The sequence below is a fragment of the Durio zibethinus genome, chromosome 6 (genome assembly GCF_047325235.1).
Source record: "Durio zibethinus cultivar Kanyao isolate XHJ-2024 chromosome 6, ASM4732523v1, whole genome shotgun sequence".
Taxonomy (NCBI): domain Eukaryota; kingdom Viridiplantae; phylum Streptophyta; class Magnoliopsida; order Malvales; family Malvaceae; genus Durio; species Durio zibethinus.
Window position 1 is genome coordinate 6,826,015 of NC_143167.1, and position 71,717 is coordinate 6,897,731.

At 31.3% G+C, this 71,717-nt stretch overlaps 5 protein-coding genes and 1 pseudogene across 14 annotated transcripts; 2 read left to right on the forward strand and 4 right to left on the reverse strand.

Moving 5' to 3' along the window:
• Window positions 1-983: 983 nt before the first annotated feature.
• On the reverse strand, window positions 984-1,727 carry LOC149518391 (uncharacterized). The gene is made up of 2 exons (XM_089763334.1): window positions 1,517-1,727; window positions 984-1,376 (listed from the first exon to the last, which is right to left on the reverse strand). Exons 1-2 carry the CDS (start codon window positions 1,600-1,602, stop codon window positions 1,166-1,168), a joined length of 297 nt encoding a protein of 98 aa, XP_089619460.1. The 5' UTR covers window positions 1,603-1,727; the 3' UTR covers window positions 984-1,165.
• Window positions 1,728-16,758: 15,031 nt separating this feature from the next.
• On the forward strand, window positions 16,759-28,054 carry LOC111285817 (E3 SUMO-protein ligase SIZ1-like). 8 transcript variants are annotated; one of them, XR_016342769.1, is made up of 18 exons: window positions 16,759-16,933; window positions 17,090-17,127; window positions 17,835-17,915; window positions 18,496-18,538; window positions 19,192-19,264; window positions 19,525-19,687; window positions 20,653-20,783; window positions 21,793-21,861; window positions 22,012-22,099; window positions 22,190-22,265; window positions 22,529-22,602; window positions 22,833-22,940; window positions 24,187-24,348; window positions 25,173-25,277; window positions 25,356-25,436; window positions 25,511-26,720; window positions 27,377-27,746; window positions 27,832-28,054. XR_016342769.1 is itself a non-coding variant. In XM_022875426.2 (17 exons), exons 2-17 carry the CDS (start codon window positions 17,104-17,106, stop codon window positions 27,514-27,516), a joined length of 2,628 nt encoding a protein of 875 aa, XP_022731161.1. In that variant the 5' UTR covers window positions 16,759-16,933; window positions 17,090-17,103; the 3' UTR covers window positions 27,517-28,054. The 8 variants fall into 8 exon arrangements, 5 of the variants coding, with proteins under 5 accessions (XP_022731161.1, XP_022731160.1, XP_022731164.1 ...); XR_002689765.2 differs by having other exon boundaries at window positions 16,759-16,861; XR_016342770.1 differs by having other exon boundaries at window positions 16,759-16,861; window positions 19,529-19,687.
• Window positions 28,055-28,352: 298 nt separating this feature from the next.
• On the reverse strand, window positions 28,353-32,177 carry LOC111285818 (general transcription factor IIH subunit 2-like; annotated as a pseudogene). Its single transcript, XR_016342771.1, has 5 exons — window positions 32,040-32,177; window positions 31,253-31,603; window positions 29,904-30,365; window positions 29,139-29,500; window positions 28,353-28,618 (listed from the first exon to the last, which is right to left on the reverse strand). The product of XR_016342771.1 is annotated as a general transcription factor IIH subunit 2-like (transcript).
• A 2,150-nt stretch (window positions 32,178-34,327) lies between these two features.
• LOC111285186 (cytochrome B561, amino-terminal protein) lies at window positions 34,328-39,941 on the reverse strand. Its single transcript, XM_022874482.2, has 7 exons — window positions 39,574-39,941; window positions 38,595-38,650; window positions 37,587-38,503; window positions 36,758-36,956; window positions 36,467-36,649; window positions 35,969-36,345; window positions 34,328-34,768 (listed from the first exon to the last, which is right to left on the reverse strand). The coding sequence occupies exons 1-7, from the start codon at window positions 39,759-39,761 to the stop codon at window positions 34,625-34,627; spliced, it is 2,064 nt and encodes a 687-aa protein (XP_022730217.2). The 5' UTR covers window positions 39,762-39,941; the 3' UTR covers window positions 34,328-34,624.
• Window positions 39,942-43,118: 3,177 nt separating this feature from the next.
• IVD (isovaleryl-CoA-dehydrogenase) lies at window positions 43,119-48,968 on the forward strand. 2 transcript variants are annotated; one of them, XM_022873184.2, is made up of 15 exons: window positions 43,119-43,259; window positions 43,397-43,480; window positions 43,573-43,630; window positions 43,785-43,909; window positions 44,002-44,046; window positions 44,537-44,585; window positions 44,683-44,792; window positions 46,045-46,121; window positions 46,679-46,729; window positions 46,819-46,919; window positions 47,216-47,370; window positions 47,465-47,505; window positions 47,589-47,643; window positions 48,490-48,546; window positions 48,638-48,968. In XM_022873184.2, the coding sequence occupies exons 1-15, from the start codon at window positions 43,146-43,148 to the stop codon at window positions 48,782-48,784; spliced, it is 1,269 nt and encodes a 422-aa protein (XP_022728919.1). In that variant the 5' UTR covers window positions 43,119-43,145; the 3' UTR covers window positions 48,785-48,968. The 2 variants fall into 2 exon arrangements, with proteins under 2 accessions (XP_022728919.1, XP_022728920.1); XM_022873185.2 differs by having other exon boundaries at window positions 46,819-46,883.
• Window positions 48,969-49,052: 84 nt separating this feature from the next.
• Window positions 49,053-55,797, reverse strand: ARF4 (auxin response factor 4). Its single transcript, XM_022873182.2, has 12 exons — window positions 54,998-55,797; window positions 54,798-54,854; window positions 54,359-54,544; window positions 54,175-54,259; window positions 53,990-54,080; window positions 53,480-53,644; window positions 51,806-51,925; window positions 51,612-51,687; window positions 51,219-51,381; window positions 50,390-51,132; window positions 50,119-50,309; window positions 49,053-49,413 (listed from the first exon to the last, which is right to left on the reverse strand). The coding sequence occupies exons 1-12, from the start codon at window positions 55,331-55,333 to the stop codon at window positions 49,230-49,232; spliced, it is 2,397 nt and encodes a 798-aa protein (XP_022728917.1). The 5' UTR covers window positions 55,334-55,797; the 3' UTR covers window positions 49,053-49,229.
• Between the last annotated feature and the right edge of the window lie 15,920 nt (window positions 55,798-71,717).

Consider the following 71,717-nt stretch of genomic DNA (forward strand, 5'->3'; position numbering starts at 1 on the left):
AAAAAAATTACTTATGTATATAAAATTAAAATTAAAAAAACTAAAAAAATAATTTTTATTTTTATTTTTTAAAAAAATTACAAATATAAAGATTATTCATATTCATTAAACATCGATAAAAATAAAAATAAATTTAAATTTAAAATACTCATTAAATAAAAAAAATTATAAAAAATTATAATATAAAAATAAGGACGATGAATGTTTTACTTTCCCTATACTCTATCCATTAAGATCGATGTCTACATGTGCCTTGGTTTCTAAAAGTGGTTCAAAACTTTTGCTTATGTCTACTTTTGCGCTGCGGAATCATTATCAATCTCGGCGTATTTAGCTTTTAGTTTTAGACTTCCTTTTTAAGTAGATATAAATATATTTGTATTTATTTATTTTATGTTAAATAAATATAAAATATAAAAATTATCTTATTATAATTTATGTTAATATATTAATAAATATTTTCTTTTATTTTTATCAAATTCATATAAAATTTTTGTTAAAATTTTAAATTATATGATTATCTTCGGAATTACTATTATCTCTAAATAAATAATTTTTATTTTACTTCATTCTTTGCCGTTACTAATTTATTTTTTTCTGAAATAAGTGGTCCAAAACCACCAGGCCCATTGAAAGGTGCCCTTAACTCTTCTGCATTATTCCTCCATCGTCTTATCCAACAATATTGTTCGTCTTCATCCCTTGAGTTGGTAACAAGCTTTTAAAGCAATCAATTCGCTAGTGCGCTCTGCTTGGAAAATATGAACCTCAAATTTATGCGATCAAAAGCATATAGCATACGCATCTCTATATTTCTAACTTAATGGTAAGCTTAGAGTGAGCTGAGAAGAAAGTGGCAGATATATTGTTAAGCGTGCCTTAGTTTCAGGAATTATTTTTGTTTGGCAAGAAGGAAAATTTGGTAACACAATTTGTACATTTCTAATTATATAATCAGTCCGAAACCACAAAACAACAAGAAGAAAAGATCAACTTTCTTTTTTTTTAGTGAATTGAATAAAAATTCATTTAAGATCACATAAGGGAAACAAACAGAAGAACCAAAGGGAAGTCCAAATCTAACTGAAGACCATATAAATATTTAGTTAGAAACTAAAATTCTAATGGCAAATCATGCCTAGAAATAGTAGTTTTATTGGCTAAATTATGCAGCTTTTGTTGTATAAGCCAAGCAACTGCAGGAGAGATCCTGCAAAACGATAGCTCCATCTCCATCAACTTCAGCTTTCATGATCTCTTCTACCACTCTTTCAAAGTTTTCTTGCACACCCATTTCTTGATTTGCATGCAGACTCTCAATGGCTCTTGATCTTTGCTTTTTCATGGCCTCCCTTCTGCGGTCATGATCTGCCATCCTACTCAACAAAATAAGCAAGGTAAGAAAGCAAAAAGAACAATTATTTTGAAACACCAGGCAACTAGAAAATACATTTAACAATTACAAAAAGGAAAAAGAGAAAGAAAAAAAAGAGAGAGAAATTTGAAATTAGTGTACTCTTCAGAGAGGATGAAACGTTGGGTGACGCCAGAAACACAGAGAGGAAGACCATAAATTGGATGAAGGTTTAACATGGACTGCATTTTTGGATGAATGATTTGTTGCAGTACTTAAAGTGAGGGTTTGGACTTAGGGGTTCGTTTCTAGCTTCCTAATATTCATGTGAATTTGGTAAAGTAGATGACTATTAGTATAGGTATCCTTTTTGTTTCCCTTTTCTTATGGCATTATTATTAATTGTGTTTGGAAGATGTGTTGGTATGGGTTCTCTCATTCCCGTCATGTCTATCTTTTTCAAACCAATTAAACTTGTAACAGATGGCATTTGATGACAGATATTTACTAATGAAATATAGCTCTTGTGCCGAGCTGAGATGTGGAAAGATAGAGAACGGACGATTAGAGGTAAAGAGTATAGGTGTATTTTGTGTTTATAGTTTGACGCACAAGTTAAAAGCGATAAAATTGAAAAAAGAGTAATAAAAAAAAATAAGAGTAGTTTAGACTTATCTTGATGATATTTGAATCTTTATATTTATAAATAAATAATAAAGGATCATTAGGAGATAATAAGAATAATACCAAGATGATATAGCACTGATTGTGTCAAACTAACTTGACATATCAAATATGCATAAATGACATAATTATCTCTAGTTGCTTGCTAATGGCTTGTAATATGAAAAAAAACTATTATACCCTTTTGATTATTAAATACCCCTAACACTCTGTCTTCATATTAAGTAATCTGAGTATTAAACTGTTGAATGTATGATCGATGCACTCAATATAAGGCAAGTAAGCAAAAGAAAATGATGTGAAATTTGATTCTTCAAAGCCGACGTCATAGAAGGAGATCGATATTAGGAGACAACTAGGTTTGAGCCCTAGTCCGACCTTGTGGTTGTCTGATCTTGCGTGTGTGTCTTAGGTTGAGTGCATAATCATTTTGAAGGTTGTCAAAGTGATAATTGTTTAGGATGGTCCAAGGTTAACATGGGAGTTCATTTAGTCGACATGATACTGGTATTGTATTTTAAGAGTTTAGATTCAAGTCTCTACTTTGAACTTCGATGGCAAACTAAGCGTCCAATCTACCCTATGGAGTTGTTCGGTCTGACTTAGGATTCATCCAATTTGGCCAATCCATGGTATTAAATGAGAAGAGAGATAGTCTAAGCGAAAAAAATTTAAAGAGGGGGAACGAAAAGACATCTTCCATTTTTCAAGCTAACATGTGGCGCAGTCTGTCCTGCTCATCTGATATGTGGTGCGATTATATAAAGGGCTATTAAGGCTTTCATTTTTCACCTTTTTGTTTTCTTTGCTCTTAGTTCAATCTGAATTTTTCAATCTCAAAAGCTTTCCTTCTAGCCTTAAAGTTTTCTTTGTTTTTTTTTTTGTATGTATTCTTAACCATGTTTTCTAATATAAGTTCTAAAAAAGCCATGAGTTTCAGGGTAAAACCTAGGGGAGGTCAACTTAGGTAGGATGATGACGATCTGATTCCACCATTCATCGAGAGCCATAATTATGAAAGAATGGCCTTGTGGTTCAACTCAATTTTTGAAGAAGGACAACAACAAAACAAAAAAAAAATGCTCGAGCAAGAGGAGAACAAGTCTTGAGCACAAAAGAGTTATATGCTCAAAGAGACTTCGACCTACAAAACCCACCACATTTTCCCATCTCTCAAGTTGGCCATCTTATATTATTAACCTTCATTCATCTGCGGTTGTTTCCCTTTCTAGGCTTCAATCTCATCAATTTTTTTTAATTTCTACTCTTCCACTTATTGTTGCTTCCATTGTCACTTCTATTTCCCCTCAGTTAATTTTTGTTTATATTAATTCTTCTCTTGAAAGGTCTCCACCTTGCCTTTTTTCCTTCGAAGTTGAGTTGCTCTCAGTCACAGTTTAACTTTGGAATACTACTTTTGTTCAGGAGTCAAAGTCTTTTAGGGGTAAAGATTCTAGCGATGAGGAGGGTTCCAAAGAGGAATAGGAGCAAACACCTTGGCTGAAGAAAGTAATAGGGAGGAAGTGAATCTTGTAAAGCAGAACGAACTGGTCGAGGTCCCTGTATATACTCCCTGTAACCTCAGTATGATCTTCAATGACATGAGAAGTGAACTGAAGGGCAGCACAAATCTTGAAGATTATTCTAACATGTGTTTAGCTCATCATGTCCACACTTTGACAATAACATTTCTTTTTCTCATAAAAGGGTACAATATAATAATGTTAAACTTTTCAGATCGACTTACTGATAAGCTAGAGCCACATCGGCTTTATGTATATTATGATTCTTTCGTGGTCGGTATGAGATTTTCACTTCACTTTTTATTTGTTTCAATTTTTAATTCTTACAATTTGACTATTACCCAGTTCACTCCTACTCCATTTGGTACATAGTTATTTTTATCATTTTTTGTCAATACCTAAACATCTTTCTTTCTTTCTCTCTATTTAGAAAATTTTTTTCTATTAAAACTCTCCCCAGTGATAGAAGGTGATATTATGTGACAACTTAGCCTAATAAAAAACTGTTCGTCGATTGTCTGAGCTCAATAAAGAATTGAAAATTGCTCTTTCTTTGTCTTCAAAAATAAAAAATAAATAAAGATAGTCAATCTAAGGTCAAAGTCACTGCCGAGATTGAGGCTTGAGAAATAAAAAGTGCGCCCGACATTTTTGTGGAAGCACTAATGGCTCTCTTCATTTTGAATTTATCAGATTAGGATAAAATAATGAAGTACACTTATAAAAAAGAGCTTGTTATTGATGCCCACAAGCTGACCTCTCCTAAAGTAATAAATGAGATAAAATACTGGGGTAAGTCTATAATAACTTGGTAAGATTCTATTTTGATATGATTTTTATCTAACTATTAGCTCGACTTTATAGAGATGTCTACCAACGATGAGTTTGACTTTGCCTTGTACTAGGATGCCTCTAAGCCTAAAAAAGGCTAAAAGAAAATTCAGCTTAAGGCCCCATCTTGTGAGGGGATAAGGTTGTTAACCCTTCTGTGTAGTGCTCTTCCGTAACTAAAAAAAAAAAAACTAGGGTTGGTCGGGACCTCTCCTCAACACAAGCTTATTTTCTTACTAAAAGACCAAAAGTGAAAGTCTTTTATTCCACTTTATAGAACCTCGAAGCCAAGGTACTGAGACCCAACTCAGAGAAAATCTTGACGAGGTTGGAGTATGCCCCTAATGATAACCCTACCAAAAACCTTGACGTGGCGAGAAGGTTTTTTAAAGTCGCAGTCACTCATTTCAGTAAGTATTGTCTGACTTCAGCTAGATTTTATCATTATTCTTTATTTTACTAAGTTTGAGTTTGTTTTATGCAGTCTAACAAAAATTCCCTTTTGAGCCCCTGGACAACACCAGTTATGCCCTTCATTACGTCTATCTTGCTATGGCCCACATTTTCAAGGTTGAAAAATACGTGGTATCTTGACTAAAAAGCATAAGAAAAGCTCAAATGCACTGGGCAATGTCAGGCCAAACCTCTGTGTATCCCATAAGAAGAAGGTCAAGCAGAGAAAGAGGAATGATGAGCTGATAGCAAAGATGGTGGTCGTTTTAGTTGACAAGGCCTTAGCTAATTTGATGAGGGAGTAAGTCAAGCTTAAACTCAATGATACTTAGACCGAGATAGTAAGGCTGAGGTTTGAGCTAGAGGCCATGAAAAGTGAAAGAGAATATCTAAAAAAAAAATCTATCGAGAAAATTTTCAACAAACTTCTCTAACTAAAGGTGAAGTTCTCTAAGAAAAAAGTGCTCATGCCTTTAGCTTGACCAAAGATGAGGTGTAATTTAAATTTTCCTATCTCAACCTCAATGACATTAACAATATCAGATCGAGGCTTTTTTCAAATCGACTCGAGAATGAAAAAAATGATGATGATGAGGTTATGAACATCAAACTTGAGGTAGTTTTGGGGTTTGAGCATAAAATGAAAGAGGCTGAAAAGGTTGAAGTTGTCACTGTTACTTTTATTAATGAAGATGCTGCTACTGCTATTGCTCTTGATACTGATGTTGCTAACACGTGATTTTTTTATTTTTAACTTTTATAAATTTTTGTCAATGTATGAGATTAGTTTTTGTAATGACCTTAGACATGAATGTTTCGAATGACATCTTTTGTACTTAACAAATTATACTTAATAAAAATCATATAGAAACTTTTATTTAGTTCAATATAAGTTTCAGTTTAGTTTTGTTATTATAATGTTGTCTTTATTCATATGAGTTTAAGTACGGTTAATCAAAAAAGTTCAAGCGCGGTTAGATGAACTAAAAATTTACTTAATTACTCAAATTAAAGTAACTTAAGCATGGTTAAAAAAATTTGAGCAAGGTTAACTAAAGAAATTTTAAGTCGAATTTTGTTACATCGATTATACGTAAACTTGTTGAACGAAATTTGATTTCTATATTCAAGTATAAATTACAAGTGTAAGCTAAGTTTAGATAAAGCTAGTGATAATAAACCTTTAAATTATTTACATTCCATGTTCTTAGAATTATGTTGCCATTCATATCATGTAGTTTGTAAGTCGCATCATGGATGATCTCTTTAACTACACATGATCTTTCTTAGGTAGGGGCTAATTTGCTACCTTGATCATTTAATCTTGAGGCTTTAATTTTTTTAAGTATTAGATGGCCCTTTCTGATGTGCTTATATTAAACCTTTTTATTATAATAACCAGACATTTTTACCGATAAGCTACTATCCGTGTTAGGGCTATATCTCTCTATTTTTTTATAAAGTCTAAGTCGACCCTAAATGTTTTCTCATTTCTTTCTTTTAATCATAGTTGGACCCTCAAGCTTAGAAGGTCAATCTTAACAGGTACCACAACCTCTGTTTTAAAAGTCAAGTAGAATGGAGTTTCACTTATTGGTACCTCTATGGTTATCTTTAGGGCTCATAATACCCCTGGTAGCTCATCGACCTACCTTCTCTTTGCAACATCTAATCTATTCTTCAAGGCTTATAATATTGTCTTGTTCACCGCTTCGATCTATCCATTAGACTGAGGATAGGTAACCAATATAAATCTCATATCGATGTAAAGGTTTGAACATTATTCCTTAAACCTTGGGTTTTCAAATTGTTTGCCATTATCCGTTATTATGGACTGAGGTAAGCCAAACCTATAAACTATATTCTTCTACACAAACTTCTTCACTTAGGCTTTTGTAGTAGTGGCCAAGCCCTCGACTTTAACCCATTTATGCAGTAATCTACTACTACTAAGATAAATTTCTTCTTACCTATGTCGAAGTGAAATGTTCAAAGACATTTATTTTTCACTGCATGAAGGGTCACAGGTTGATAATGGGGGTGAGCTCGATTAAGGGGAAATGTTTCACATAGATAAACCTCTGACACTATCATATCTCTTTACTAGTTCAGTTGCATCCTTTTTTATAATGGGCTAATAATAGCCTTATCTAAGTACTTTGTAGGCTAATGGCTGAGGTTCGAGATGGCTTCCACATATTCTTTCATGAATTTCTCACAGAACATATTTTATTTCTTCCTCGTCAATATATCTTAAATAAGGTAGACTAAAATATCTTCTGTATAATTTTTCCTTAATCATTGTGTACCAAAAAGCCTTTCTCGTTAATGCCTTGCTTAGCTTCTATTCTCTAGTTATGCTCTTGTGGTCAGGTACATCTTAATTGATATTATCCAGGTTTTTTCTTATTATCTAGCCTACGAGCTTATCTTCGGTGCTTTTGTGTGTCAATTCTTCTACTAAGACTTAATTTAAACTTTTAATTGTTATTTCTAAAGTCAACTTCGATAAGAAGTTTGCTAGTGAATTTTGTTACCTTGATATTTTTTTTATTTTGACATTGGTAAAATCGACCACCAGGGTAACTGCTTTATCTAGGTATTTTTGGATTCTCTCTTCTCAAGCTCTGAACTTTCCATTGATTTGGTTGACCACTAACTGAGAATCATTATATATAGTTATGTATTAAACATTCAACTCGATTGCTAATCTTAGACCAGCTATCAATGCATCATACTTTGCCTCATTATTAGATGCCTTGAACTTAAATCTCAAGGTGTATAGATACTGTAGCCCTTCTAAGCTGATTAGAATAAGGTCAACTTCTCTGTTATGGTTCGTGACTAATCCATTGACATAAAGCTTTCAATTTTTCTTATTCAAGGTTTTTTTCTTTTACTCAGGTTATTTTTCAAGTTAGACTGGGTGAGCTTTACAATAAAGTTCGCTAGCACCTAAGATTTCATCAACCTAGGTAGTATATGCAAATCGAACTCGCTGAGTTCTACTACCCATTTAATTAACCTACCTAACATTTCTAGCTTCCATAAGATGTGTTTCAGTGGTTGATCGGTTAGCACGTAGATCGTGTGGGCTTGTAAATATGCCCTAAGTTTCATGATTGAAGTGAAAACTACATAAGCTAATTTTTTTATGTCATTGTAGTTGATTTTTAGCCTTGCCAATACCTTGCTCACAAAATAAACCGATCTTTACTTTCTTTCTTTTTCTTAGGTCAGAACTAAACTGAAGGCTTGATCCGTAGTGGTTATATATAAGTGCAATATCTCATTAAGTTTTAGCTTAGATAGAATAGTTGAAAAATATGATAACTCTTTGAGTTTTTAAAAAACTTTTTGACATTAAAGAGTCTCTAAAGTCAAAGATATTTTTTAGAATTTTGAAAAATGGCAGACATTGTTCTACCAACCTGGACATAAATCGACTTAAAGTGACTATTTTGCCAATTAACGTCTATACGTTTTTTACCAAGGTAACGCCTTCATGTTTAAAATTGCCTGAACCCTTCCTGGATTCATCTCATCCCTCTTTAGTTGATCAAGTAATGGAAGAACTTACTCGACATAACTTCGAAGGTATATTTGCTTGAGTTAAGCCTTATATTATATTTTATCAAGGTATTAAAAGTCTCGCTAAGGTTTTTCAAATGTTCGATCAAGCTTTTACTTTTGATTATCATATCATTCATATATACTTTCATGTTGCAATCGATCTGATTTTTAAACACTTTGTTCATCAGCCTTTGATAGGTCGCCATTGCATTCTTTAATCCAAAAGGCACTACTTTGTAATAATAAAAGTTTTTTTCAATGATAAAAGCTATATTTTTTCATTGTTCCTTAGTATTTCAATTTGATTGTAACTTAAATAGGCATCCATAAAGTTGAAGAGGTTATGCTCGGTACTGTCGTCCATCAATTGATCTATGCTAGAGAGAGAAAAGCTATCTTTGAGACATGCTTTGTTGAGATTGATAAAGTTAACATATATCTTCTATTTTTTATGGTACTTTTTAACCATGATCACTTTGGCTATCCACTTAAAGTAGTACATTTCCCTGATAAAGCCTACTTGCAGTAATTTGTCAGACTTTTTTTCGATAGCCCTTTGTCTTTCTAAGGTAAAGATTTTCTTCTTCTATCAAATTAATTTTACCTCAAGATTAACATGCAGCCTATAGACCATCACTTCAGTATCAATCTTGAGTATATCAGATGATGTCTAAGCAAATAAGTCTACATCATCTCTCAGAAGTTTGATTAACTGATCCTTATGTTAAAGTTTGATTTTGATCTACATATGTTTTTTGAAAACGCTATCCCAAAACAATATGGCTACTAGATCTTCGATTGGCTTAAGTTAGCTTTCATCCGAGTTTGGTCTTTAGTTAATTATTTTTTTATTCGATTAGGTCGAGACTATTTCTTGTAAAATTAGATCCCGACATAATGATTAGTATGTTGTTAATGACTTGTTGAATATATATGTCATGAAATTGGTATGTATTTTTCATTTTATATTGTACTTTGATAGACCTATTAGCTCAGTCTAACTGATATATAGTTGTTCATATCGATTTAAGAGCTCGGTCATCTTTGGAGTTACTTCAACAAAAATTTAAAAAATAAAACAAAAGTTTTCTTTTTTCTAAGGCTTAAAAGCTCAAAACAGTTTAAAAGTGCAATGCTATCAAGTTAGTCTTACGTTTTATGTTCTTACCTGTGGCTTCTTACTTTTTATTGGCCTCTATTATTTGCTCTTTCTTAGTACTTTTACTCTTGGTCAAACTTTCAGCCTACTTCTCAATCCTCCTATTCATTGTGGTTACACAACACTGTTGTGCCATAGACTGATTTCTCTTAACCTTTTCAATTCAATTAAGTGTTGAAAATTTCACTTTCAGATAGGGAGTTAAGCCTATAAGCGGCATAATAAATTGGCTAAGTCGACCTAATATCATGTTTTAGATGGATGAGATATCGATTACCATAAATTTTATAATCGAGGTAATAGTCTTTGGTTCTATCCCCAAAGAGATCAGTAACTTAATTGTTTCTTTTATCGATACCTATTCATTCTCAAATTCTATTAGCACTATAGTAATTAGTTGTAGCTGGTCTTCACTTATTCTTATTTTTTTCATGGTGTCGTAATACATGACGTCAATCAAACTTTTATTATCAAACAAGATTCTCTTAACTATATAGTTGTATATGTTGATCATGATCACTATAGCATCGTTATATAGATGCTGGATTCCTTCAAGATCTTTTAAACTAAATAAGATCGGTTCGTCTCTTCAATCTTTTTTTAGGTGCTTATTACTATGACCATTCCTATATTAAACTTTTTTTTGGTCAAAATGAAACTACCTCCAATGATCACATTAATCACCCTGGTGATTGGCTTATTGTTATCAGTTTAGACAATTTTTGAATCGATTCATCTCCTCGAACTTCTTTTCTTTCATTTTTTAGCCTTATCTCTCTATCTTGGGTAGGCTCTCTTCGATCTCATCTATAATTTGTTTTAGGTTCGCCCTATCTCCTTTGCTCTACAAATATTTTAACTGATTTCTCTTTATTAGGCTTCGATCTCATTTTTTAAGTTGACATAATCTTCAATATTATGGCTTATATCCTTATGAAAGGCATATCTTTTGGTCGAGTTTTTTTTTTTGTGTTCTATCTCAATGGTTTTGACTATCTGAGATCAGGGTTTCTTTTAATTTGTACCAAAATCTTCTCTCAAAAGGTATTCAATGTAGTGTGATTCATTTATCCACTGGGGTTTTTAGCCTTATGTCATATCCCTATCGAGAAAAAATTATAAAAATCCTTGCCTTTCTTATGATCGAAGAGGAGAGATAAACCTCTCTCACTTTAACCCCTAAGGAGGGGAGATGAACCTCCCTTATCTTGGTTGTTTTTTATTATAGCTTCGACATTTATATATTTCTTAGCTATCAACAAGATATTAGCCAAAGTTTTAGGTGGTTATAATAATAAGGTTAGCTTTATGTGGTACTATTTATCGGTGAGTCCACTTGTTAGGGCAACCACAACGATCGTTTGCTTTAGGTCTTTAACTTGTAGAGCCTCCACGTTAAAATGCATGATATAGCTCTTAAACGATTCACTACGACTTTGGTGAATTAACATCAGACTTAGAGTTATCTTTTTTGCTCTTCAACTACTTACAAATCGAGATAAAAAAAGAATAGTTGAGCTCTTTAAATATCATAATTGACCTTGATTCCAAGCTACTGTACCAAGATTGAGCTGCGCCCTTCAGAGTGGTGGTCATGCCCTTGTACTTCAGGGCTTTGTCAGTGCCCTGTATCATCATGTTAGTCTTATAAAATTTTAAATGATCGAAAAGGTTAAAAGTACTGTCGTAAATTTCCAAGGGTGACATTTTGAACCTCTTAAGAGGCATGGCTCTATCAATTTCTTCAACGAAAGGTAAGGTCTTCAGAAACTTAAACTCATCTTCAAATGCCATTGCTTTTGTTTTTAGCTCTTTTTCCATGGCCTGCATCCGAGCATCCAAGTCTTTGTTTGGTTGGGGTTCACGGTGTATCTGTTTGGATTTTTTAGTTTTGGCATGTGTTGAATTATGATTAGGGTAATGGCAAACTGAAGTGTTATGTTTTTCTTTTCTAGAGGCTGAGGAGGATTTGAGCTTCTTATAGCTTGGTTAACTTACAGCAGTTCCTTGGCTATGGGTAATTAGGTCGGGCACCTTTGAAGTTTATGGTGGGGTTATGGTTTGCAACATCTGTTTAAGGGTCTGTATCTACTCGATCAAGGCTTGAAATTGTTTTATAGTTAGGCTTGTCTGTGGTGAGAAAGGTCATTCTAAATGTTGGCCATTGTGTATTTTTGTTCTAATCGGGACGACTTTCTCTTCTTCCTTTAGGGTTCTCTTCCTTGGTAGCATTACTTCGTGCTCGACTAGTGAATGAAAAGGGCCTCTACCTAGCGCCAAATGTTTGTGTCAAGCTCCGTTCTCTGGGTCAGATCCTAAAAAGATATAAATGAATGAGGTTAGAGGCAAAGGCAATGGGTGTTCAATGCGTTTGCACTCCGACACACAAATCAGAAGAGATGAGATTGGAATGAGAGTAATAAAGAGAAATATGAGTAGTCAGGACTTATCTTGATGGTGTTTAGACTTTCATATTTATAAGTAAGCAATGGGGGATTATTGGGGGACAACAAGGACAGTATCAAGCTGATGTGGCATTGATTGTATCAGATCAATCTAACATATTAAGTCGACATAAATAACAAAATTATCATTGGTTGTCTGCTGAAAGCTTTTGACATAAAAAAAGATCACTATATCCTTTTGACCACCAAATACCCCTAACAGCTCATTTATATTTTTCTATGATAAAGGAGTTAAAAAAGTGTAATGTAGAGTTAGAGCAAATCAAAATCGTAGAGAGGATATACATTGATGAACAATCATGAATTGAACAATGTCCATATGGCATGAGAATAAAACTAATGGTTTGTGACATTCTCTCCTTTATGAAATTTGAGGCAACAGGCAATCTACAACAAATTTACTGATAAGAATAAGTTGAGCTTTAATGCCATAGCTGGTGTTTGGTGAAATAGGATTTGAGCAAGCACGGTGGACCAAAATGTTCGATCACACCTCTCATTTTCATTTTTCAGCTTACAACTTTAAGCCAAACACTACCAATGATTCCAACAAGCCATTGAAAGATTACTTCCCATTCCCAACTTAGCACCTAACAATCCATGGTGGAAAGTAGCAGTCTTCGTTTTCAACACTCCAAAGCTCAACAGATAGCAACAGGGCTTTCATTTTTCATTTAAGTTTCCAGCATCACTTTGCTTCTAATCAATTGAGACCCTGTTTAAAAAAGTCTTCAAACACTACAAGCCTCTTTTTCAGAAACCATAAGATAATTTTTTTTGCCAAAAAATTCTATAGAATAATATTTAAAGCTCAAATCTAAAACTAATTTAAATTTTGTTAATTTAAAGTTTCATTACAAAATTATCTATCTATGGTCTAATTGATCAAATGAGATCAAATGATATTTGATAGCTAAAAATAAAATGGTCAAGGAACAGTGAATATAGCTTTTTCTTTCTTTACTTTATTCCATAAAAATATCTATACAAAGAAAAAGTGATATAAATAATTGAGTTTAAATTTTTACGTATTATTTGGTGTATATTTTTGTTTTGCGTTATTTGCGTTTTAATTTCTTTTTTTCTTTGTATTATCTTTTGAAAAAAAAAATAAAACCTAAAGCATTACATAGGTTAACAATTACTATATAACCTTTAATAATATGATAAAATTATGATTTAGTTAAAAACTTGGTTTAAATAATTTGTTAAACAAAATATCAAAGTGACCAAAAAAATTAATTAGAAAATTCATTTGAAGATAGTTGCTAATGTTTATAAATACATAAAATAACATTCAAATTGCATTATTCTTCTTAAGGTAGTTAAGATAAATATATATATATAGCTTGTATTATAAAAACTAAAAAGATCTTTGACTAAATCACTAAAATATGGTTGAGGTGAATGCACTAACCTTCCTAGTGCTCTTAATTTCACATTGAAAAATTAAATGAATTTATTATAAGGTATATATTGAGACTTAAATCTATATTTGTAAAGTAAAATAATTTTTATAAAATAACTTTATAAAACTTTTAAATCAAAACGATAATTTCTTATAAATTTAGTATGAATTTTTACAGTAAACTTACTATTTCATCTCAATTTTTCATATTTTCATGATGTTTTGAAATATATTCTAAAATCAAAGTTAGCTATGGAGTTTGAGATTATTACTTTCAAGAAAAGAAATATGCTATGCTTTTTTATTACTCTTTCTGTCCCTTTTTTTTTTTAATATTTCAAAATTATGTCATTTTTTATTTTTTAAACATCTAAAATTTTTACTTTTTATATTTTAAAATTACTTTTATGATTTTTTTTATATTAAAAGTTAGGAAACTTTAATTTTAAAAAAATTAAATATATTAAAATTAAATTTTGTTCTTAAATTTTGTAAAAGATAATATCTTTCAAATAATTTGAGACGGAAAGAATATCCTTTATTCCTGTCAAAATAAGAAAAAAGGGCGAGAATGGAATCTTGGATGATGTTCCCTACAATTTCTCACAAGAGAATGAACAATTTCTAGGCGAAGCTTCTTCGATTTTGTATTGCAATTTTCAACTAAACTGTAAAGGCAAACCAAAAATAATAATAATAATAATTTCACTTGTGATGTGCGCCTACGCGTAAAATCCCAATGGATGTATCTAGGGGTGTAAATGATACATTAGTACTCGCAAGCTACTCGGGTTCGATTCGAAAAAAACTCGAATTCGGTTCGATTATTGTCGAGTCGAGCTCGAGCTCGAGTAGCTCGATTTATCAATCGAGCCAAATTCGAGTATTATTATATCTGACTCGAGTAGCTCGCGAGCCTAATCGAGCTTTTATATTTAAATATATTTTTATTATTTTAATTAATAAAATATTTCGAGTCCGAGTTCGAGTTCGAGTTCGAGCATGAATAATCGAATTTTTGTCGAATATACGAATCGAGCTTATTTTTACATATTAATCGAGCTTAATCGAGCGAGCTCGAGTAGCTCGAATTCGATCACGAATCGAGCTCGAGCTTGAAAAATAAAACTCGATCGAGCTCGAGCCGAGTATCGAACCCCGAGTTGTGAGTCGAGCTCGAGCTCGAGCCTCTCACTACTCGGCTCGGCTCGGCTCGTTTACAGCCCTAGATGTACCTTCTCTTGTCTTTTAAAAAAAAAAAAAAAAAAGAGTTAATATTGGAGCCAATTTGCTGCAACCCAACTTTTTGACCTTTTTTAATTTGCACCCATACGTACGATATTGCACGTCCAAAGAGTTATGGGCCCCTTTCTTGGCTTATTGTGGTAATATAGTCTTTAAGTCCTACCATTTCCGCCAAATTTCCTACTTTTACTTTTACTTTTTTCTTGAAGAAGCAGTTTCTATTACTTTTGGTTAATGTTATATATATATATATATATATATATATATTAGATTACTTACATAATATATACATATATATAAAAGCTTTATCTTTTTATAGTTTTGTTTTTGTATTTTAAAATCTTTCGTTTTTGTCTTCTAACTCTATTTTATATCAAATGAATCCTATTATAAAAAAAAAAATCTATTTAATTGTAAGAGTTGAGTTAAACTATGGATCTTTAAGAGGACATCCAAATAGTTGAAAATTTGAGATTTTAATTTAAAAGGATATGATTTTAAATTTAAAAAAAAATCAAAACATAAGGCCGGTTTGAATTTCATTACATTGGAGGTAAGATGGAATCAAGGGATTGAAGCCTTCAATTACATGGTGGGATGCATTTGGGTATCACCTTGTTGATGTGGTTGGAAGCTCTCGACTACACTGTCATTTTAGTTTTTCATTAAAAGAGAGAAAGATCTACTGGTCACAGACTTTTGGGCAATTGACTGTCTACTTGCGACAATCAATTATTTTAGTGTAGAATTTTTAAACAATAAAAAGACTTTCAATTATGATAATAGATTGTTTTTTATGAGATAATAGACTATTATACTTAATTTTATCATCGGTTTGTACTTAAACACATTTTTATTAGTAGTTTTAATGTTATCATTAAAGTACTAATTTCATAATTACTATTGTTTTCAATGTTTATATATACAAATAAAATGTGAAATTAAAAATAATAGTTGAAATTAAATTAATTACTGTAATAATGAGAATAAAATTATTGATAGAATATCTATTTAGTTATAAAAATAATAATTAATGTGAGATTAATTATTATAATGATGAAAGTAAAATTATTGATAAGATATACATTTAGATGTAAAAACAATTGTGACAATGAGATAAATTAAAACAAAAAAAAAATTATCATTAAGGATATTGATTAAAAATTACATGTAACAAAAATTTCAAAGTATTTAATATTAATAAAATAATAAATAATTAAAAACACTTAAATTATTTTTACATTAAATAATAATTTTGTTATTAAGTAATTTAAAAATTATTTATTGGCTTATTATATAATAAAATTTATTTATTAATTAAGTTATTATATAATAATAAATTTTAATTTTCTATTAAATTAAAAAAATCACAATAATTTTTAAATAAAAAATGAAATAAAAAACCTAAAAAATTGTTAAATTGAAGGAGAAAAAACCTACGATAATGATCTATTGGAGTCTTAAATTTCAATGAGCAATCAACAAATATTTCAACGTAACACAACCTCATTTTAATTTAAAAGCAACTATTTGCATAACTTTTCATTATAATTAAACTATGAAAAAGATTATCTCCTGCAAGTAGTTTATTGATGAATTGAGGATAAAAATATGGCATTTCAAATTATAAGGACCAAGCTAGTAAATGATCCAAAATTGAAACTTGATGCAAAATTGCAATTTAATCTTACAGTTACTATTATTTTATTTCAGACTGTACATGAAATCACGCAAAAAATTTCCAATCCGGGCAAAATCAACGGATAAAAACGCCATCTAATCAGTCCACCTGTCCACAATCAACCATCTCTCCACACTCTCGAATTTATGCTTATGTGGCAGAATCACAGCCAATTCATCTTTATTCAACGTACATACGCACGCACTCTAAACTGCCCTAATAACAATAAAATAAAAAATTAGTATAAAAGAAAAAAAAAAAAAAGCGGGCGTGACTTACAAAACGAACACGCAACTTCACCGAAATTAACCCGGACGTGTTCCCCGTCAAAAAACCGGATTTAATATTCGGTGATAAGTCCGGTCACTTTTTGTAAATTTTTGTGGGAGGATTGGTTTATTCCGGTGGTCTCTTTCCTTGGTCAAAAAGGGGCCAAAAAAAACAAAGATAAGTCGGCGTCTTCCATACACCAAACCCTGTTTCCGGTATTTCTCTTCCATTCATCAAATTTTCCTTTTCTCTTTTCCTTTCCCTTTTTGTTTGTATCCGGGAAACTCGTAAGTTCCTTTAATTGGATTACCTGTTTCTTTGAAGATTGATTGATTGATTGATTCAATTTCATATTCGCCTTTTATTTTGGTTATTTTTCATTGGATCGATTTGTAATTTCTGAGTGATTAAGTTTTTGATTATTGGTTTTTGCTTGGCTACAGATTGTAAACTGAACATGGATTTGGTGGCCAGTTGCAAGGTATTTTACTTTTATTTTTTATAAAATAATTAGCTTTATTTGATTTTTTTTCCTATTTTAAGTCGCCCCTGTATTTTTTTTTTTTTTTTGCTTCTTCAGAAAACGGTATGTATATGCAATGATATAAGACTTAACTATTGAATATTGTTTGAGAATAGATCTTTTATATCCCTTTTTTTTAATCAAATTCAATGAACTAGGTTAACAATTTTCCGTGATCCTACTTTTGTTTTTGCAAAGTAATTTAACTGTTGGATAGCGGGTAATCCATTATATAAGGGGTATTGAGTGCTGAACTTAATTCAATAATTGGGTTGTCCTCTTGTTCCAGCATAAGGTATAGCTGAAATCGCTTTGTGAATCGAGCAGGTTTAAGTTTGGGAGTAAGCTTACTATGGATGCTTTTGTTGGTTTTAGATTTTTTAATTGGTGGAATTAGTATTAGCCATGAACAAAGGGCTTTTTGATAGTGCTTAGTGTCTCTATCTTTATTTTATACAGCCACTTAAATCACAGCATTTTTATATTTATAATTGTAGTATTTTCTTTATCAGAGTATCAGACCAACCTTTTAAGCTGTATTTTAGTAGATAAAGTGGTATGTTTTAAGTTGTTTCTTGTTATGATTGATGTTAATAAGTTGATGCTTTTTTTTTTCCTCAATTTGTTTGTTGAGAGTTTATTCAAATATGATATTGCTGTTGTAGGATAAATTGGCGTATTTTCGAATAAAAGAACTCAAGGATGTTCTCACTCAATTGGGCCTTTCAAAGCAGGGGAGGAAGCAGGTTAGGGGCTTGAGATAATGCCCTGTATTTTACTTAGTTTCATTCTTTTGTATGTATATTAGGGGGATGTCTTTGTTGAGTCTTAACTTCATAGTGGTTGTGATAGTCTTTGTTCTTATTATCCTGAATAGTCTTTGTTGTTATTATCCTGAATTTATGGTTCCCTCTTTTTTTGCTTTTTGTATATTTTCTCTGGATAAAGCCAGTACTATCTTAATTCTTAGTGGTGTTTGACAAGCTCACATTATTTGACTGCAAAAGGAATTGGTGGTAGGTGGAATTTTTACTCTTTCTCATTTATACTTTGTGCTTTTGTGTGTGTCTGTGTGTGTGTGTTTGTTTCTTCATTTTAGTTTTTTGAGCATGCGAAGGTGAAAAATAAATTTTGACCCACTAGACTGCAAGGTGGTTGTAACTGTGCTATTTTGCTCCTAATCACTTACACATTTAGCAAATTAACAGCTTTCAAATTTTGGGGGCTGTGATAATTGTTTTTCTGTCAATTATCTGCATTTTAATTATAACTTGCATCTTCATGATGTAGAATTATGTTTGACCTTTCTGTAAATTTCATTTGTAGGACCTTGTTGAGAGGATATTATTTGCTCTCTCTGATGAACAAGGTAAAATATTTCTTCCCAGCCTCTCTCACTCTCTCTCTCTCTTGTTTGAATGGACAACACATAAGCATCATGGTCATTAATGGGTTATTATAATCTTTTAAATATTTATTCTTTCTGGCGTTACCCTGCAAGCCTGAGATATAGGTTGTTAGAGTGCTTGTGCCTGCAACACACTCACTGTTATATTGCTGGATATGAAATAATAATGTATATTGTTAGAATGTTGTGAAGTGTTTCCTAGCTCTTACTAGGTTTATATCAGTCAATTTTTTTTTTTTTTTTGAGTGGGGAGGTGACCAAAGAAAGAAATTTTGCAACTGTTTTCCTGCCTAATTTTGCTTTAGGTTTTCTGGATTGTAAAGATTATAGTATTTATATTTATCCATTAATTTTATTATAATTTGTTGATGCTTCCAGTGGCTGTCTGTAATTTGTTTTCTTAACGAGTGCAGTGTTTTGGTGGGGAAAGGGAGGGAAGGGTTTGCATATGAGTATGCTTGTCAGTAGAATTTTACTATTTCCTGAATTTTTAGTGTCATTAGATTCTAGATAGTTTAAATTTGGCTCTTAAAGCTGTTAAATCTGTTTAATCTGTTCAAAAACTACTTATTTTAGCCTTTATGATAAGGTTGGATTTACTTGTTCTTTCCCAGTTGCAAGGATGTGGGCAAAGAGGACTCCTGTGGGAAAGGAAGATGTGGCGAAACTTGTCGATGACATATACAGGTTTGCTTTTACACTTACGATTTATTCCTATTCAGATTTAGATGGCAACTTTACAGTGGGATCAGTTGTTTCTTTTTTTTTTTTTTTTTTTTCCTGTGTACAAGATATAGTCTACCATTGAGATAAGAGGATGCTAGCCAATTGGATCTACCATATCTAATTACCCACTTAGGACTATTGTATGCTTTGTTATTTCCTCTCTGGAAAGAGAGAGAAAGAGTGTGTGTGTTTAATTGCTAAAGTGTATTTCTTGTCCTTAGGAAGATGCAGGTTTCTGGAGCCACTGAAGTGGCATCAAAGGGACAGGGTGTGTCAGACAGCAGTAATGTTCAAGTTAAAGCGGAAATAGATGATTCCTTTCAATCAGATACGAAAGTTCGTTGTCCCTGTGGAAGTTCATTGGAGACTGATAACATTATCAAGGTAATGATAATGACCTTATTGTTCTTTGCCCTCATTATTGTATGTTAATTGTAATGTGGTGTCACAAGCGTGCGATTGAAATGTTGGGTGGTTCTACCTTTTTATGATCAATGTCATATTGTTTATTTATGGCCCCTAGCCTCTTATAGCTAGCTTTGCATTTGCTTGATTTGAAATAATATATTATGCTCGAGTTTCATAGTACTTCTGCAATTTGCCAGTATCATCTTATGATTTAGATTTTTGCTAATTGCCTTGTACACTTTGATGCTAAGTTTTCATATTTCTATTTATGTCAGTAGTTTTTTTTTTTTTAATTTGTAATTCTTGAGGCTTTGAGGTCTTAATGAATCTGATAACTGTTTGACTGGTTTTGGGGGAACTGTCTTGTAAAAATTGTAGATAGATCTTAGGCTATAAAAAGATGAAAATCGATAGATCAGTTTGCATTGGTGGATTTGCTGGGAAACACTGACTTTGAATACGAGTGTATAGATTCAGGCACATTAGACTTTCTACTAGATTTTCTTCTTTACCTTTAGTTTTTGGATGGAACCATTCATTTCCCTAAGGTTGACATTGACCTCAAAGCTGAAGTAGACATTTTCCCAGTGGCCATCTGCAACAATAGGTATCTCGTGATGCAGCTTTCTATGTTTGTGTACTTTCATATGAATCTTGTCTTGATGGAATTGTATGAGTTATATTGTTTTTGATCCTCTTGTTTATTACCGCATTTTTGAGTGATTCTTGCTATAGTGATATCAAGGTGTCATATGTTATGATCAAAACATGTTATTTCTGTTCATAATTCTGATTCATATGTTATGTTCTTCTCCATTTTGAGAAGAGATACATGGATTCTTAAGACATCTGGTTTTTGTTATCCACTACAACATTGTCTTTTCTTCTACCTTAAATTGAATTGATGATGATTTTGCTTTCTGCCTTTGTTCTAACAACAGTGTGAGGATTCAGGATGCCATGTTTGGCAACATATTGGTTGTGTTATAATTCCAGAGAAGCCTGTGGAGGGAAATCCGCCAATTCCTGATTTGTTTTATTGTGAGATTTGTCGACTAAGCCGAGCCGATCCGTATGTCTCTCTCCTCGGTTTGTGTGTTTTTTGGTGTGCACATGATTACTTCAAATTGGCAGTCAAGCTATTTACTGGTTTATGGTTTGGTTATTTGCCGAAGTTTGATGTCATGATGTAGAAATATGTGAATACATTTATCATATTTCACATCTAATTGAATGTGTCCTACCTTTATAACTATGCGTATTGCAATATTAACGTGGTAGACATTTGTAGTGCTGTTTAGTTGAGTAAGGAGTCATTCCTGGTTGAACCTCTGTGATAGTCAGAATGTGTAATTAGGATGTAGGACTTGTAAATACAGACTTGGCTTTCATGCTGCCAGCTATGTAGGCAGAAGAAAGGAAAAAGAGAAGTGTGAGAAAAAGTAGGAAGTAGTTGTTTTTAGTGCACATGGCATAGAAAAAAATGTGAAACGATCAAATCAGTTTGAATGTGGAATCAAATCCTAATATTCCTTTGGGAAAAATGAGGGATATTTTCTTATTTGTATGATTTTTTATTATTTATTGTGTGGTTATGTACTCTTAACTCATTTAGTTTGTATCTAATATGTCGAGGACACCACTTTAGTCAGTGGCTTTATAATAAAGATTAGGGATTGTGGTGGGAGGTATATGAAAGAGCCTATGATCCTTTCCTATTAGCAATTCTTTTAAGATCAAAATACTGTTACTTATAGCTATAGGGTGTTTGAAAAGTTAATGCTAAATCAGCTCTACTACAGAAGAAACCTACCTGTAGAAACATACTATATATCTAGTTCTTTAATGTTCACTGCATCATGTATTTTTTTTCTACAGTGACCATTTCATCATAACTATATTCTGTATTTGCGTTGTACTTTGTATACATGTATGTATCTAGTATCCATCTGGATGCATCTAGAGTATCTTTGCTGGACATAACATTAATGGGTTTGAAATTTGTTCACTCTGTTAGACCTTGATTTTAATTGGAAAATATATGTTACATTCTTTTAATTCATTATGTGGTTCGGATGCAGTTTTTGGCTTAGTATTGCGCACCCTTTAAATCCAGTGAAGTTGGCTGTTACAAATGTCCCAACTGATGGGTGAGTGCAGTAGATGAGAAATAATGAAGCTCTTTCTTTTTTCCCATGAACTTCCAGGTCATTTAGGTGTAAATGTCATTTGTCTTTATGCGTTGTGACTGTTCTCATATTTGTTTGTTAGTTTAATAATTCAGATCCACCATTTTACAGTACAAGTCAAATGCAAAGCGTGGAGAAAACGTTCCAAATCACCAGAGCAGAAAGTGACATGCTAACAAAGCAAGAGCGTGACGTCCAGGTTGGCTACTGTACAAAAAATGTGTATAGTTTGATGATATTGTATTTAGTTATCTATTTTGATGATTTTGTTTTTCATCTTGTCCAATAGGCATGGTGCATGCTTCTGAATGACAAAGTTCCATTCAGGATGCAGTGGCCTCAATATGCAGATTTGCAGGTCAATGGTATGGTTATTAATATTTTGCTTGGACTACTTAGCAGTTGGCAGCGCCTTTTACAGCTTATTTGCTTCGCTACTGCTTATTGAATTTATCATTGAAAAGAAAGGACAAAAAAAAAAGCATGCTTAGCATGTTTGCCTTCTATTTTTCGTAATTGCAACATTGTTGTTTTCCATCTTGACATTGAATATTTTCTATGCACATTTCCATTTCAATTTTGATCAGTAATCATTTTTTGGGAAAACAACTGACAGTTTTTTAAGCAGGTGTACCTGTTCGTGCAATTAATAGACCTGGCTCACAATTGCTCGGGGCTAATGGCCGTGATGATGGTCCAATTGTGAGTTTTTTTCCTTCTATAAAAGAGATTAATTTTGCTTTTGTTCTTGATATATATGTAATCATATTCTCCATAGAATTTACCTTTACATGAGTACGCATGCGATTGGAATGGGTGGGGAAGCCAGCAGGCAGGTTATTGCATGTGCTTTATAATCCTGTTAATATGTTTTACCTATTAAGAAACATCCATTATCTCAACACTTGTTTCATTGTCTGTTCTATTGTCAGATAACTCAATTTACTAAAGATGGAATTAATAAGATAACTTTGACTGGATGTGATGCTCGCATATTCTGTTTTGGAGTTAGAATTGTTAAACGGCGAACGCTTCAACAGGTATGTTAACAACTTCAAAATATATATTTTGAGATTTACCATGGATTTTTCATTCTCTGGAATTACTATATGGATTGCATTGCTGCTTGTTTGGCTTTTGAAGCAAAAAATGATAATGCTCCCTTTTGCAAAGTAAAGAAGCTTTACATGTAAGAATTTCTATTCAATGCCTGCATGTTCTGTCATCAATTTTGTCAGAATTGATTAGTTTGATAACTAAGCAGACTAGAACATAAATAATTTTAGTGGTCATATTTGGCCGTTTTGTTTTCATTTCACTGCATTTTAGTTAAATCACTACATATTAGACACTTGACCACTTAGGCTCCATTTGATAAATGCTTTTGCTTTTTTTTTTTTTTAAGGAAATGAATGAAAAGGATACAAAAAAAAAAAAAATTTAATAGAAAACTAAAAACAAATAGGAAAAAAATAAAGTGTTTACCAATTGGAGCCTTAGTTATTTCTTGCAATTTTGGTGAGGTCAGTGGTGCCTATGTCAATGCAACATTGACATGGGTATGGGATCCAAGTCAGATTAGACTGGGGAAAATGCCACAAAATGGATTAAATCAGTGCCCTGAAGTAAAGCTTTATTTTCACCTTTCTCTCCCTTTTCCCTTCTTTAATTGCTTTAAAAATCTTCATACCACGCAAATTAACAAGAATGAAGAACAAAAAGAGAATGGGGCTTTATCATGGGAAACTCATGATTATGAAGATTGACTGATGGAAGAGGCTGGAGCTGGAAAAAAATGGAGAGGTTACAATAGAGGAAGAGGGAAATATGTCATATTTGGGGCTTTCATATTTTATGATTTGGTTTTAAACTGTCATGTAAAGGGCGCCATTCTTCACATTATTAATATGGTCAACTTATTTATATTTGGGTTTTGCTTTGGCCCATTTTTTTTACATGCTGTTGGTTTGTCTAATCTGGGCCCATTTCAATAGCTGAGAATGAAAAGATAAATGAGATTTTGGCCTGAAATAATTAAATGTTTTTAGCTGGAAATGAGGTTGGCTTGCTTTTATGATTGTGGTTTGGTTTCAAGCCCCAAAACCAGTAATATCAGGTTTTAACTTCAGATAAAGATAGTTGAACTACTAACATTAATGTTAAGTATCTTAGTACTATAATTTGAACAACATATCCCTGCATGTCTGTGCAACTGAAACTCACCTTCCTATATCCCTATTTTTGTCATCCTTTATGATCATTTTATATTCTTGTGGCCTGGCCTAGATACTCAACATGATTCCCAAGGAGACTGATGGTGAATGTTTTGAAGATGCTCTTGCTCGGGTATGTCGTTGTGTTGGTGGTGGAACTGCAACAGACAATGGTGATAGTGACAGTGATCTAGAAGTTGTCGCAGAATTTTTTAGTGTCAACCTGCGCTGCCCTGTGAGTTATATAGTTTGCTAGCAATCTCTTGCCTATAAATTTCTGCCACCGTGCACCATTTTTATGCTAAGAATATTACACATCTATTTGATTGGGCTTCATTTTTCAAGTATTTAATTAGTTTATCTTGTAAAGCGTGCTAGAAGAGATGGTTATTGTGCCTTGCAAAATTAGTGGATCAAATGCTTTTAAGTATCACTTACCTACCAGCATGGTCACTATTAATTGTCTATAGGGGAAGCGTCTAAGTTTGTAACCGTGTCTTTGATTTGTAGTATTATTGTTGGCTGAGGCTATGATGCATCGTTATAAAGGTGCTTAATGTAAAAAAAATGCACTTCATCCTATATCGAGGTGCTTATGCTATTTATCATATTTCCTGCTGTAAAGCTGCATTGTGTTCCCTTTCTACTGTTGGAGCCCATACTATAATAGGTTTATTTTGTCAAAGTTTATGGTGTTATTAGTCTACATGGACAATATCTGCAGTCATGCACTAGTGCTTTGTTCCTAAAAAACTGGAACTTTATCTTATCTCCATTTGGGTTCATCTATTTGTGTGCTTATCCTATGACCTACTTATTTAATATTCTATCTGTTTTTGCTTTCTATTGTGTGTTTATATATGGCTGTCTGTAGAATATACAATTTATTCTAAGCTGAATGCCAGAGTCGTGTAAGAGGGGATGATTCTTCTACTTTTCCTTTTTCTTCTATAAATGTTCGGTGCTAATGGGATTTGAATGCTCTATTTCATTACTGCACCCTTCTTTGAAGTTGCTCTAATTATTTCTAACGTTCATTTATGTGTTTACCCATGACAGATGAGTGGTTCAAGAATGAAGGTAGCTGGAAGGTTTAAAACCTGTGTTCACATGGGTTGTTTTGATCTTGAAGTTTTTGTGGAGCTGAACCAACGTTCTAGGAAGGCAAGCAACTATAATAACTTGTTTATTTTCATTTGTAAATCTTTCAGGGTTTTGACAAGCATTTGTATGCAATTGCAGTGGCAGTGCCCAATTTGTCTGAAGAATTATGCATTGGAGGATGTTATAATTGATCCATATTTTAATCGCATCACATCCAAGGTGGGTGCCTGCAGTTCTCCTGTATTTTTCTACATGATGTCAATGTGTGATAATGATGATTAACTGTGGTACAGATGAGAAATTGTGGAGAAGATATTACGGAGATTGAGGTCAAGCCTGATGGTTCTTGGCGTGCAAAGGCTAAAAGTGAAAATGAGCATAGAGAACTTGGTGATCTTGCACAATGGCACTTTCCTGATGGTACCCTATGTGGATCTGGTAGTGCAAAGGCTAACCCAAGAGCTGAAACATCAAAGCAGATCAAAATGGAAGGTACTTCAGAAGGTTATACAGGTTTGAAACTTGGAATCAGGAAGAATAGCAATGGGTGCTGGGAGGTTAGCAAGCCTGAAGATATGAACACCTCTTCTGGTAGTAGATTACCACAAGAAAGGTTTGAACATCATGAGCAAAAAATTATCCCAATGAGCAGCAGTGCTACTGGAAGTGGTAAGGATGGTGAGGATCCCAGTGTAAATCAGGATGGTATTGGAACTTATGACTTTACAAGCAGTGGGGTAGAACTTGAATCAATACCTCTTAACATAGATTCTGCATATGATTTTCCTGACCGAAATCCGTCTGCACCAGCTGGAAATGCAGAAGTTATTGTTCTTTGTGATTCAGATGAAGAGAATGAAATATTGATACCTTCTGCAACTGCCTATGAGGATAATCACAACGATGCTGGTGGACTTAATTTTCCAGTTGCTCCTACTGGAATTTCTCTTCCATATTCTGAAGATCCATCTCTTGGGCCTGCTGGTCATTTTGGTCTTTTTCCTCATGAATTTGACATGCCTCTGTGGCCGTTACCTCCGGAAACCCAAGAAGGCCCTGGGTTTCAACTATTTGGTACAGATACAGATGTCACAGATGCCTTAGTTGATCTGGGGCGTAATTCTCTCAATTGCCCTTCATCAATGAATGGATATACATTGGATCCTGAGACAACAATGGAATCTGCAACTCTAGTCCCTGGTTCTTCCATTGGTCAGACTGATATGGATATAAATGATGGCTTGGTTGACAATACCTTGTTTGGTGGAGAAGATCCCTCTCTCAAGATATTTCTTCCAACACGTCCTTCAGGTGTATCAGTGCAGTCTGATCTGAGAGATCAAGCTGATGTATCGAATGGCATCCGTACTGATGATTGGATTTCACTTAGGCTTGGAGGTGGTGCAAGTGGTGGTCATGGGGACTCAGCAACTGTGAATGGATTGAATTCAAGGCAGCAGATGCCTTCCAGAGATTGTACTGTGAATTCTTTGGCCGACACTGGTTAGTTTCCTTGTTCTTTTGAAGAGCTATACTGCTGTAGCTTATGTTTAAAATTTACCGTATCACAGCCATCAAATAGCGAAGGCTTCAAGCTGGTTACATGCAAGCATGTGTGATTCTTGGACAGTGCTGGTATATATGTTTGAATTTGATTAGTAGGGATATGTTCTAGCGTTGTTTAACTATTTAATTGCCAATCCTTTTTGGCTACACATTTTTTAGGCTAGGTTTTCTTTTATATGCGTTTTGCACATGATTTGTCTTGCAACTTGCAAATGAGTATTATTAGCAATTTTAAACTTGAACTTATTTATATTTGGATTCAAATAAAACCTTTTTCATTCTTATTAATTGAAGTGCAATTAACGATATTTTTCTTGCTCAGGAATATTTGTTCTTGAATTCAATAAAAATGAAGGCATTTTTTATAAAAGAAATAAGTTTACATTGAGCAAAATTAATAAGTTTTATACTTTGTAAGTTAATTGATATCATGATGAATAATTTTCAAGATGGTATTGATGAGGAGTTTGTTTTACAAGATCTGCTTGTAAGTTTCAGGAATCATAATAGACTGCATTTGCATTGAACAGCTCTATCAGTTGATCCTTTTTTTTTATATATTTATTTTCGGGCACTGACTGTTCCTTCTGCAGCCTCTCTACTGCTTGGTATGAATGACAGTAGATCTGAGAAGTCAAGTAGGCAAGCATCAGAGAGCCCTTTCTTATTTCCTCGGCAAAAACGTTCTGTGAGACCAAGATTATATCTTTCTATTGACTCAGACTCGGAGTAATGGAACTTGTTTGCCTAAAGTTTCTTGCGCTCCTCCTGAATTTTTCGGGAATGCAAAGACATCTCATGCAGAAATTTGGTGATCACTCATGAAGAAAGTTGACTGGCATTTCAGTTAAACAAGACATGGAAAATTTCAGAAGAAAAGCCCAGCTGAAGGGAAAAAAAATGGCTACAAGGGAGCTGTGCTACGGTACTGAGCTGGCGACTGCAGAATCTTTTTGTTAAATGGTGAGCTCGAGGCCCTTATTGATGCTTACCGTTGTCTGCTGCACATTCAATGAAGCTCGACTTCTAATTCTATGCGTTGTAACAGGGTTGTTACAAGCAGTTTCACCCACGGTCAACACAGATCAGCAGGTCCTATTAAATTGTACAGTTAGTTGATTTAGTCTGAAAATTGGAGTGTTGATCCAATGGTTCAAAACCTTTGGTGCAATCCTCAAGTACACAGATCCACCATTTTGCCTCTTGTTTTAAGATGTTGAGTAAATTCACTCAAATTTCAGTTATTTATAGAGATATGGTATTTTATCAAATTGGTTCCTTTTGCCAGACAGATTTCCCTGCCGTTACTGGTATATGTTGCCACTTTCCGTGGTAACTACTTTACTTTTGAATGGCTGAATAGCTTTATTAAGTGCATGACCCTACAGACTAGAATTTTTTTTTTTTTTTTTTTATAATTTTAGTCTTTTAATCATGAACCATGAAATGGAATTTGTGGGACACTATCATCCAAAGAGGAGAAATATTGAATTTTTCATTGAATGAGTCCATGGTAGCTAGCTAAGTTCTCTTTATAATTTATGGTCCCAACATTATATACTCTCGTGATCAAAGTGTACAATCCCAAAATGGGTGCACAACCATTTTAAGTAATGTTATGGTAGCGAAGGACATGGGAGCTGTGAACTATGAATTTCTACAGCAACAGTTATCCTATTCTTCATTTGCAATGCCTGAAGCTGTCACAGCCTGGGCAATTGTGCAAACTCTCATGAATATAAATGTCACAGTCGAGGCAGAAGTACCTTTCGCACTTTGGGCACACAACGGAAAGGCCACGTTTATTTCCTGAGTCAAAACCAGCAAGCATCAGGAGGAAGAATAGGACATTAGGAAGGAAGAGAGAACAATGACACGGATTACAATGTCAAGCAAACATTATTAAGCAAAGCATAAAGAGTCGAGAAAAATATCAATGAATTGAATACAACTTTGCAAAACCTAAAACTTAAAGAGCGATCGTGCATCAAAGAATCTTCAAGTTCTCAGAACAATGTCCCCTATGAATGGAATTTTCCAGCGCAGCAATAATATCAGCCGGTAGTCGGACAAATCATCATTACATTTATAAATGTGCTTTATTTATTTAAGGCAAAGGTTCAAGAGACAATGCATTTATTTTTTAGTAGCCATTAGCCAAGGAAGTAGCATAGCGCTTTTCTCCTATTTTCTTCCCTCAGAGAGTCTTAGGCTAGTTGTATGAACAATCGCCATGGCATGTCAATTTATTAACTTATTTTAGATATTTTCCAATGCAATTTCAATATTTGTAACATTATAATGTCAAACAACACTGAAGTACCCATTCCTTAACACCACTTACCTGGATTGAGGCTTTGTTGGCATCCAAAACAATTTCTTTGCAGTTTGTGGTTTGGATCATTTAAATGAGATGGAGGCACCTCATCAAATGGTGCTATAGGAAAGAGATGATGATATGATCTAGCCAAATGAGGTGACGACACGAGCGTCAACCCGCAGATTTGACATTCTGTAGGAAGCTCACACACACAGGCTTTGCATCTTGGACAAGTGTAACCTGTACCTTCCTTAGCTTCTTTATGACATAAACAAATCGATATAGAACCCTCAGCTGCTCTTTGTGGGAATCCCATCTTGATCAAATTAGCAATTGCAAATTCTGCTATAGCAGGTGGTGGGGGTGCATGCTCCAATACTAGCTCTTTAAAGTGGGACTGCACAAGTAAAACAAACACGTAGAAAGATTTTACATTTCCCCCATTAATCAATAGATAAGAGAATTTATTACAAAACCAACTGAAAATACGTAAATCGAACCAACGACTCTGGTTCCCACCTTCCAAAGGTAAATAAATAACAACAAAAAGCAAAGGAAAAGGAAATTTTTGAGAAATTGCAATATAGAACATTTAGAAGATATAGAGTTAGAGACCCATAACTTGTCAATGAAATTTCATTTGGCTTTTCTAAGACAAAGTCCCCTTGGATCCTAATGAAACAGAATTTAACTTTCCTTTTAAGTTCACCGATTAACTCAAGTGATTCCTATAAGAATTTCAAATGATGTTACATCAGTTCAGTTTAATATGGTCAATCATTGTCTCTTGTTGCTCTTACCTCATCCAGTGCAACAGAGTATGTTCCTCCAGTTTCCTGGAAAAGATGTTTGCATATAAACATTTCTGCAGCAAGGCCTATAACTGAACATCTTATTTTAGATTTCTTGCATTTCTGAATGGTCTCCATTATGTCTCCAGGATCACAAGTACTGAGAGCAGAATATAATATAAGAATTTCACGATGACCATATGATGGAATTTGAGTCAGATACCCATGTACGAGATCCAATGCATTCTGTAAGGAGGAATCACCTGAACAATCCAACTTCTTCATCAAAGCTTTGATATGAGACTCAGGACTACCACCGAGATCTGTTAAGCAGTGAGCAATCCCATCTTTTATAGTCACAAGGCCAACTTGACTAAGAGGATTCTGGTCAAAAAACTCCCTGATAAAAGCTTCAACATGTTTTGCAATGACAACAATTCAACTTGGTCCAAAGTCCATCTCTGAAGCTGCCTAAATACAGAAACAAAAAGGACAATCAGTTGTTCATGTAAAGAATCAAAGAACATTGATTATTTTTAACTTTATGAAGATTGAATCAGAATAACCAATATTCAGGCAAGAACCCGATGGTAGTTACCCTTTGTCCTCAAAAGGGGAAGGCCTATATTCAATTCCTCCCTCCCCAACTAAAAGAAAAACTAATTACAAGGAGCATGTTTCAGCATTGCTCACTTTACGCCTACAATAGAAACTGGGCCCTCAGGTGGCATCACAAGTTCAATTCAAGGATTCCAGTTCTCTGAAGAACCTCCAACATATTTCCCTGGAGGTACATTATATCAATTGTGTTCTATTAAGAGGCAGGTAGAACAATAAAGCCAACAAATGGATCAAATTCTACCAAATAAAATATTTACAACAGAGAAATGAAGCAGATACTAGATTGGTTTTCAAGTGAAGAACTTTGATAGGAATGTATTGCTTTCAGGATATCAAACTGGCAAATTGCTTAAAACATGCAAGTGGCATATCCATGAGAAACTCCAACAAAAAGTTCGTAAAAATTCTTCTTGTCTTTTTCTCTCTAATGTGAACAAAGAGAAGAGCACAAGTAATGGGAGTTTAAACCTCCGCTAAACACAAGCTTGTGATTAATAATACGGTAGACTTGAGCGAGGTGGCATCACTTAAAACTACAGATTATTACTCATAATAAATGATTGCAAAACTTAATTGCTAGAAGTAACCAAATCAATGCTAGAAAAGATTGCCTATCAAACTTGAAATTACCTATTGTAGAACAAAATTCCATTCTCTTTATCCAAATAAGAACATATTTTAGTGAACATACGAGTTAAACCTTAAACTACAGTGATAATGGGGGTGGAAAATGATACCCGGGAAAGATCAATAACAACGTACAGATAACGAATGAGGCCCTTTTGTATCCGAGCAGCAGTGGCAGTCGAAGAAAGGGAACCAAGTCGCCTACGGTACTGTGAATGATAAAGGGCCTTGTTGTCAATGGGGCGAAGTAGCCCTGACTCGTCCTCTTGCAAAGATTCCGACGACCTCTCATCAGTGTAAGTTCTCTCCCATGCATCAAGATCCCCATTCACGTCATCTTCATCATCATCCTCTTCCACTCCGCTATTGATCCGTCTTCCCCGTCCATTATTCATTCTTCTTTAAACCAACAATTTAAATGCTTCTCACAACTTGATTAGGTTCTACCTCCCTGCAGTGTCCTAAAAATTCACAAAATTTCAGCAAAAATCTTAAGATAAAATGGGAAAAATTAAAGAAACAAATATATTCAACGAACTAAAACTTCAACACCAATATTTTAATATAATTGTCTGCATAAACAATAAAAGCAACACCTCTTGGTTCCAAAAGGGAAAAAAACAAAGAGTAAATTTACTGTTTTATGAGTATGCAATGCAAATATTTGAGGAAATGACAAAACGAGAAAAATGGGTATGCGGATTTTTTTTATAAAGAATGACATATGAGGCAACCCATTTGATAGAATAAGTTAAAAATCAAATTAAAGGGAGAAAACACCCAATATTTTATAAAGAACAAATTACTATTAGACAATAGAAACCAAAACATATAAAAAAAAATGTCATAAACAAAAGATCAGTCTTTTTTTCTAAGAGAGAGTGAGTAAAGAATCACCTGGAATTTCCAGAAAACTTGAAAACCAGGAGCTGAAGTGAATCAAAACCAGAATGAAGAGTGTCAATGCTTATACTTAACTATTTATAACTTTGAAATTTTCAGCTTTTATTCTTTTACAATATGATTGGATTGAGGGGAGAGGAAATAAAGAAAAGAAAAATAAAGGTAAGTAACGGAAACAATTTTTTTTCTGTCTAAATAAATTTTTAATTTAAAAGAAATGAAAGGGGTGAAAACTTAATAATTTTTTATTTTTTTTGTAATTTTTTTTAGTACTTCAATTTGATGGAAAAATTAAGAAAAAAATAAAAAATATTATTTTTATAAAAAAATTATTATATTTATCTTTTTATTAATATTAAAAATTTAATTAAAAAAATCTAATCACATAACAATTATTCTGTAATTTTTTCAAAACCATTTTTTTTATTTCACATATCTCTTTTAATATAAAATTTTTTATAATTTTTTTGTGAATTGATTTTGATAAATGATTGAATATAAATAGATATATTTTTTTGAGTTTATAAAATATTGGATTAGCTCATAATTAGAGGTGTAAATGATACATTAGTACTCGCAAGTTACTCAAATTCGATTCGAAGAAAACTCGAATTCGGTTCGATTATTATTAAGTCGAACTCGAGCTCGAGTAGTTCGACTTATTGATCGAGTAAAAATTTGAGTATTTTTATATCCGATTCGAGTAGTTCGGGAGCCTAATCGAATTTTTTTATTTAAATATATTTTTATTATTTTAATTAATAAAATATTTCGAATTCGAGTTCGAGCTCGAGTATAAATAATCGAATTCTTGTTGAATAAACAAATCGAATTTTTTTTTACATATTAATTGAACTTAATCGAGCGAGTTCGAGTAATTCGAATTCGATCACTAATCGAGTTCGAGTTTGAAAATAAAATTCGATCGAGTTCGAGCCGAGTATCGAGTCACGAGTTATGAGTCGAGCTCAAGCTTCTCACTGTATCAACTCAATTCGGCTCGATTACACCTCTACTCATAATTATTTATTAATACATGTTTATAAAATATCTTTATGTTTCATTTGATTAAAAACTATTAATATAACAGCAATTGTGAAGTCAGACAAGATAGTAAATATATTATAATTCATGAGTGTTTTAAAATTATAAGTAATAAAAAGTCATAATTAAAAAAAATTATTACAATAAATTATTTTTTTATTTTTTATTTAAATAATAATTATTAAAATATTATTTTTTATTAATTTTAATTATCCAAATAAGAGATATGTATTGTTTTATTAAAAAAACTATTTTTTTATTAATATTTATCTAAACGCAGGATTAATAAAAGTTATAAAAAAACCAAAGAGGATAGGAGAAAACTACGCCACGGTGCGATTCGAAGCCACGACCTAAGATTAAGAGCCTTTATCACTCCAAACTTTTCCATTTTTGTTTCTGTTCACAGAAAAGACAAAAATTGTGATACCTTGGTGCTGGTGTTTTCCGGACTCAAAAACATATTTTGTATAAAGGTGTCTAATTGTACTTGTCTAACTATACAACACCAACAATTGTTACTTTGTTTTCGTGTAGATATAATAATTTGTTAATTTATGTTATATTTGTTTGATGTTAAATATGTATAAAAATGAATAAAATTATTATGTTATAATTTGTATGATCCATCAAATATGAAATGTATAATTTTTTTTTATTTTTATCAAAATTTTAAATTATATTAATTTTATATTATTTTATATCATATTTAAAATTATGATAATTATTTAAAAATTGAGGTTTAAAATAAAACTTTCCTCTCTTCTTATCCTGCCCATGTGAACAAAAATTATACTCTGTTCAGTTATTTTTTTAAGAATTCTAAATTACGTTTTTAGTCAAAGAAAGACAAATATTTACAATTAAATCGAAATACTCAAATATTACTAATTTTTCAGTTGACATTGATAAACTTGTTTTATATTCATTGAAATCCTGTATTCTCTCCTCTTAGTAGTCTATGCATCAAAGGTTAAGCAAGCTTCACTTCCCCCTCATTTTTGCTCTAACACTACTCATTATTGGTACAAGAACCGCATACCAGAAATAGAAAACTTCCTGATAATCATTAGTAGAAGTTTTACCTTCAGCGTGACAAGAATAAATGGCAGACCAATTTGGGAGTAATTGATTGTGCACATTCTTTAGAGGACTATGATAGAGGCTTTATTTTTGTAGCAGGGGATCAAACTCCTGCCAACTGCCAGGCTTTGATTCTCACAACAAGAAGATGTCTATTTGGTACCATTGGGGATGTTTTAAGCAAAAGCATGATATGCCAAGGGGGTACAATTTCGCCAAGATTTTGGTTCAAATACATTAATCTGAAGATAAGTATAAATTACCTTCACTACAAAAACTACCAACTTAAGTCAAGCAAAATTTCAAACATCCCCCACTTGATTCCAAGTTTCCCACATGAGAAGACGTTCTACTTCTACAATGATTGAAACATGGACTGCAGTTTGCAAATTCTTAGCTGACTACAGCAATAAACAGGCAAAACCGCATCATTCTGCATGCCTAAAAAGAACTCAGTCTTCATTCTCCGGATCAAGAACTGGGAGTATATTCAAGGCTGAAGAGCCAATGTGCATGCCCCGCACAATGCCTCCATATCCTCCAACCTTTATTCTATGGCACAAAAGCAAGATGGAATCCCACAGTGCTGTTCTCCCCTGAGAATATCAAAATGAAATAATTGTCATCTAACTCATACAATTTTTACCTTTTTAATTAACCATAGATGTAAAATGTCTGTTCCTAGCATATAATCAGGTATGCAGCAGCTAGCATTAGAGAAAATTCATCAACAGCCAACCTTATACACAACAACAACAACACGCTAAAACTTATATCCCATACTTTAGGGTCGGCTGTATGAAAAACCAAATAAGAGAATCAAGTTAGGTTGCAATTTGAATCTTCTTGCACCACTCATTTCTATCAACAATCACCTTTTCATATAATGACCAACCTTATATACAACAACACACTAAGCCTTATATCCAAAACTCTGGGTTCGGCTGTATGAAATAAAAAAAATCAAGTTAGGTTGTAGTTTGAATCTTCTTGCACCACTGATTTCTATCAACAACTACCTTTTTATCTAATGGCCAACCTTATATACAAGTAACTAAAGTATGCGCACGCATACAGAGTAAAGCTGTTGACTGAATTGTGGCCAGCTATTGCATTGCTAAGGATATGCTTCCGTTTTCAGTTTGATGTGCTACCAAAGGAAGCTAGAGTTCAATGAATATAAAAGACAATGACTATGGTTGTTAGGATTAATTAAACCACACTAGTTTCTTTTACTAATTGTTTTGCTAGGGGAACAAAAGCACCATTAAGGATATAGTTGTTTTGATTAGGATAAAAGTTGCCCATACAATACACTGCTTAATCTTTCACGAAACAAATGAAATCATTGGCTTGGAATAAATTTGAATTGGCTTAAAATGGGGACGCTGCAGTCACTGTTGAGTAAGCCCCACAACAGAAAATGAAAAGACTAAATCACAATAGATTGATAGGAATACTAGTTGCCTATTATAATTTATTATGATATTTTATAGTAGCAAATTAGAAGCACTAAAGTTATTTATTTACTAATAAGATAATCTTTATCTCAATCATATGACAAGGCATTCATACGATTGAGCATTTTTTATTATCTAGCTTTATGTTATAATTTTTTATATCTATGTCTATCATCTTCAGAATTGCTTCAAAAATCCTGGCATCAATTTTGTTATTCACTTTAAATCATCTTTAGTAATTAGTATTAATTATTTCACTCTTTCATTTTTTGTTTATTCTTGTTTTTTTACTCCCATCTTGCAACTCATAACAAAGAAGTTAAAATATGCATTTACCTGAAGAGAGAACTGCAATTTCTTGTCCCAGTATAAAGCAAAAACGGGGGGACTTTGCTTTCCAACTGCCAGTATGCAAGCTCCTGGATGAAGAGTCAAAGGTACACCAGATATAATGGCAATGTACTTTTCTGGAAACCTGTCTTTCGGTGGCAGGACCCCCAAAAATAAGGGATTCTTACTAGATTGAGCTCCAGCATAAGAAGTAGGATCAACATGTAACATCCATTTTGGGTGCTCTAAGAAAGCACAAAACAGGTACAAGAGCAAGTGAGAATCAGTTGGAAGATCATGAGTCCACTTCTTGTTCTTTTTGTCATAAACCTCCCCACTTCCAAGATACTCATAATTCTTCAAGCAGGTTCCTTCAGCAAGTTCTGTGCAATTCCACAAAAGGTAGTTCTCTAAATTATGTACGCTAAAAGGTGTCTATAAGGTTTATAACTTATAAGTAAAACAGACACTAAGCATATTAGGGACATTTTAAGTTTGAAAAACCTCGAATCCTTTGCACTGTGTAATCTGCCCTCACACTGCTTTGTGGCAGCAAACCCTTCATCCACTCCCCTTTCATCAATGCATGAAGCCTCTGGTGTTCAGCAATAGCATCGACACACTCCTGCATAACAGGGATAAAAGGATTTTGTTGTGGGGATTGTTGTTGGCTGGCTAAAGGCTTTGCTGCATTTGATGAAAAGGTGCCATTAATAATCCTTAGCTAAGACCAATAAACAAAACCAACCCGGTAAACACAAAAATAAATTAATAATAGCAATGAAAGCAACTTACACATGGAAGCCTCAAGAGCCTGCACAAGAGTTGCACGTAACTGATGAAGTAGCCCTTCTTCCTCAAGGGCGAAAGCTGGTTGCCATTCCTTCATCCTATCAGGTGGAGACAAAGTAACAGGACTTCCATTGGTTGATAGATCACTTCCTACTTGACTAATTGTTATTGAGATATTGAGTTTAGCAGCTGCTTGCGTTACCTAAAAGCAAACGATTTGAGAATAATCAGGTTGCAATATAGAAAACCACAGAAGAAAAGCAGACAATGGACATAATTAGGCTGCCTGTCCAAAACATAGATCAAAAGTAGAAACTACCAACAGAATTGAGCCTGTGCAGCAGGCAACTATGGGGAAAGGAGCTATAAGCAACACATCAATGTTTCAACAAACTTTCTCATTTTCTCAAATTCTAAACTAAGTTCATATCATGCTAACATTCTAATTTTGATGAACCGCAACAAAATAGCAAAGTGTAAAATTATGCAACTCATTGTGCAAGATTAAAGCTGAATACAATATGGACTCAATTCATAATAGCCATATTCTGACAAAAAAAAAAAAAGGCTTCTCCTTTTCATCCCTGATAAAACACATTCTTCATAAAAAAAAATAAAAATTGAAAATCTTATCATTGAATTTTTTGAAATCATGAGTGGCTTAACTTCCTCACATTTCTCATAAATATTATATTTAAAAAATCATAAAAGCCAAAATAGACACTATATAACATGGTTAGGATGAGATTATATGGTGAATACTCTGTAAATTTCCATAAGACAATGTAACTGAAATAATGGCATAGATGAGAGAATGAAAATGATAAAGGACCTGAAGATGACTTGTTTCAATCTTATTAAGTAAAGGGTTTAGCAGAACAGAAGAAAACCACTGTCTGAGGCGATCACGCCACTGTTCGATTTGGGGATAGATGCCCAAATGATCAAAAGCTTCAATAGACTCTTCCATGGACATTGGAGGAGGAAGGTCACCCTCTCCTTTCTTTGGAGGAGTGGTAAATTTCTGGGAACCAGGAGACATCCTCACAGGCCTCAGTGGTGTACTCCTTGTAGTTCCAGATGTATTAGCCGAACTTGCAACAGTATTAGGACTTGCTATTCCAAATCCACCGATGGTTGGAGGAGGGGTGGCTAGTTTTCCAGCTGATTCAGTGATTTTCTCATCTACTTCCGCAAGAAACTGTTCAAGTTGCTCTTCTGTTGTTATTTCTTTGGTAGAGGAGGCTCGCTTATTGGACCAAGGGGTTTTTACCACAGGCTCCTGTCCTGGTGAAGTTTGAAGAGAAGATAATGCAGAAGTGGATGCCGGAACAAGATATGTTGAAGAAGGGGCACCCTGGTATCTGGATGGACTAGCAAAAGAATTCATCTTATTCCCACCACTGGTGTTTGATTTATTAGAGCTGACTCGAGACTTACGATCTGAGCCATTAATTGGTGGATGTAGTGGAACAAGAACATCTGAAGGAGATGATGTCACCAAGTGTTTGGACTTGGGAGGTTTCTTAGAAGACTCCAGTACAACTTGCTCAACCTTTGGTTTTATTCCCAAAAGCCCCAACTGGCGCTTCGTTAGACGAGGTGGATCCTTAGTTTCTTTAGAAGGAGATAAAACTGGCACACTACAAGTGCTCCTGGCCCTATGCAGAGAGATGACTTTGAATAGGGCAAAAATTGTACCAATGAAAACTGCACCCGATGCAGTCTGTATTGCCTTGGCAAATATATCTGAAGCACAGATGCCATTCAAATGTGACAATAAGAAATAGAGCAGTTAATTCAAGAATCAAAGGAATTCCATCAGCATATGATAACTTACAAGCAACTTCATCAGATAAATTTCCAAACTTCAATTTATCAGCCAACCCAGTTCCCCTTCATCAATTTGAGAGAAGGATTATGTTAGTGAAATTAAAACACATTCAAACCAAAAAAAAGTTAATCCAAGATTTTTTTTCTTTTCTTCTAGGGTAGCATTAAGTTAGTTTTTCCATTTGAAAACTGATAAAAACAGAAACATCAAACTGTTCACTTTACACTTGTACCAATTAACCAACTCAATCATATTTCTCCTTATCTGTTATTAACGTGATGCATATTTCCTGCAACAGTCAACAATCAAGGGACTATCTTTCCATTAATCACCTCTTACAACCTGAACTTTCATTTCAGTAATTAGTAGGGGAAAGGAGGATTTAGTTGCAGCTACCAATTAGCCTATGCCTTCGTAATCTGCTAATACAACAGCATGACCAAACTTTAACCTAAATTTGCCCCTAACAGAAACAATTAAAGCCAAAAAACCTCCTAAAATTAAAGTCATTCTTTTAAAAAAAAACCTCTCGGGAAGCATCAATAAAAGTTCAATGAAAAAGGATCTATTCATGCATTTTATATGAAACAAAATGCAAAGCATTACCTAACAAAAACCCAAGAGTAAAAAACACGGTTAAATGTCATGAATGGCACCTTAAAATGTTCAAATATCTGAACTTAAAAAATCCATAATGGTACATGAAAATTTGTTTGTCCGAAACATAATCGTAGTTGTCGAACTTGGCAACTTTAGGGGTGAGTTCCACATTTACATTATATATTTTTAAAGTTTAGGTATTGAACATTTAGGGAAATTGATGACATTAACCCAAAAAGGCCTTTGTTTAAAACCTGCTAAAATCCTAAAATAACAACCCATATTTATGAAAAATGTGTATGTATTCAGCTTATAAAAGGCTCGAAATATCTAATGTGACAAAAAAATGCCCAACAAAAAACCCAAAAAAAAAAAATGAATGAACCTGGAAGCGATGGAGAGGAGAGCAAAAGCAGAAGCAGAGGAGAGAGAAAGTATGCAAAGAAGAGTTGATTTGGAGGGCTGTAGACTTGTAGCCGTTAAAGCAGCGGATAGGGTTGGGTTCTGGTACACTGAGAACTTCGAGGGCTTCGATGGAGGCGAGGCCCTGTCTTGGCTGGGGGCTGCTTCCATGGTTTTAACCGGTTTCTGGAAAAATGGGGGTTTTGATAGAGATCCGATACTGGCTTATGGAATGGCAATGATTTGTGGTTTAATTGTGAGGAGCTGTCGTTGTTGCCATAGTAGCCGTTCGATAAAAGCTTTCGAGTTTCAAAACTTCAAACATTTTCATATATGGCACTCCCTCTCCCCACTTTGGCAGCTGCTACTTCGGCGAACTTAAGAACCCTGGCATTTAGAAAATTAGGGTAAATTGTAAAGAAGGGCAATGGGGTGAAAATATTGAATAATTAATGTAATGAAACTTTGAAACTAGACTCCAGTGTAATTTGCATGTCCCATTGCTTTCTCACTTTACTAGTTTTACTTATTCGGACAGCGTGCTAATGGCAAGTAATATCATTCTCAGTATTATTATGATAATTTAATAATTCAAGTGATTTTATTATTTAGATAATTTTATCTGGTGATTTTAAATCACTTTATCTGATTAAGAATTATTAATTTTTAATAATTAAAAATTAAAAATTATTTTATTTAAAAGTATTAAAGTAACTATACATATTATAATAATTATACAAGTTAATAATTTTAATATTATTTAAAGATAATAATTTATATGTAAAATATTAGTAATATTTTATTTATTTCATAATATATAAATAAATTATTAAATTAAATATATATTTATTGATAGTAAACTAGTTTTTATAGTATAAATTATGTACAAAATATTTAAATTAAAAAATAAAACTAATATATTAAAGTCAACATTTTATATTATAAATAAATTTTAAAAATTAAAAAATTCATACATAATATTTTTGAACTTGTTACAACAAATATTAGTTTGAAAATATAAAAATTATAATATAAAATAATAAAAATTAATTTTAATAAGAAGTAAGTTTTTTAATTAACATATTAAAAAGATAATATTGACTATTAATAATTTTACATATTATTTAATCTCGATGATAAAAATTTTTAATCATTTTAGATGCAAATTAAATTACCCTCTAATACAATAATCTAATTACTATTAATGATTTAATATCACCATCATATAGAATTACTAAATAATTATCAAACACGATAATCTGATTACCATGCATAGATTACCATAATTTTTGTAGATATCACCTTATACTAAACATTACCTTAATGTTTTTGCAAGTAAGAAAAATAATAAATTTTAAATATGATATAAAATTTATAAACATATAAAAATAATATAATTTTTAATTTTAATAAAATTTATATATTTATATATTTTATATACTTATATAAATTATATAATACAAATATTATTTCATTAATAAGTAAATATGAATATTCATAAATTTTAAAATAAATATAAAAAAAACTTAATTTTTTTATAGTTATTTATTTATGATTTATTATTATTGTATAATTCAGTGATAATATTTAAAATTTATTAATAAATAATGTATCGAATATAAATTTTTTTAAAAACACCAACATAATCATAATGGATAGACAAATTTTAGTGTATATTAGTTTTAAAAAATATATATAATTATCTTAAAATGCAAGAGAAAAAAAATAACTACAAGTACATATTATTTAAGAGTGATAACAATTCGTATTAAATCGAATTCAATTCAATTTTTTTAAATAATATATAATATTATAAAATTTTAAATTTTAATATGAATTAGAATTTTCTCTTAAAATCTATTTGATCCAAACTAAATTTTACATTTTGGTTCAATTTGGTTTATCAATTTTTAAATTTTTTTTATACATTATTTTAATAGAAATTTTAATATATTTAAATAAATGTATATATAAAATAATTAGTTTATTTTATAAAAATTTAAAAATATATAAATCTAATAAAAAATATAATTTGATTGTTTACATCTCAATTTGAATTTATTATATATATTTAATATCAAAATTTGATTTGAATTGAATAAAAAATATATAATATGTACTAAAAACTACAAATTTTTAATTTTTTCAATTTTTTTCTCACCTCTAATATTTTTTGAATTAAAAAATAAAAATATATTTTAATAAGTGAATTCTCACTTTACTTTCAAAGAAAAAAAAAACTATTATAACCTTATTAATATACATACAACAATTACATAAAAATATAAAAAAATCGTAAAGATAGATAATGATAGAATAAAAAATTATTAACACCATTTGCGTGCGTTGATACGTCTCATGAAATGTGGACGAAATAGACAAAAGCAAACCAAATCTGTCGTGATGTGTCCTCTGTCTGTCCTCTTCTAAATGTAACGTGGAAATTACAAACTATTATCTTTGCGTTTGCAGCCTAATCTAATCTAAAAGGAAAAGGATAAACCTCGGCTTGGTGGCAATTCAATCCTTGACTATAGGATGACAAAACTATTCGAATTGATCAGATTTTGATCCAATTTAATCTTATACAGCAATAATAAATTAAATTTTATATCTTATAATTATATGAAAGATTAAAAAAAACTCATGTTAAGTTACAATTTTAAATTTTTTTGTATTTTTTACTTTTATAAAAATGATTTTTTAATTTATTTTTAATTATTATATTATTTTTAATTATCATATTATTTTTTATTATTTATATTTACATCTTTCATAAGCTGTCTCTAAAAGTCATAATTTTTTCTAAATTTAACAATTCATTTTTCTTAATTAATGTACAAATAAATTTATATTTTATACATTTAAATCATTTCAAAAGATCATTTTTTTAATTTAAATTACTTTTAAATTTTTAAAATTTATTTATTTATTTTTTATAATCTTATCACACATACATTTAAATATTCTCATTTTAACTATACTTATTTTTTTCTCATATTATTTCTTAACGATTCAATATTCAATTTTATATAAAAACACAAGTTTTATAGTTATTTTATATAATTTTATTTTTAATTTTAATATATTAATTTAATAAAAGTAATATATATAATTAAAATAAATTTATATTAAAATAATATTTTATAAATATTATAATTAAATTAAATTATTAATTAATTTTATAAAATTATACAAATTAAATGAATTTGAATATAAAAAATAATATTTTAATATCCAATAAAAAGTCAGATTTTAATTTTATGAAATTAAATCAAAATCAGACGAAAAAAATCGGTCTGGACCCAACCCGTTATCCTTCTGCTTAATCAAAACATATGTACTAATCATGAATGCACGTGCCCACGCCTGCCAACATCTCCCACCAATCATAATCCACCACGCGTCCCAGTAAACGGATTAAGCAAACTTGCCAGATTTTGTCCCATTCCAAACACAATTTTTTCTTCCTCATTTTCTTTTCTTTCTTCCTCTATTTAAAATTCGAATTCTAAATACTAAGAGAACAGGACACCAAAACGACTAAAAAAAAAAATGCAGAGGCTATTTGCATCATCAAGTTCTTTTTCCGCTAGAATTTTGAGAAGAGAAAGACAACGCGCTTTTTTCTCTTCAACTTCCTTACTCTTCGATGACACTCAATTACAGGTACTCTCTTCGTTTCTTTTTTTTTTTTTTTTTTATTTGAAAAAATGCGATTTTAACGTTTTACACATTCTTGGATTACATTAGAGTTTTCCCATTTCTTTAATCTTTTTATTTTTTATTTTTGTTAATGGTGACAGTTTAAAGAAAGTGTTAGGCAATTTGCACAAGAAAATATTGCTCCTCATGCTTCGAAAATTGACCACTCTAATTCTTTCCCCAAGGTGTGAATCGAATTCCACAATTTTTTTAAAAATTTTATTACTTTTTATTCCATTTCTTTGAATATGGGTTTGCTTCTTTATTCATTCTCCAGGAGGTTAATTTATGGAAACTCATGGGAGATTTTAATCTCCATGGAATAACTGCACCAGGTAAAACATTATCATATTAGTATCCAATAAACCTCCTTTTCGTAACTGGGAAATTCAAATGGATTCAATAAAATTTTAGCCTGAAACTTCCTATTTGTTTTGTAAGTACTTCATTAATGAAGAAAAACACTTTGGTTCTTTGGTTCTCTTGTAGAGGAATATGGAGGACTTGGTCTTGGTTACTTGTTTCACTGCATAGCATTGGAAGAAATAAGCCGTGCTTCGGGGTCTGTTGGTCTTTCCTATGGTGCACATTCTAATCTGTGTATCAATCAGTTGGTAAACCGAATTACAAAACTCTTATGTTGTTCTAATCACAGCCTGCTATCTTCTAACAGGCTCTTAAGCTGATTTTTTTTATGGTTTTGTAGGCAAGGAACGGAAGCCCTGCCCAGAAAGAGAAGTACTTACCCAAGGTTCTATTTTAAATCAATGTTCCATTTTCAGTAATTTCCAATAAATTATCTTATTGCATATATGTTTTATTGAAGGACCCTAGTCTTTTTGTATGTGTTTTAGACACTAATGTTTATCGATCATTGTGCTATTTTATACAGACTATTTTCTGTCAAATATTGCTATAATCAGCATTTCATGGGATATTCATATTGTTTTGTGGACAAGCTGAAGTTGCCTATAATTAGGATCAGTTACTAATGTATTACTATTTGCTAGCTGTTAGTTTCTTTTTTCCCCCCTTAATAACATTCTTACAATGAATAGAATGGTACGGTATCTCAGTCCTTTTCTCTCACACTTCCCTCCAATATTATGTGTGCCAAGGTCATCTTCTCTCTCTGATTTTGATGAGAATGGAGTTTTAAGTCAGGTCCACTGCCCACTTCTATTATTCTTTCTTTTGGATTCTATCTCCCTTATGACATACCCACTATCTTCTTTTTGTAGCTTATCAGTGGAGAGCATGTAGGAGCTCTCGCTATGAGTGAACCCAATGGTAACTTAGAAGAACCTTTTCTTTGCTTAAGTCTTACATTTATGGCTGCACGGCTTTTAATCATTTGATCTGGCTAATCTTTTTGCAATTTCTGCAGCTGGCTCTGATGTTGTTAGCATGAAATGCAAAGCTGATCGGGTTGATGGGGGTTATGTTCTCAATGGGAACAAGATGTGGTGCACTAATGGTCCAGTTGCTCAAACATTGGTATTTCTATTAAGAATATATTTACATTGTTAGACATGGCTATGGTTAATTTTTGTATGCTGGTGTTACTCGACTAATTTTGCTAAATAAATGCTTCAAGTCTTCGAGAATTGTGTATACATCCGTTTTAGCCCTCATTAAGCTAAAGTAAAAGATTTGATATTGTACTCTTTAGATACTACAACAGAGACTGCCAAAGTCAACTTTGTACTAGAAACAATTCTGTTGATGAATGCTTTGTCTGTGTTCTTGTTTCTGCCAAGCCCCAACTTTACCATTGAGCTAAGCTAAGAGTATCTGAATACACTCACATTTTCTTATTTTTGTTTCTTTAAAACTTTTATGCAATAGGAGAGGGGTTCAAATCTGAGTACAGGACATGAAGAATGGCTAGCACATTTGAGGATGTGCAAGAAAATCTAGATTTTACCATCTTAAAACATACCAAACTGACTTGAATAACTACAGGAAGCACGCATTATGAATCTGTGGTCACTAACTATCAGACTGAGTGGATTTTAAATTTAATAATCATTAGATTTTTTATTCGGTAGAGATGCTAGTGAATGATACACATATGATGATAAATCTTTCTTCTTTAACATTCCATGTATCACGTATATTAGTGTTATTAATTTGAATATCCTCTGCTATTAAGAGATTTCAGGCTTTGACAAACAGACCTTATATTCCTGTTCATTATGAAACAAACACAGCTTTTCCCTGCAGTCCAATTAGCAGGAGACTGTTGTTTACATTTCTTCCAACCAATAAATAGACGGTAGGAGGAATACAACAATTCTTTTCATGATATGATGAGGACAAGGTTTTATAGTATAATGTTATTGTGTAAAAAGTGGTTATTTATATGTGGTTACCAGAATGAAGCAAGGGCTTTCTGCTTATTTTAAGCTGCATACAGAAGCATTTCAGCAGATAAACTATTCTCTTGAGTAGAGAACAGTTTATACAATGACCTTAGATGACTCTTATACTATAACCTTGTTCATGTGAATCATTCCTGCTAAACTGTTTCTGCTTATTTTCAAGTGAAAATGGTGCTTGTTTTATAGAAACTCTGATTACCTTTTTTTTTTTCTTCCCTACCCCTTGGATAAGTGGAAAATCTCCCTTTCTATATTGTTTGGTTGTAAGAATCTATATCTGATGTGGATAAAGACCTCTGCTTCACTGTACAACTTTTCTTCTGCAAGAATTTTCTTGCTTTATACTGATTCATCAAGTCTTTCAGGTTGTTTATGCAAAAACAGATGTCACAGCTGGATCAAAAGGAATCACAGCGTTTATTATTGAGAAGGGAATGCCTGGGTACTTGAATTGCAGCTGACTAATTATCTTATGTTCGAAAATATGCGAAAGTAACATTTTGTGTATTAATAAAAGATGTTGGGTGATAGTCCAAACATGAACCAGTCTTTCTTTGAGACTTGTATGATAGAGCATAAATGGTTTTGTTTATTACCTTGTGAGGGTGCCTGATCTGCAACTTAGATTTTCACAAAAATATTTCTTGCATCTAGACTGTACTAACCTGTAACACCCTTTTTCCAAATGGCTAATTGCTTGCTTGCTGGTATTAATGAATATTTTATATATATAAAGCCTCTCTCTCTCTCCCCTTTTTTTCTGCTAGGGGTGCTTTTAAGTACATCAAGGCAGAAATCAATATCTTCTTTGATGTGATAACATCATGCAAAAAATTTGTTTACATAAACAAAATGGTGGTATTAACTTTAATATAGATGTATTTTGTCGTTAAGAATCTTCTTTTGAGGTGAAATAAGAAGCATCTAGGACAGTAATATGATAGAAAAATGAGAAATTAGATTTATTCATTAATCTTTTGATTTTTTGTCACTATGCAGATTCAGCACTGCTCAGAAATTGGACAAACTTGGGATGCGAGGAAGTGATACGTATGTGTGCTCTGCTTTAAATGAAGTCATATATTTTGAAGTCCATTTGTGCTCCTCTTTTGTACTAATAACAGTGATGGTCTGCGCAGATGTGAGCTTGTCTTTGAGAATTGCTTCGTTCCAGAAGAAAATGTTCTTGGCAAAGAAGGAAAAGGTTTTGCATCTCTGAAAGTTTTTCCCTCCTCTTCAGGTGCTATAGGAAGGAAATATTGACTGATAGCAGCAGATATTTTATGGCTATGACAATATGCTGCCTAATCAGATGACCTCATAGAGTTTCGCATACGATCCATCTTCTCTACTTTTTGAAGAAAACTGCTTTAGAAGCAAAGAATATTTATTAAAAAAATCTGTAAATGGAGGCTTAATACTCTTGACTATGCCAGTACTATGAAAAGTTGTTGCTTTATGTTTCTGCTTCAGTTGTGAGTAAATGCATCTTTTGCTTGTTTAAGTATTCTAATGGATGATTTTTACTTGTTTCAGGGGTTTATGTATTAATGTCAGGACTAGATTTGGAGAGACTTGTTTTGGCAGCTGGGCCCCTTGGTATAATGCAGGCATGTCTTGATGTTGTTCTTCCTTACATACGAGAGAGGGTACAGTTTGGCCGACCAATTGGGGAATTTCAGTTTATACAGGTTTGTTATAATTGTTAATGGAAGCTATCTTGATAATGTTCTGTGGATGCTTGTCTTGGAATCTTAGATTTATGTTCTTACTCTGCAATTACAGGGGAAAGTTGCTGACATGTATACTTCTCTACAATCATCAAGGTATTAGCATTCTGATTATAAAATTATGGAGTCTTTCTAAATTTAATTTTCATATGGCTGAAGCTGATAACTTCTTTTTTCAGGTCCTACGTCTATTCTGTTGCAAGGGACTGCGACAATGGGAGAGTTGACCCTAAGGTTTAATTCCTTTCCTTTTCCCTTTCTCCCATTCCTGATCTGAAAATTTTTGTTGATATTTATTTTTTAAAAAATGGTTTTATGTACTTATTCTTGTATGGAAGTTGGTAAATTCAGCCAATATGGTCACTACCCTCATTATATGCAATATTGCAAGTTCCATTACATAGGTTATTATCAAATTATTTCTAAAGACAAAATAAAATGAGGTCCTTAATAGAGTTTTTTTTTTTTTTTTTGTTGGGAGGGGGGTTTGAATGAGGTTTTCTGTCTTTGAAATAGTCAGACAATTACTATGAATTCTTACTGACTTTTGTTTGGCTAGTGTTATTTTTCTCCAAAGTTCGCATGCACTTGAATGTATCCCATTAATTAACAACTGCTGTAATGACAAAAGTTGCAAGTTGCGATCTAAGGCCCTTAGAAGATAAGATGAATACCTTAATGTAACATTTTGCATGATATGGATACCTATTTGTGCCTTTTATCTGATTCAGGCATCTAGCTAAAGGCATGTTGATAAGTGATTAAATGATACATAGCCAGTTTATAATGTTTTTAACTTGCTCAAATTCATCATGATTTGATGACTAGATGCCATTGAAAAACGGTGTTTTCAGTATTTTTCTTTCCTTCCAATCTTTTATGTATTTATTCACCTTCTTGTTTATGTTGCTTAAATTAATATGCAGAAATAGCTTTAATTTGCAATGCATTTCTTTTTCTTGATTTCTTTTATACTTTTGATGTTTCATGGAATTTGAATTAGAGAGATTTATGTTCTCGTGTAACAGTAGCACACTTGAACTAAGGCATGCAATAACTCTTCTGGATGCAAAATTTCAGGACTGTGCGGGAGCTATACTTTGTGCAGCTGAAAGAGCCACCCAAGTTGCTTTGCAGGTGAAGGATTTATCTTGCTCTTTCTGACTCTGTCAATCCGAGTTTGAATCATGTTTATCAAATCATTTGTGTTCCTATTGGACTTTTGCAGGCTATACAGTGTTTAGGTGGTAATGGATATGTAAATGAGTATACAAGTGGCCGTCTTCTTCGAGATGCCAAGCTATATGAAATTGGGGCAGGAACCAGTGAGATCAGAAGAATGGTCATTGGTCGTGAGCTTTTTAGGCATCAGTGAGAGGCACTGAAAAAAGATTTACTTGCTTGTACATCACAAACAAGTTAGAACTAGTTTCTAAGAATTTGTGGTTTCGTGGTTTGGAAACCCTTGTAGCCAATCAGAAAAATGAACATCCTATGTTTTTGAGGGGTTTTCAAAACTCAAAGCACATCAACTTGATATTCAAATGATTATTTCCACATTTTCTGGCTTTGAAATGACACAATTAAGAGACAATGCATGAATCAATTTTGGTGCCACCCATTGTTGATGACTACAAAGCAACAGACTTGAATCACTTCAATCAACTTTATTTGTCAATACCATAAGGCCGGAAAGGCCACTTTTAGCTTTCAACATTTTCATTTGACAGTAGCATTTCCTTGATAGCTTCAGGGTTCAATAAGTTGCATACACATAGCAAACACAACACAAACACAACACCAAAAACAAACACCGATCCTCATACCCTTATTACCGTTGGAGAGGAATCTGGCTGGCCCACTGAAGAAGACTTTGATGCTTCCATTATCACTGGTGCTTGTTCCAAACAGCTTTGAGTATCATCACTGGCCATTCCTATTGTCATCTTCTCCACTTCTTCTTGGGTGTATATGTGGATCTTGGACACCACGTCACAAAATTCACTGCAAACAGAAAAAAAAAAAAAAATCATCATAGGCAAAGATATTTTACACACAGCAAAAGTCAACAAATCTCAATGAGCATTTGAACAGGGTTTGAGCATCGTTTCCCTTCTGAACAGGACCTGCTAATTGCCGTGAATACTAAATATAGATTGTTATTAGTTTCTTAGCCCCCTTTTTCTAGTTTCCTTGTTTTACTGCTTGTTCAAACATGTGTTGTAACAATACAAATCATTCATGAATCTTCATTGCTGATTTGAAAGAAATTGCTTTTTAATTTTTTTTTCCTTACTGAACCAATGAATAGAGGGAAATGAGCTTTTCACCAAATACTTCTCTTGGTATCTTTACTGCTACTGCCCCATAAATTATGGTGGTCAAGATAAGAGTACTCAAGGAAAATGCCAAACTCTCATTTAATTTTGATCTATGCCCCTATGCATCTCATTCACCCTAAACCCAAGGATTAGTTTAATTTGATGATAAAACAACATTGTGGCATCAGTAACATGCACTTAATTTTGCAAAGCTGAAAGAAAGGATGTGCACTCAAAAGAATAAAAAAGGGGAGAAAAATATAGCAAAAATATCCATCTGCAGTTACCATTTAATCTTAATATGCACATTGCAACAATGACATCAGATGTGCATAATCACTATCATGTAATAAACTGGAAATGGGGTAGACAGGAGAGTGACACTTACTGCCATGGGTCATCTCCAACCACCATCACATCATTCTCACTGTCAGTGTACAAAACCCGCCACCCTTTATCAGGATCCCTTAAAAGGCCTTCCATACTGAATAGACGTTCTAGTTCAGTCATCAAGTCATCATATCCATAGAGTCTTGAGAGATCAATGGCTCTTCCAACCAAGCTGCCTTGCTTGTGAACCTTCAGTCAGTCAAGTCAAAGTCAGTAGGAGACAAATAAGAAGTAAAGTTAAATTCAACTTTGTCCCTAAGATAACTTACCTTTGTACAACTCCTCTTACCAGAATTTTGTGAGTTAGGAGTAAGTGAATCTGCAGTCAAGGAGAAGCCAAAGAGTTTACATCCAGCAACATTTCCTTTGAAGCAGTCATCCTGTTGGTTCCTTAAATTTTTTCTAAAGGCAGGACTGGAAATATTCTCCAATGGCTTATGTTCATTCAGTGTATTTGGTTTTCTGACCCCATCAACAATAACTCCTGTCTTAATTGAGGAAGCATTGAATGAGACATTGCCTCTTGGAAGTGGAGATGCATAAGAGCTCATTGTAGGATCCGGGCCAGCTTTGTAAAAGTCACTATAAGGAAAATACATATTTCGAAGGCCTTCTGATGCTAGTGTATAGCAATTGGTTTTCGGTGCTTGATGCACATTGAAAGAATTGCAACCAAGATTGGTTTTTGCCCAAACACCAGGGTTGTTATCAGCCTTCTGCGCCAAGGATTTCAATGGGCAAATTTCTTGACCTTGCAAGACCTTCGGAAACCTATTAGATTCCGCAAAGCCTGTGTAAGCAGTGGAGCGAGTCCTCGTAAACTCACTAATATTAGTCTTTCCACTTCCTGTTAATGCAAGATTTTGATGTGCCGAAGATTGCATCTCAAAATCTAGCGGGCGGTTTACAGTATCACATCCATATAGAGGTGATACAAAACCTACATTTTCTTGACCTTGCAAGACCTTAGAGGATCTTAACGATTCCTCAAAGTCCAAAAATCCACCCCTTCCTGATGAAAAGAACATTTCAAAGGATGCACTCATTAATCAAGTATAAAAGGTAACGATATTACCATTCTGTTGGAAAGATTTGTACCTGTGATTGGGGTTTCCAGTGCAGCAGCCTGCAGACCTGTCTGCAATTTCTTCAACCTCGGTGAAGATTGAATGCTCAAGAGTGGCAGAGAAACAGAAGGATCAATTTCCCAAGGTGAAACTCTCTCTTGGTGATCACTCACAATATTTTCATCCCATCTAACCTGTTAAGTGTCATAATAAAGGTCTTATACTAAAGAGTCAAACAAGATTCATTTAATAGCTTTGAATTTTTCTTCCATGTATTAACACAAAGAATGCACAAGCTAACACAGACATGTAATATATTTTCATAAAGACCAAATATATTCACTTGTGAGTCTTCTGATAAAGACTATACATACAAACTATACAAATAAAAGCATGAGTACACAAGCTAATATTAGGAGCTCACCATTAAGCATCTCCACTTTGAGTCGGGCCATCTATAAGGATCTGAGTCCCCTATTCCTGTCACTACACCACTACACCTGCATGAAAGTAGTACTACATTCTATTCTCAACATAAAAACCACTAATAGGTAAACGGGAAAAGAAACAAAGAAAGAAATTGATCTTAGTGATGATCTGCAATTAGTTGAACAAGACCTTCTCTCCGGCGAATCATCTATTTCAAATCTCATTTTGAATCTCGTCCCAGTGCACACTGGATTTGTGACACATTTAGTATACTTTTGGAAGGGTATGACAAACTCTGCATGACTGGCCCTGCATTACAGCAACTTGAACAGGCTTACTATTTCATTTCACATCAAATACTCCCAAAGCATGCATTCAAAACAGATTTAGAAGCTCAGCAACATGAGAAGTGAATCACATTCCAAAATGAGACAATGGAAATCAAACTTTCAGAATGCTCTGGGAATTCAACTTCCTAAAGCTACTTATAATCTAAAGTCTAATATTAGGTGCTACTTTGCAGTCAGTTTGAAAATAGCCTAGATATTTTTGAAATGGACCATTCACACTTAATATAAAGTTTCCATTGCTAATTCACCATGTGTCAGTTACTCTTTTGATACTTCTTTTTGGTCCATAAGATAGGGAATCAGGATGTTGGGGCTCGAACTCCCACCTTACATGCTTTCTAAAGCCTTCTTAGCTACTAGGCCAAGAAGCTGAAGACCTCTTTTGATATTTCTTATAAGCATTAAAATTTTCAACCTAATAAAGAACAGTATTCATGCTCTGTTTCTAGTTCATTCTCACATCTCCAAATGCTTCTTTATTCTATATTTTGTTAGGTGAATACTCTGGAAATGCCGGCCAAAAATAAAATAACGTAAAATCTCTAAAGATGGCCAGGGGAGATGAATGCAAGGTTTCACAAAGTTTGCATTAGGCCAAAAATAAAAAAACATAAAATCTCTAAAGATGGCCAGGGGAGATGAATGCAAGGTTTCGCAAAGTTTGAATTATGCTCATCGTTACAGTAGTGCCCCAACAAGTTTAAATCATATGAAAACAAGAATTGGGAATAGAATATAATGAGCTTTAAAGCAGTTCCATCTGCAGCCATTCTTCCGAACATTGTTGGCAAGACCGAACTGTTTTCACCCATTAATGTCAGTAATATACTTTAAAGGTGACCATGTAGTAGTGCCAAGGAAAACAACAGCTGCACACGTCTTTCTATCATAATTGTCTCATTTATGAACATATTTTGCACAATTGTTGCCGTAATGTTTTGCAGGACAACTCCAATCACTTACGAACCTTGAAAGTTCTATTGTGCTAGTGACCAAAGGTTTGCACCCAACATGTCTAACCATCAAAATTCCCCCTCATTTTTCATCAAGCAGCATGTCCAATTACATATTTGAAGAGGCAATTGCACTTCACATACTCTATAGGATCATTCTGGAAAATTGAATACAGATTATCTCTTATCTTGCATCCTGGTGTTTTAGGACTTTGCTAACAATGGATCAATGCACGTTCACTAAAGTCCTATATGAACTAAATATCAAATATAATAACAAGATTTATATACATGCTAAGTTTCTTAATGTTTCCTCTATAATTTATGCATAATACCTTTCATTGAAGATCCTTTATTGCTTACTAGAATAGGATGCAATTTAATATAAATATGCATGTGCTATATCGTGAGCTAGCACACAATTTAGCTCGAGAGGGAGATGAACCACAATAAAATCATACATTTTATTTAAATCACTTAAACCAGCTTATTTCTTTTCTTTTTTTTGTTTTGGCCAAATACCAGATGATTTCTTTAATTAAGAGGAAAGAGACACTTACCTTGGACTGTAGAAGATGTGAAACATGCTTTTGGTTGATATTGCATTAGCCACTGCAGAAAGAACATTTGGATATGAATTCTGTTTTGTAATAACTGAGTCAGGAAGACCATTTCGAGGTCGTACAGCTCTTCTAATTCCCAACCTCAGCTCTCCATCTTCACCCCTACAATGTAAAAAAAAAAAAAAAAATTGATAAACCCGAGAACTTCAAATAACTAGGCCATGGGAACACAAGGCAGCACCAGAACTGTAAAACATCCATTATATTTCCTGTGTAAATAGATATTTATGATTCTCAAGTAGCATAAAGTAAAGTAATTTATCATGGCCGTACTATTTTAATGATGATTATATCTTCCTTTTATGATTTTTCCCCTTTTGGCCAATTTCTAAGTATCAATAGGGAATTATGCCCTCCACTCTAGGGGAAAACATAAAGAATTAATTAAATCCCTGTCAGAAGTTCATATGCATCTTTCAATTTGTTTATTGGTAAAGCTATTCACACCTCATAAAGAGCACTGCATCCCCAGCAACAAGATTCTTTTGACTCACAAAAATACTCCAGCCCGTAGTAAGGAGATGCCGTCTTGGTTGACCTAAAAATTAATAAACATTAAGCTCTATCAATGTTTCTTTCAATTGAAAACAATCTAAAACTATCAGAAATGTCACAATTTCTATCTGAATTACCCCTATATATATGTCGAAACCTCCACTCAACTCCATGCAGGTCTTTGGCAACAAGCTCTTGTGAGGGCCTCGTCTGTTTATAATCCTAAATTAAGGCAAACACCATTACATCTATAAGAAATTTCTAGGATCAAGTAAACAGCCTGGTAAATAGTACATGAGTATCAAAAGTATAAAATCACACCAGTGGAGGAAAACAGTCTTCGGCGGCTCTACGAGGAACAGAGAACCCTCCATGGGTGCTAGTGTCAGAAGCTGTTAGCGTCTTGCAAAACATGTGAGGGGTTGATTTTGTAGGCGATCCACCACCTCCTCCCTCACCCACACCTTGCTCATCCAGCTGCTTGCCCTCCAAATTAGGCCCTCCCAACTGTACAAAATCCCAAATTTAAATCACCAAAACCATAAATTTGGAGTGCCTCTTAGAAGAAAGAGTATGCTGAAAGGAATTCATTCAAGTCACTAAAATCCTAAGAAGGAGCAGCGTAAAACCCCACTTCCCCATAAAAAGTAATACCAAAAACTCAAAATTTTTCTTAAGATTATAGAAGTAACTGCACTCAAATATTCTGAACCAATATAAAGGAGCCAATCGGCTATAGCTTCAGTTGAGAATTATATACCTCTGGCTGAGGAAGTAAAGTGACCTGCGTATAGACCTCATCATTCTCCTTATTGGCCTGAAAAAAGGGGAAAAAAAGACTTCAATTTTTGCAACCAAATTTAAAGGAAAGGTAAAGCTACAAACTTTAGGGGGAAAAACTAATTCATAGGAAGAATGCAAACACAATTCAATGTAAAAGAAGAAAAAATGAGTACTTACGAGAAGCTGGACATTCACCACTTCGCAAAAGATTTGAGGAGGAAGATCAAAGGTGGGCATTTCCAAGGGAGAGAAAGGAGAGGCAGAGGCAACTTGTTCCAAGTGACCTTGAGGGAAGTAAACAACAACATTTCCCTTTTTGGGAAGTGAAGTGAGAGGACCAGCACAAGCATGCCAAAGCTCCAAATAAATGGAAGTGGAACAAGGAGGTGAAGCTGAGTTTGAAGAAGATGAAGAGGACAAACAGTAAACACAAGCACTGGCTTTGTCACAGTCCCCATTGCAAATTGCAGCCTTCTCCACCTCATTCACCGCATGGTTCAGATCAATTTCCATGAACACCTCAAGTTTTATTTTTAAAAATTTTTCTTCTCAATGCAAGTACAACCACATAACCAACTAACTCCACAAGAGTAAATATCTGGAAAATTTAAGAAAAGAGTAGAATGAGAGTAATTAAAGAAAAGGGTACCCCAGAAAGCTGAAAACTTGAGAAAAAAAATAGGAAATCAAATCAAATCATTGCCAAGAAATTTTTCATATTCTCTTTAAGGGGTACCCACAAAGCTAGAACATGAGAAGAGTGGAAGAAGATGAATGGAAAACAACAAGAAAGTCATGTTTTTGAAAGAGGATACGCAAAGCCAGAATGGTAAAGGATAGAGTGAAGAAAGAAAAAGGTGTCAAATAATAACAAGGAATTCAAAGTATGATTCCTCCCCCATTTGCAGGTACTGAGAAGAGGGAGCAGGAGCAGCAGACATAGACAACTGCTTATTGGAAGCAAAGAAACAAAAGGCAAGAAAAGCCAAATTGGTGGTGGCTTTTGGCTTTTGGACTTGAAGAGAGAGATAGAGACAGGAAACTGTGTTGGGTGGGGGGACAAGCTAAAACCATAGAGAACCCACATTCCCCCACCCCTCTTGTCTCTTTCTCTCTCTTTGCTTTCTTTACCTTAGCTTTTTCTTTTTTTTTTTTTTTTTGGCTTTCAGTTTTTTTTTTCACTGTGATTGAGGCCTACCACCAAGACAAAAGGAGGGTTTTCAAATTAACAAAAACCAACATCTCTTTTTAACTTTTTTAGCCATTTTTTTCTGAATAAAACAATAAGATAACTTTAACAATAAAAACAAGCCATTAAAGTTGAACCTATGTTAGCCTTAGAAATAATATCTACGTTTGTCCCAAACTTTTAGCATCTTAAAATTATGTTTAGCTGCTTCACTTCTAAAGCAATGACAAACAACATCTCATCAGTTTGATTCAATCACTTAATTTATTTATCTCAACACGATACTAATACTCTAACAGTTAGCTATGATAATGATATCTCGTGTCGTAATATTTAAAATGTAATCCTTTTAAAAAATAAGTTAAAAATTATTCATTTACCTATTGACTTAAAATTGGTTTGAACTTTGAATGCATAGTGAACGATGTATTCGTACCTTTTATTTATTAACTTTTAAAAATCTAATCATAAAATAAAATTGCGATATTATAAGAGTTTCTCTCGCCACCCAATTACAGACCCTTGACAAAACTTTTTAAAGAGGCCTTTAATTCGTAAATTTTAAAAAAAATTAAAAATTTAGTTTTTTATAATATAATTTTTATATTTAGTTTACGAAATATGATTTTTTAAGGGTTTATAAAATTATCAACAATATAAGACAAAAAAAAGTTCAAAATCAAAAACCTTCATCTAGCTGAAGCTTTCTTAAATTCTAAAAGGAATACAAAACTTATCTTACTTTTTACTCACAATAATTGGTATTTAGTATCCATTATACTATTTAACATAATAAAAATTGCATCATAAATTAATATTCAATCTGACATTTGCACAGACAATGAAGCCTCAACATTTAACACTTGGTATCATACATGAAAAAAATATATTTTATAAAATACAAATTAATTAAATTATTTCTGTTTAATTAATTTGGTTTTATTTAATACATATATAATAATTATTATTATTAACATATATACATTATGTTAATAATTTTTTAATTATTTGGAATGAAACAAATATTTGTAATAAAATATTTATTTTTAATTGATAAAAAATTTATTATATTATACTTACTATGTCAAGAGTTTTTCATATGTTAAATTACTTATTCATTTAACGTAAAAAATAAACACGTGATACTTTACATGTTAAATAAATATAAAATAAAATACTCTACATGTTTACTTATTTATTTATTTTATTTATTCATCTTTTTATGAAATACATGACATTTGTTTGTAATAACCGTCATCTACGATGAAATATTAGTAGATGAATTCATTAAATAAATGTCATCTTTTTTATGATGACACATCAAGTTGCTATAAACATACATCATCTATTCTATCTTTTATTCCATAAAAGTTTCAAAAATAGGATGTTGAAGGAAAACAAACTCAACCTATACATTGTTGATACACATGAATGCACATCGAGTTACCATTAATTAATTACATTTACTAATTTTTTTCATTTAATAAACTACAAAAATTTTATGCATGTATGTATGATCATAAAATTAATTTACATTATTTATATTATTGTATTATTATTTATATTAATTATTTATATGTTAACTAAATGTATTATAAAAATATTAAATAAATGATTATATGAATATAATATATTATTAAAGATAATATAATAAAAAATTTAATTAAATTATTTTAAATTACAAGAACCAAATATAAAAAATTTTATATTTACTAAAGTCAATAAAACATATAAATCACCAATTACCTTTGACTATCACTTTCCGCTATCGCTTTCTTACGTAATTACTTATCTTCCCAACAACCAATGGTGTTATGTCTATAAAAATCTAAAAATTAGAAACTAAAAAAATCTAAAAGAAAATTTTTCTTTGAAAATCTTCAAAACTTTCTTTTGGATATTTTAAAAAATTGAAGAATACGAAAATTTAAAGAAAAATTTTTTATATACATCTAAAAAAGGTTTTTAACAAATTTTTTATTAATAAATTAAAAAAAATTAAAAATTTTATATATATTATAAGTTAACATCATTAAAAAAAAAAATTTGAATTCACCATTTTCTGTCGATACCTATAAATTCATGAACCAAACTAACTTTTCCAATCATCCTGCATTGGAACCCAAACAATGCCCCAACGCATTAACACTTTAAAACGCAAATGGCGTTTCGATTGAACGCGTGATGAATGAAAAAGCCATCGCATCAATGGTTTTATTGTACTGAACCTAAAAGGTTGAAACAATATAAGAATTTATTTGGACGACAATAAAATTAATTTTGATGATATTAAAAATAATTATAGAAGTGAAATTAATTATTATAAAATTAAAATTAAATATTATAATGATAAAAATAAAATTATTGATGAAATATATATGAGGATACAAAAATAATAATAATGATAAGATGAAAATAAAAAAGAATTATTAAAGATTTTACTCTAAAAATGTATTTATAAATTATTTTTATATATTTAATATTATTTGTAATATTTAAAATTTTAAAATTTTTATTCAATAAATATTATATAATAAAATTTATTTATAATATTAAATCAATAAAGTTATTATTTTAAATTTTGTAAATAAAAATTTAAAATGGAAAAAATAAAACGAATTATAATTTTAAAGGTAAAAATAAAAATAAAAAAAATAAAAGATCGTGAGCAAAATGGGATTGTGGGTACGGTGAAAATGGACCTTTTTTTCACCGGAGCTAGTTACCTACTGGAGGCTATCGTCCCTGACTAGTGATATCCAAACATTATCACGGTGTGATTTGAACCAAAAAAAGAGAGTAATCGCGCCTCAACGGCTCTAATTGCCCATCCTAACGAGGGCTAAATCTATTTCTCTCTTTTGTTTTACAAACCTAAAAATTAAATTTTATACAAATATTGCAGTTAATTGGCAAAAAGTTATAGTTGAGGTGGGGAAGCCAAATGGTCCAAAAGAATAAAACCGGTTAAAATCTTTTTTAGTTTTTTTTTTTTTTTTCAGTTCGGTGCAGGGTAGACATAGCCATAGAGCAGGAGGTTGGATTGGAGATTATAACGAATTGAGTGAATTGATATAACAAAAATATGAGTTTAACTTGAATTTTATTATTCTAAATTTAACTTGAGTTTCGTTGATTTTTAATTTTTAAATTCAACTCAAACCAAAAATTGAAATTTTCAAATTCACTTGATTAAATTTATTTATTAAATAAAAAATTAATTTAATTTTTATACTCAATTTTAAATTTGATTATTTATATTCAAATTAAAACTTATATATATGGTAAAATAATAATTTTTTTATTAAAATAATCAAATATATATATTAAAATATAAAAATTTAATTAAATTCATAAGTTATTTAAAATCAAATATTGAAATACTCTAATTCAATTTGTTTGATAAATCAAATAATTTAAATTTAATTTGATAATAGTTAAATTAAATTTAAATTTTATCTAAAATAAATTCGAATAATTTAAAAATACTTTTGTACCATTTACCTATGATCATAAATAAAATAAAAAGTTGAAAAATAGAAAAGAAAAAAAATGGGAGAGTTGTTAATGTAAATATAAGAAAAGCTGGGGCCGAGGGTGGTTTTAGCAGCCACTATCGTGGGCCTGTTGTTAGTTGTTAGGACTGAGTGAGTCAGAAAGGTTGTCGTAGCAGTCCACTGTTTTGCAATCTCTAGTCTCATCATCCCCCCTCTCTCTCTCTTTCTTTCTTTTTTTTTTCTTTTTTTTTTCTCACTACTAGATTAGAAGATGCTCTTTCCTCATTTCATTTCCTTTTCAGCGCGTGACCTTTTCTGTATTTGTCCTTTTTTTTTAAAGATACGAAACAGTATATTATAATTTTTTAATTATTCAATCATTAATTAATAAATATGAATTTTACATAATATTTTAATAAATTTTACAAAAATTGTGAACAATAATCAGCTAATGATAATACAATAATTACATATAATAATATTTTCTAATAACACTTTCAATATTAAAATTTAAGGTTTCATTTTTAAATTTATAAATTCAAATTTTGAGAGAGGTAAAATAATTTTATGAAAATAAGAAAATATTGTTTTCATTACGTGATGGACATTATTTTTTAAAAAATCATGTTTTTTATTTGTGTCATTCGATAATGAATTTAAAAAAATAATTTTTTGTATTTAAAATTTTTTAGTTAAATATTAGTATTTATATTTTTCAAAACAATAAAATGCATAACCTAAAAAATTATTGAATAAAAGAGATCCAAATGGCCATGATATGTTTTATTGTTTATTATCTTGATTTATTAATTTTTATTAATTATATTTTAATGAAATACGTGATAATTTTTTAGTTTTACTAAAATTCAATTCAAAATATATTAGGTAACAAAAAAAATTAAGAAGCAATATGTGAATGCACGCGAGAAAGAAGCGAGTAAGCGAGGATGATAATTTTAACAGAGTGATGCCATTGGATGGGCTGCGCCTTTGGCGCTGCTTCATAGCCCCAACGCATACATTCCTCTCTCTCTCTCTATCTCTATCTCTATCGCTCGTTCGCCTCGGTTTTCCCGAACTAATCAACCCTCCCATTTCCACTTTATTTACTAATTTAGGCCACGAACGGATTGAATTTATTTATTTATTAAATATAATTTAATAAATATGTAATAATCTTCTCACCATGTATAAAATATAACTTTTTTGAAACTTTTGGTTTCATTTCATACCGTAAAAGTTTATCTAGAAATTGATGATATTCGCAATTTATTATTTATTAATAAAAATTACAAAATTAGTTTGTTTTAAAAGAGAAATAGAACCGGCAATAAGATCCGTAACGAGAAGATTTTAAAATTTTAAAATTTTATATTCAAAATTTATTATATGTAAATTTGATTGTTTAATTATATTATAATTAATTAATTATTTATTTATTAATTATAATTTGATTATGATGTAATAATTAATTATTTAATTGATTATATAATATAATATTTGATCATGAGTTTAATTACAAAAATTGAACTAAAAATTAAAGCATGTAAAACGAGTATGTAAAATTATAAAATTACTTCTAGATTTAAAAGTGACATTTTCCTGAATTATTTTTCAAACTACAACGGCAGGGGGACAAAGGCAAATGGTAAGGAAATTAGAACATAAAATTTTGAAAATTTGTTCACTAAAAAGAAATTAAATAAATCAAGTGGACGGTTCTAAATTATAAAGACAGGTTAACACTTTACACTTGATGGGAACAAATTTAAAAGAAATAGGAAATTAAATCTATGGACAACATTGTATAAAAGACTTTTCATTCTTAACAAAAAAAAAAAAAACTTTTCATTCTTCATTTTTGAGTAAACAACTTTTTAATATGCATACAAGTAGAACTTAATATGTTACAAAGCATACATATATAATATGTATATTTATTTATTTATGAGTAGGAAATTTTTTATGTTAGTGTAATTCTTATTTTTTTAATTTTTTGATAAAATATTAAATTTAATTTTGTTTTAAGAATAAAAAATATAAAAATTATATTAGTATAATTGAATCTTTATTTATTTATTTATTTTGATAAATAAATAAGTCACCAAAAATCAAACAAAAACATAAACCACAAAGTCTTTGGGATATTAACATTTTCCCTTCCATAGTTTACCTTTTTAAAAATTTCCTCGTACGTTTCGTTCAACTAAATTTTTAAATATCTTTACACAATCGTCAACAACCTTTTTAATGATTTTAGTTTGGTGGTAGAATTCTGGTTGGAAACTTGGTTGGATGGCTTGAAAGCTGGAGCAATCTATGACGTATTTTGACGTTTAAATATCAAGGTATAATAGATGAGAAGAGATATAGAAAAAAAAAAAAAAAAAAGGAACATTTAAGAATAAGTAGAAAGAGAGTAAAAAATTCAAAATGAGATACATTTGATTTAATTTTATTTTTTATAATAATTTATATTGACATGATTAATTGTCTTACTTATTATTAATTAAGTATTAAAATAATTGAAATGATCACTATAATCAATGGATGCTAATTTAACAATCAAGATATTAACTCAACAACCAAAATAAAACACTCTGTTTCTATGTTTGGGGTGCGAAAGATTTTGTTCCTTTTGTGCTGAGTAGACGATAATAGTTATAAAATTAATGAAGAAAATGATGAAACGGGAAATCTCTTGGAGGTGATGATATTTTTTGAGCTTTTATTTTGCCTTGTTAATCTTCCAGAAGGCTAAGTAATCGGAACCTCCCCATCCAACCTCTCCTTTCCTCACAGCCTCTTGGATGCCACCTCATGCCTTGGGCACAAGGACCATCACCGCAGCTCTGCGCCCACCGCCTACAGGATACTCATTGCCTAACCCTAATTTCTTTTTGTTTAAAAAAAAAAAGGAAAAAATGTGGTTCCACGGCCCCAGAAAGCACGTGGGGATTGCATGTTTTAGCTTCTTCTTTTTTTCGCAAAAGGAAAGGTGGCTCTGGTGTATTGAGATGTCACACCAACATTTGTGGCTAAAACATGAAAGGGATAAGTGAGTGACTGACTTTATTAAAGGCAGTCTTGTCTTGTTTTATTTACAAACCATAAAAATAATAATAATAATAATAATAATAAATTGTATTTTTGTTTAAAACAGTGCTGCATGAATTTAATAGTGACAATAGGAGACAGAAGCAGGGGGAAAAAAAAGTCAAAAAGAAAGGCCCTCGAGGCTCATGCCGGTTACCATCGTGTTTGCTTCCACTGAAAAATCAGTGCTTGACAAACACAAGACAGAAGAAGCTTTTTTTTTTTTCTTTTTTTTTTTTTACTTTTAAATGTATTGATAGATTTATTTAAATCAGATCCATGACATAAAATGTAAAATTGTCTTAAGGATTGTTTGGTTGCTGTTTTAAAACGCCCGGATTCATCGTACCCTTTACCATCTGTCGATTTCACTCTCTAAAGCCGTTGTGTTTCTTACAATGACTTTTCAATCCCATGCACTTATGTTTGCTTCACCTAAATGCTTTCACATACGCCAAATTTAGTGTCAAAACAAATGCTATTTGCCATTTGCTTCCAATGGAAAAAATATGCCTTTTTTTTTTTCCTATTAAAATAAGGATTCAAAAACCGATCTTGTTTTTCCATAAGTGTGTACATCCTTAATCCTTCGTTAAATTGTTTACACTAGGGAATCATCTTGTGTTTTTTCTTTTTCCACCAATCATTTCTTGATTTAAAAAGAGGATTTAAGTCATTAATTATTAAGAGCAAGCAAAATTGTTTTATTTAGATTCAAGATTCTGTACGCATATTTTTCAAATTAAATTCCAAAATGCAAAACAAGAAGTTAAAAATTCTTTCACGGATTTGGATGTCAAAGAAGCCTCGAATCTTACTTGACATATATTTTATTAATATAAATTGTTTTATATTTAATTTTATTTTTAAAACATATTAAAATATTAATATTATTTCTAGTACTCAAGCTAAGTTCACTCAGCACTTATTTATTATTTCCATGTGATATAATAACTTGTTTTTATTAGGCAAAATTAGACAAAAAAAATTTTTTGTTGCAATTTTGCAATCAAAATAATTGAGTCCTATTAGTGGGTCCAATTTAAGGGGACAAAGGGTATCCCATAATTACAAACATGGAAAAGGGCGCATCTCACTCAAATGCTTTTGGCAAAGCCAACAAGTCTATGGACATATGTAAAGGTCACACATACATCATTTTTCGTATGGATAAATGCTAACCTAAAAAATAACTAGGTTATCAAATTATAAACAAAAATAGTCAGTCTTGTTTTTGGGCCAACATTATTTGTTTGCAAATGAAGGTCTTGATACTGATAGTTCAGAATTCCTCAAATTAACTATTGGTTTAATACTCCTTTTTGTATGTTACACAATCACATGGATTACTCATTTTATATTATTTTTGTTTATTCTTATTTTACTTTCACCAATAAGTTTAAAACAAATTTTTATTTATTATATTTTATATTAAATTTTTATTTTTTAAAATTGATGCACCAAGATTTTTAATGCCACAGAGTAAAAAATATATATTTAAAAAAAAAAGAGAATTAGATGTTCAGCAAAATTTAAGAGAATATAATTTTTGAACTTTCTAAAAATATGAACCAAAAATTGAGACAAAGGAAGTAAATTTTAGAAAAATTTGCATATCAAATTTAATGTCAAATGAGAAATTAAAAACAAAATTGAAATTGAAAATCACTTATTATAGTGAATTTACTAAATGAGATAATTTCTTTCTTTTTTTTTTAATTTAATGAAGAAATTTATGATCTTATTCTTTCATTAAAAAAATTATGCATTAATTATCTAAACCAAATACTTTAAGCTAATAATCTCTTACTATTAACTAACTGATGATTTAAATATTAAATAAGCGAAAGATATAAAAAAAAATAGTACCTCCTTTGTGTAAAACTCTCCATTCTCCGATCACTAATATAGTTAAATTTAAAAATCTAAAATACGAGACAGTAATATGATATAAAAAATATATATAAATGATATAATTTAAAATTTTAATAAAAAATATATAAGGATTTAACAAAATAAAAAAAATGTATTTTATTTTTTTGTGTCAATATGAATTATAACACATAATTTTCGTATAAAACACGATACAAATATATGAATTATAAATATTTTATATGTTATAAATATACGAATTATCAAATATAAATATAATATAATATAAAGTTGTTGATTATCGATTGATCATGTGACAAAGATAAATTATTCTTCACCAATACAAATCCAACGCTGTTTGTTAGTCTCCTTCCGATCACATTTTAGGCTAGTGGTCATAATTTATAAGAGTTTTATATTTGATGTATTATTAGTTTATATATTTTATATACTGTTAGTGAATTAAATGATGTCACTTTATTAAAAAATAAAATATAAACTCTTAAAATAAATATATAAAAATTTAATATTTTTTTAAAATTTTTTTTATTAATTAAGTGATATCATTTAATCATCTTATTAATGAGATAGAATTATCTGATTGATTAATAGTATATAGAACTTATATATTAACAGTATATCAAATATAAATTTAATTTATAAAATATTTATATGTCCAAAAATTTATGAATAAAAATAATATTGAAGTGTATCAGTGAGGTTTGGATTTTTGGTCTAATTGGTTCAACTGAATTGTCCCATATTAAAAAAAAAAGATATTACATACATTAATTTTGTATTAAATAGATATTAAATATTTAAATAAATATTTAAAATTTATATTGATAATATATTAAATGTTAACTCAACTTAATGGTACAATCTTTATTATATAATTGAGAAGCTACAAGTTCAAATCTACTACTTATAAATAATTTTTGAATAATCAAACAAAAAAATAAATATAAAATCAGTTTAATTATCGATTTTTTTCTAGTTCAATAGGCTTTTAACTTGTTCAATAAAATTAGGTTTAATTAATATTATTGGACCAAACATGTCACTGATTCACAGTTTAATAGTTCGATTGGTCAGTTCAGTTAGAATTTTTTTTTTATTCAAAACCAATTCCTTTTTAAATAGGGGGTAAACTTCTTAGGTTAGACTTGTAGTTTGGTTTGCCATTTTGAAGCTCATAATTTTAATATAAAATAAACTCTTTTAGGAGTTCACAAAATTTATTTATTTATTTTATAGAATGAAACCATAACTTGAAAAAAAAAAAAAAAAGATTGATAAATATTGAGATTTGACTTTTATATTTATTATATATATATTTTTAAAATAATTATATAAATTAATTAAATTAGACATGATTTGTCAAAAAAATCTATTGTCATTCATACGAGTAAACAACATAAAAAATACTATTTTTAATGATTTTTATAAGTTACACGTATTCTCTTTTGGATATTAATATAATACTCAAATGAAGTTCATTGTACGTTAGTGATTAAAAGGATTTATGGAAGTAGCCACTCCTTAAGATAAATCATAAATCTCAAAACGATTTGGTTGATGTAAATTGTTATCTATGAACTCCTTTGTCAAAGCTACTTCTTTAATGAAATTTCTATATCATGTTAATTCTTTTATTTCATATTTCTTTAACTCAATTTCTCTCTTTTCATTTTTAGTTTTGTGGATATGAGAGAAAGAGAGGGCAAGAGGATGGTGGAAGGTCAATTTTTGGCTGATCCGAAGAGAGGACAGTTAGGTCACCGGCACTTCAATTTTGGATGATATTGAAGAAGAAATATGCCTTCTTTAAGATCCATTTCCATCATACATTTGCATGAGAATTTTGTTTCCTTTTCTTTTGCCCCCACAATGTCCTGCAAAACATGAAACGAGTTCTACCATTGATCTTGACAAGTCATAATTTTATTTTTTTTTGAATTTAGTCACGAAATATGTTATCAAAATTATTAGATTTCTTAGTAAAAAACTAGATTTTTTAAATATAAAATATTGATTTTTTAGTTTTAATAATTAAAATTTAAATTATCATAATGTATTGTCCTAAAACTAATCCATTAGATTCAAAATATGAAGTGTGATTGGTTATTTAAGTAAATTTATCCCTTTTAAAGTTATAGAACTTTAAAAAATAAATTCAGAGGGAGTAAGAACAGTTATAATACCCTTACAATGTCCAAAATTTGATATAAATTAATATGAAATTATTTTCTTAGCCTTAATTCAATGGTCTCTATTTTATTTTATTATTTAATTTATGTGTTTTTGTTAATTTAAATATTTAATATTGGACATAGTTTAAAGTTTTTTCAATACTTTGGTCGATCCCCTAAAAATATTTCTCTTTTCAAAAGTATTTAAATAACATGTCTATTTTCTTAAAAAGATTTCGTCATCAGATTTATTAAATATTTTATAAAATTTAATACATAATAAAATACAAAATACAATTTATCCAATAATCAATCATGCAATTAAATAAAATCATAATTTATTCTCAATTTTAATTTTTCATATTAAAAATAAATAAAATTTTTTATATTGAGATCAATTTCTAAATCTTTCAACTCCTCGAATTTAAAAAAAAATTATCACATAAAAATTTTAAAAAAATTACACACCCTTAACTTGCTTAAAATTTCATCATTGGTTGAAATTTTATTTATTCTTAATTATTTATTTTTAAAATTTTTTATAAAAAATTTACATGATGCAAATACAAGAGAATACAAGAAAATTCAAATTATTAGTTATGTCAACATATATATATATATATATATATATATATATATATCAACTACTTAAAACACAATCCTAATTTAAGAATTCAAATGTGTATAATAGTAAATAAATAAGTGTGTAAATAAATAATAAAAAAAGAACATAAGAACCTACAACACTTAAAAGAAAAATAAAATAAAAAACTAAAAAAGAAATAGCAAAGTGCCTATTTGATTTTAATATGGCAGTATCATATATATACTACCCCGTTATGATCGCTTCTCTCCAATGATTCCAGGGAGCTATCACGTTTTATTGTAGCAGGGAAGCCTCATTGCAAGATTGACAAGGTTGCTGGTGTTCTTGAAACTAATATCTGCCGATTGATTCCCCATTGTTGTTTGCTCTCTTTCTTCTCTTTTTTTCTTGATTCCTCTAAAATCACAAGAACACACTACCAGAATTTTTTTGCTTTTTTCTCTGATCTTTTTTATTGTTTTTTGATTGTTTCTGATCCATTCTCACAAACTGCAATGGAGTATTTTTATAGACCTTTAATTCAAATCATAATTGGAGTAGCTTTTTCTGGTTTCAATCTTTTAATTAAATTCAATTTTGGATTTTTAATCAAAGTTAATCTCTCAACTCAATAGTTCCCTTTTTCAATTAAAATAGTAAACTTCAAACGAATCAAGGTCTTTTTTTTTAAAAAAAAAAAAACAAATACTAAGCCAATAAATAAATAAAATTAATCCCAGAAAAATGTGATGTTTACATAAATCTTAATAGTTTTAAATTAAAAAAAAACTTTAGACACTTAATTATATGGGTTAATATGTAAAATAGCTATTGTATTATACATTTTTTTATCAATTTAATATTTTAAAAAATAAAATTTTCACTTTGATACTTCAAGTTTCATTTTTTCAAATATTTTGATATTTCACATTATTATTATCAATTTAGTATTTTAAAAAATAAAATTTCACTTTGATACTTCAAGTTTCATTTTTTCAAATATTTTGATATTTCACATTATTATTATCAGTTGTAATTAACGTGATATGAATTTTAAATAAAATTATAACACGTATTATTGTCACTTCAATAAAAATTTAAGAAAATTTAAAAATAATATATATTTTTAAATAAAAAAATTAAAAAAATAGAAGGAAAAGATAAGGAGAAAGATAAATGGAAAAAGAGGGGGAGAGAGAGGGAAAGGGACGATGTCTCCAATTGGCCGAAGGTTGGAATGGGGCCGATCTGCCTCAAACTTGGCAAATCAACTCAGATCTGGCTCAAAAAGTTAGGTTGGCGTCAATCTACTAGGTTTGAGGTAAATCGGCCGCGATTTGGGTTTAGGCTGATCGAAGGTTTTGCCCCTTTTATTCTTTCTCCTCTCTCTCCTCTTTCTTTTTTTCCCTTTCTCTCTCTCCTCGATTAATTCTATTTTTTTATTTATTTTTTTATATTTTGATAAAAAATATTATATTTAAGAAACTTTAAATTTTTTATTTAAATATTAACATAAAAAATAAATAATGTGATGATAAATTAAATATTTATTCTACATGTTATAATTTTATTGGATACCGATATCATAAATAAGTTAATTAATATTTTTAAGATGGGATATTGAAATATTTAATGAAATAAAAATTTAGATATCAAAATAAAATTATTTTTTAAAATATTAAAATAATAAAAAATATATAGTACGAGGATAATTTTACATCTAACCTTAATGAAATATATTTTTTAAAAGAAAAAAAATCCTTTTTTATTCTAGACATAACAAAGAATTGTGATCTCATAATTCATTCAGTCACTGTTGCAGGGAACAACAAAGTTCAGCAATTTATATACGTTTCACACCCATGGAACATTAATTTAAAATTGCCATATAATTGATATTTTTGCTAATCAACTGTTATCACATGACCAAAAGGAACGGAAGCCTTAGAATTAATTTTGAGTTCATATTCAATATTCGTGCGTGCATTTTATCTAAATATATACTATATTATATTTAATGGTTATTTGCTCCTAGATTTTCTTCTACTATATAAAGACTTGTTTAGTTGATTATGTATTCGACATCTACCTTCCTTATATATTAATTAGAAATCTTCTATGTTGTAATGTAATTTTCTAATGACAAAAATTACATAATAGAAAACATAAACCTTTACTCAGTTTATATTTCTTACAATAAGATTTAAATTTGAAACGTAAATATTCGAAGTCCATAGACATAACCCATGTAAACATTCTCTAAAAATCTAAAATCTTATTTTACTACAATAATTAATATCATTATTATTATTGATTTTAATTTTACGAATAAGAATTTTTCTAAAAATCTAAAATCTATATTAATCATTGGGCCAAAGTGGGCAACTATGTTTATAAAGGGTAAACCTGTGCGCGAAATCGTCGAGTAGTAATTAGTAAACTAGAAGGGCCAAATGGGCCAACATGTTTTCAAATTTTTTGTAAAGATGTGGGCCTTCAACTTTCATTGTGTTTTGTCGGACGTGCTTTGGAATTGCTGGTGTCACTGTCATTTTAATTTGATCAAAGTTGGGCTTGACTTGATCAATTATTTGTGGGCCTTTCTCCAAATGCACCCACATGGGCCGACATCTTTCGTCTATGTCTCATCTGTAAGGTCACTGTCTACTATTCAACATAGCATGTATACAGTTACAACAACAACTACTACTAAGATTTGATTATGCATACAATGTTAAATCCTTGTCATACGAAATTGCCAACTCATCTTAGCCCTACAATCGATTCTATTGAGAATGGAGCCAAGTTTTGGAATGCGATTTTTCGTGGAGTAATAGTTGCTTTGAATTCGAATGCAGTTGGGTAGGTAGGTGACTAGGTGGCATCAAGCGTGTTTATGTTTTGATACAACCTGATCATAACGCAAACAACAGGGATTCAATCATATGTGCAAATCCAAGCATTTGATTCATCTGTAAGTATTTTATTTGTCTCGTTGTTCCAAGAATAATTTGGTTTGAATTTTCATTTCCCAAAAATAAAATTCATATTGTGACGTAGATCTTTGTAATTAATACCGGTGTTAATTTTTTTAATTAAATTTATTAATATAGTTTTTGACATGATAATACAACGTTAACTTTATTTACATGATGAGTTTCATCATGCAATTTTTTTGGGGTTATGATGTTGTGGATCTTTTTAATCCATGTGGTTAAGATATGAGATTGAGAAGGGTTCTAATGGTATTGATAATGTTAATGTGACATTGATTGATGCTTAGTTGTAATTTTTTAAAATTTGAAAAAGCCATGTGGCATGTTTTAGATTTATTCCATCACTATTTTTTGTTTTATAATTCTTTTATAATATTATAATAAATACAAAATTAAAACTTCTTATTCAGATAACCACTTAAATTAACCAGAAATCCAAACAAAAATTTCATCATTATCTCTTTTTTTAGAAAAAGGAAAATAAAAATAAAAATGCAGCCATGGCCGCCAATAATATTAGCATCACCATGTCTAAGAGATGAGTAATTTATGAACCAACTAGGCGTTTCACTTCCATCCCTTATTTCCTTTACAGTAGCTGCCATGACCATTCATTTACTTAAATTGCAGCAAGCGTAACACAAAAATACCATGCCGTTGATTATTGCCAGATAAAAAAAGAAACACAGAATTATTTTTCCAATTTTGATCTTTCAAACCAACACTTTTCATTTTATTTTTCTTCCGACAGGACTCAACTCTCAAATCAAGTTTTAATTAACGGTTATAATTCACAATGTCGACACACGTATGTTTTTAATTTGTAGTACTGAAACTGGGTATTTTATTAAATGATCACCTGATACTGGCAGTCTTCCATGTGATGTTTTAACCTTTCTTCTAAATGGAATTATTGGAATGACTAGATTGCTATTTCAATTGGAATTGTCATGACATTGTTGTATATAATTATTGTATAATTTCCCCTCTCTGAAATGAACAAGTATGGCAACTTAATTGAATCACATTGTAAAGGCTATCCGCTAATCCTATACAAAACAAAAATGGTCCTGGAATTGTTCAGAGAATATGGTAATCTTCTCTTATTTCTTGTTACGGTTATCCTCAGCTTCTTCTTCAACAATCTCAGTTTTGGTAGGAAAGCTTGCGGTTTCTGACAAAGTTGAAGTTGGATGATGAGGTGATAAATCCATGGAAATGGTTGCGCTGCTGCTCGAATAATCATTAGCAACGCGGGTAACTTCGCGTTGTTTTATCCGTTTCTGCTTCACACCGGCGTGCCATTGTTTTCTGCTCTTCCGGCACTGCACTCTTGAAATTTGATCCCAACTGCAAATAGACAAATTGATTCCAGTCGAGTTAATTTTTCTCACATAAAAATCATGATTATAGGCGGGCAAATAAAAAAGAGCACATATCCGGATTTAAGGTAAGAAAAAAAATCAAAA

Coding starts and splice junctions, on each gene's coding strand:
- LOC111285186 (XM_022874482.2), bottom strand. CDS start 39,761: ATGGAAGCAGCCCCCAGCCAAGACAGGGCCTCGCCTCCATCGAAGCCC. Junction 38,504..38,594: donor TTTATCTGATGAAGTTGCTT/GTAAGTTATCAT, acceptor TCTGTGCTTCAG/ATATATTTGCCAAGGCAATA. Junction 36,650..36,757: donor GGCTCTTGAGGCTTCCATGT/GTAAGTTGCTTT, acceptor CATCAAATGCAG/CAAAGCCTTTAGCCAGCCAA.
- LOC149518391 (XM_089763334.1), bottom strand. CDS start 1,602: ATGCAGTCCATGTTAAACCTTCATCCAATTTATGGTCTTCCTCTCTGT. Junction 1,377..1,516: donor CGTTTCATCCTCTCTGAAGA/GTACACTAATTT, acceptor TTTGTTGAGTAG/GATGGCAGATCATGACCGCA.
- ARF4 (XM_022873182.2), bottom strand. CDS start 55,333: ATGGAAATTGATCTGAACCATGCGGTGAATGAGGTGGAGAAGGCTGCA. Junction 51,133..51,218: donor ACTGGAAACCCCAATCACAG/GTACAAATCTTT, acceptor TCTTTTCATCAG/GAAGGGGTGGATTTTTGGAC. Junction 49,414..50,118: donor GTTGGAGATGACCCATGGCA/GTAAGTGTCACT, acceptor TTCTGTTTGCAG/TGAATTTTGTGACGTGGTGT.
- LOC111285817 (XM_022875426.2), top strand. CDS start 17,104: ATGGATTTGGTGGCCAGTTGCAAG. Junction 22,603..22,832: donor GCCGTGATGATGGTCCAATT/GTGAGTTTTTTT, acceptor TTCTATTGTCAG/ATAACTCAATTTACTAAAGA. Junction 25,437..25,510: donor TTAATCGCATCACATCCAAG/GTGGGTGCCTGC, acceptor ACTGTGGTACAG/ATGAGAAATTGTGGAGAAGA.
- IVD (XM_022873184.2), top strand. CDS start 43,146: ATGCAGAGGCTATTTGCATCATCAAGTTCTTTTTCCGCTAGAATTTTG. Junction 43,260..43,396: donor TCGATGACACTCAATTACAG/GTACTCTCTTCG, acceptor TAATGGTGACAG/TTTAAAGAAAGTGTTAGGCA. Junction 47,371..47,464: donor GGGAATTTCAGTTTATACAG/GTTTGTTATAAT, acceptor CTGCAATTACAG/GGGAAAGTTGCTGACATGTA.